This window comes from Balaenoptera ricei, chromosome 8 (genome assembly GCF_028023285.1).
Source record: "Balaenoptera ricei isolate mBalRic1 chromosome 8, mBalRic1.hap2, whole genome shotgun sequence".
Lineage (NCBI taxonomy): Eukaryota > Metazoa > Chordata > Mammalia > Artiodactyla > Balaenopteridae > Balaenoptera > Balaenoptera ricei.
In genome coordinates, this window is record NC_082646.1 from 38,375,010 (window position 1) to 38,447,098 (window position 72,089).

The 72,089-nt window shown below is 35.4% G+C and overlaps 1 long non-coding RNA gene across 1 annotated transcript; it reads left to right on the plus strand.

Annotated features, from left to right (window-relative positions):
* Window positions 1–11,066: 11,066 nt before the first annotated feature.
* LOC132369702 (uncharacterized) lies at window positions 11,067–53,792 on the plus strand. Its single transcript, XR_009504463.1, has 3 exons — window positions 11,067–11,329; window positions 25,908–26,038; window positions 53,707–53,792. It is a non-coding gene; the product is annotated as an uncharacterized LOC132369702 (long non-coding RNA).
* The last annotated feature ends 18,297 nt before the right edge of the window (window positions 53,793–72,089 follow it).

The following is a 72,089-nucleotide window of genomic DNA, read 5'->3' on the forward strand; positions in this document are numbered from 1 at the left end:
CCTCAACATAATAAAGGCCATATATGACAAACCCACAGCCAACATCATCCTCAATGGTGAAAAACTGAAAACATTTCCACTAAGATCAGGAAAACGACAAGGTTGCCCACTCTCACCACTATTATTCAACATAGTTTTAGAAGTTTTAACCACAGCAATCAGAGAAGAAAAGAAATAAAAGGAATCCAAATCAGAAAAGAAGAAGCAAGGCTGTCACTGTTTGCAGATGACATGATACTATACATAGAGAATCCTAAAGATGCTACCAGAAAACTACTAGAGCTAATCAATGAATTTGGTAAAGTAGCAGGATACAAAATTAATGCACAGAAATCTCTGGCATTCCTATACACTAATAATGAAAAATCTGAAAGTGAAATTAAGAAAACACTCCCATTTACCATTGCAACAAAAAAAATAAAATATCTAGGAATAAACCTACCTAAGGAGACAAAAGACCTGTATGCAGAAAATTATAAGACACTGATGAAAGAAATTAAAGATGATACAAATAGATGGAGAGATATACCATGTTCTTGGATTGGAAGAATCAACATTGTGAAAATGACTCTATAACCCAAAGCAATCTACAGATTCAATGCAATCAAACTACCAATGGCATTTTTCACAGAACTAGAACAAAAAAATTTCACAATTTGTATGGAAAGTCAAAATACCTCGAATAACCAAAGCAATCTTGAGAACGAAAAATGGAGCTGGAGGAATCAGGTTCCGTGACTCCAAACTATACTACAAAGCTACAGTAATCAAGACACTACGGTACTAGCACAAAAACAGAAATATAGATCAATGGAACAGGATAGAAAGCCCAGAGATAAACTACGCACATATTGTCACCTTATCTTTTATAAAGGAGGCAAGAACATACAGTGGAGAAAAGACAGCCACTTCAATAAGTGGTGCTGGGAAAACTGGACAGGTACATGTAAAAGTATGAAATTAGAACACTCCCTAACACCATACACAAAAATAAACTCAAAATGGATTAAAGACCTAAATGTAAGGCCAGACACGGTCAAACTCTTAGAGGAAGACATAGGCAGAACACTCTATGACATAAATCACCACAAGATCCTTTTTGACCCACCTCCTAGAGAAATGGAAATAAAAACACAAATAAACAAATGGGACCTAATGAAACTTAAAAGCTTTTGCACAGCAAAAGGAACCATAAACAAGACGAAAAGACAACCCTCAGAATGGGAGAAAATATTTGCAAATGACGCAACTGACAAAGGACTAATCTCCAAAACATACAAGCAACACTTGCAGCTCAATATCAAAAAAACAAACAACCCAATCCAAACATGGGCAGAAGACCTATATAGACATTTCTCCAAAGAAGATATACAGATTGCCCACAAACACATGAAGAATGCTCAACATCATTAATCATTAGAGAAATGCAAATTAAAAATACAATGAAATATCATCTCACACCAGTCAGAATGGCCATCATCAAAAAATCTACAAACAATAAAAGCTGAAAAGGGTGTGGAGAAAAGGGAACCCTCTTGCACTGTTGGTGGGAATGTAAATTGATACAGCCACTATGGAGAACAGTATGGAGGTTCCTTAAAAAACTAAAAATAGAACTACCATACGACCCAGCAATCCCACTACTGGGCATATACCCTGAGCAAACCATAACTCAAAAATAGTCATGTACCAAAATGTTCATTGCAGGTCTATTTACAATAGCCAGGACATGGAAGCAACCTAAGTGTCCATCTACAGATGAATGGATATAGAAGATGTGGCACATATATACAATGGAATATTACTGAGCAGAAAAAAGAAATGAAATTGAGTTATTTGTAGTAAGGTGGATGGACCAAGAATCTGTCATACAGAGTGAAGTAATTCAGAAAGAGAAAAACAAATACTGTATGCTAACACATATATATGGAATTTAAGAAAAAAAAAAAAAAAGGTCATGAAGAACCTAGGGGCAAGATGGGAATAAAGACACAGACCTACTAGAGAATGGACTTGAGGATATGGGGAGGGGGAAGGGTAAGCTGTGACAAAGTGAGACAGTGGCATGGACATATATACACTACCAAACATAAAATAGATAGCTAGTGGGAAGCAGCCGCATAGCACAGGGAGATCAGCTCGGTGCTTTGTGATCACCTAGAGGGGTGGGATAGGGAGGGTGGGAGGAAGGGAGATGCAAGAGGGAAGAGATATGGGAACATATGTATAGGTATAACTGATTCACTTTGTTATAAAGCAGAAACTAACACACCATTGTAAAGCAATTATACTCCAATAAAGATGTCAAAATAAAATAAAAATTAAAAAAATAGTAAAAAAAGAAATTTGCATGTAACACTAAGAGTCTATCTCAAGATTTGGAACCTAGAACACAAAAACTAATAGATATAGAGATTTCATAGTGAGATGGAAGAACGATCAGTCTCCTAGGTAAATTCTCTGACATCTTGGACTGAAAGTCTAGCTTCTTAGCTATCAGTCCATAAGTCATTAAAACAAACAACAACAACAGCAACAACTCAGTGAGGAATTAAAAATACTCCAAGTCATACAAAATAAAGCACCTTAGTAGAATATTTTTTTCTGACTCATAACTTGCCTGTATTTGACAGCTGTGATGATTTCTTTGGGCTAAGAAAGAAAACATTGCTTTTGGTCTTCACCTATCTTCTCTCTGTCCTCCTGTTTTTGGGGAAGGGGATAGAGTAATTATCCTTAAATGTGCCCTTATTTAGTGTTGGTGCAAAAACTATAAGAAAATAAGTTATTAGATGAAAAAACAGTGTTTTTGTTTGGGTATCTTCAGAATTAAAGATTCAAGGGAAGGGTTTTGCTTAGGAGATGAAGGAAAACTTTGATAAGGGAGTGGAAAATGAGACAAGGAAAGGCAGCCAATAAAAAGGTGTGTTACAATGTCACCTACCACTGTGGGCACCAGGAGCTTAATCCTGCACGGAAACCTCCAAGAGCAAAGCATGGAACACTTGGCTGGGATTTATCTCACCTGAAGCATGAGAGAACTGAGAAGTTTATAAACCAACTTTCATCCGTCATTGGCTGGAGATTGTCTGCTTTCTTTCCATAGAGACGATTTGTTCTGCAGAAGGCAGAGGTTCTTGCAGACAACTGACTATGAATTCTGCTTACCAAAGCTTAAAACCATTGGAGAGATTATGATTGGTATCCTGAGCATGTGGCAAACAGAGTTCAGCATCAAGAGAAAGTTTTCAGCATACAGATGGCCAACAGGCACATGAAAACATGCTCAACATTGCTAATTACTAGAGAAATGCAAATCAAAACCACAGTGAGGTATTACTTCACACCAGTCAGAATGGCCATCATCAAAAAGTCTACAGATAATAAATGTTGGAGAGGGTGTGGAGAAAAGGGAACCCTCCTACACTGTTGGTGGGAATGTAAATTGATGTAGCCACTATGGAGAACAGTATAGAAGTTCCTTAAGAAAACTAAAAATAGAATTACCATATGATCCAGCAATCCCACTCCTGGTCATACATCTGGAAGAGATGAAAAATCTAATTCAAAAAGATACAAGCACCCCCAATGTTCATAACAGCACTATTTACAGTAGCCAAGACATAGAAGCAAACTAAGTGTCCATCAACAGATAATGGATATATATATAATGGAATATTACTCAGCCACTCAGTCATAAAAAGGAATGAGATATTGTGATTTGCAGCAACATGGATGAACCTAGAGATTATCATATTAAGTAAAGTAAGCCAGAGAAAGACAAATATTGTATGATATCACATATATGTTGAATCTGAAAAAATAATACAAATGAACTTATTTACAAAACAGAAACAGACTCATAGACATAGAAAACAAGCTTATGGTTACCAAAGGGGAAAGGAGGGGAGGGATAAGATAGGAGGTTGGGATTAACAGATACACACTACTATATATAAAACAGATAATCAACAAGGATCTACTGTATAGCACATGGAACTATATTCAATATCTTGTAATAACTTATAATGGAAAAGAATCTGAAAAGTAATATATATGTATATTTATATATATATATGCGTAACTGAATCACTTTGCTGTACACTTGAGACTAACACAGTATTGTAAATGAACTATACTTCAATTAAAAAAGTAAAATGAAAAAGTCTTCAGACAAAGAAATGCTAGAGCTAGAAGTTCAAAGTTCAGTTGCACTGAAGTGGTAAGGACTAGAGGATATGGGATAGGGCACCAACAGTGTCTGCTACAATTTATGTTAAAATTTCATATGCAAAAGATTAGTTTATAGGGTAGTTTTTTATTGAGATGTAACATATATTTATAATTTGGAAGGTTATCAATCAGTTAAGTTTCCTTCATCACTCTTTTTCCCTCCTTTTCTAACTCTGCCCTCTTGAAATTGAATGGAATTAGCTTAATTTTTGTTATTTGATCCAGCATTTCTTAAGTCTTTAGTTCCTTCTCAGTTCCTAACATAATTAAGCCAATTTCTGAGATCGTGAGGAACTGATAATCCAGTTAAAGCTCTATTGTAATTAGAAAGTTATTATTTTTTTTTTGTGAAGCTCACATTCTCCTGTATTTCTGATTAGAATTAAGATATCAAGATGATGCATAGGAGATTCAATTATGACAATTATGACTGAATTAAGAAAATCCAAATATTCTGTTTTTGATATTAAGAAAACTTGCTGTTCAAAATATTCTTGCTTTCACCTCTTTCCTTTAAAATGTTATTATGAAATGTGCTGCATACAAGAAAATGCTTTGTGCAGTGTCTGGAGTGGGTGGGGGGGGAGGGGTGGGCTTTGGTCAGTAAGCACAAGGGCACTGCGGGATACATTGTACAGGTACATTTATAACTTACTATAAAAAAGAAAGACTGTCATTGGAAATGCAGTTGCTCAAGCACTGACATTGGACCTCTTTGTCTCTGATTCCAGATAGTTAAATCATTTATGAGGAGCAGGGTATTAATGTGACAGAATATAAGTCAAAGTTTTGTCTTTAATGACGATTATAAAACAGTGCAGCTACTGCTGTGTTTGCTTAGATAGTGAGCATACAACATATTCTGTATTTAAAAGGAAATTTGGTGGGACAAGTGGCCATTGACCCTTCTAACTGGACTATTTGCTAGTCAAAATTATTTTCATGATTAAAACAAAAGTAATATGAAAATACTTTCATAAAAATATACTTTTTATTTCTTTAATCATTTTTCTTCTGGTGAAAAAAAAAACCCCCAATCTAATGTGTATACCTATTTCTGTGTGTGTGTGTGTGTGTGTGTGTGTGTGTATGTGTGTCTAAATCTTCTCTCACAGAGTTGCATTCAGAGTAAGAAACCAGAAATTTTTAACAATATTTATAAAAGATGCTTTGTTCTTCTGTGCTAGGTGCTTTACTGCAAAAATGTGAATGTGTAAAAAATACAGTATGTCCTTTTTCATAAAGATCACTGAAGAGGAAACCTAAGGATAAATTCCAACATGATATAAAAAGGGAAGAAAAGTTGACCAGTGACTGAGGGTCTACCACTGTTCTTATGTTACACTCCATCTTGCTCTATACTACTGTAAACTTAAACAATGTAGGCAAAATTGAAGTGCCAGAATTTTAGTTTATTTTTAAGGGGGAAGATCAAGCTAAACACTGGCATAGCTTCTAGCCAAATACTCAGCACAGTTTGCAAGGGGGATAAATCAGTCTTTTATTTATATTACTTATATATCTACTAATTTTGTATTTAGAAAAAATTTCAAATTGTAATAAAATCACCTCAGAGTGCAAGTATGGATTAATGGCATTTAATTAAATGTTTTACTTTATTTTATTATTTATTTAATTTATTTTTTAACACCTTTATTGGCATATAATTGCTTTACAGTTGTGTGTTAGTGTCTGTACAGTTTTTGTATAACCAAGGGAATCACCTATATGCATACATATATCCTCACAGCTCCTCCCACTTGCATCCCCCTCCCACCCTCCCTATCCCACCCCTCTAGTTGCACACAAAGCACCAAGCTGATCTCCCTATACTATGCAGCTGCTTTCCACTAGCTATCTATTTTACATTTGGTAGTGTATATATGTCCATGCCACTCTTTCACTTCGTCCCAGCTTACCCTTCCCCCTCCCCGTGTCCTCAAGGCCATTCTCTGCATCTGTGTCTTTATTCCTGTCCTACCCCTAGGTTCTTCTGAACCTTTTTTTTTTTACATTACGAATATATGTGTTAGCATATGGTATTTTGTTTTTCCTTTCTGACTTACTTCACTCTTTATGACAGTGTCCAGGTCCATCCACCTCACTACAAATAACTCAATTTCGTTTCTTTTTATGGCTGAGTCATATTCCATTGTATATATGTGCCACATCTTCTTTATCCATTCATCTGTCGATGGACACTCATGTTGCTTCCATGTCCTGGCTATTGTACACAGTGCTGCAATGAACATTGTGGTACATGACTATTTTTGAATTATGTTTTCTCAGGGTATATGCCCAGTAGTGGAATTGCTGGGTCATACGTTAGTTCTATTTTTAGTTTTTTAAGGAAACTCAATACTGTTCTCCATAGTGGCTGTATCAATTTACATTCCCACAAACAGTTCAAGAGGATCCCCTTTTCTCCACACCCTCTCCAGCATTTATCATTTGTAGATTTTTTGATGATGGCCATTCTGACCAGTGTGAGGTGATACCTCATTGTAGTTTTGATTTGCATTTCTCTAATGATTAGTGATGTTGAGCAGCCTTTCATGTATTTGTTGGCAATCTGTATATCTTCTTTGGAGAAATGTCTATTTAGGTCTTCTGCCCATTTTTGGATTGGGTTTTTTGTTTTTTGATATTGAGCTGCATGAGATGCTTGTATATTTTTGAGATTAATTCTCTGTCAGTTGCTTCATTTGCAAATATTTTCTCCCATTTTGAGGGTTGTCTTTTCATCTTGATTATGGTTTCCTTTGCTATGCAAAACATTTAAGTTTCATTAGGTCCCATTTGTTTATTTTTGTTTTTATTTCCATTTCTCTAGGAGGTGCGTCAAAAAGGATCTTGCTGTGATTCCACTAAGATCAGGAACAAGACAAGGTTGCCCACTCTCACTACTATTATTTAACTAGTTTTAGAAGTTTTAGCCACAGCAGTCAGAGAAGAAAAAGAAATAAAAGGAATCCAAATCGGAAAAGAAGAAGTAAAACTGGCATTGTTTGCAGATGACATGATACTATACATAGAGAATCCTAAAGATGCTACCAGAAAACTACTAGAGCTAATCAGTGAATTTGGTAAAGTAGCAGGATACAAAATTAATGCACAGAAATCTCTGGCATTCCTATACACTAATGATGAAAAATATGAAAGAGAAATTAAGGAAACACTCCTATTTACCGTTGCAACAAAAAGAATAAAATACCTAGGAATAAACCTACCTAAGGAGACAAAAGACCTGTATGCAGAAAACTGTAAGACACTGATGAAAGAAATTAAAGATGATACAAACAGATGGAGACATATACCATGTTCTTGGATTGGAAGAATCAACATTGTGAAAATGACTATAGTACCCAAAGCAATCTACAGATTCAGTGCAATCCCTATCAAAGTACCAACAGCATTTTTTACAGAACTAGAACAAAAAATTTCACAATTCGTATGGAAACACAAAAGACCCAGAATAGCCAAATCAATCTTGAGAAAGAAAAATGGAGCTGGAGGAATCAGGCTCCCGGACTTCAGACTATACTACAAAGCTACAGTCATCAAGACAGTATGGTACTGGCACAAAAACAGAAATATAGATCAATGCAACAGGATAGAAAGCCCAGAGATAAACCCGCACACATATGGTGACCTTATCTTTGATAAAGGAGGCAAGAATATACAATGGAGAAAAGGCAGCCTCTTCAGTAAGTGGTGCTGGGAAAACTGGACAGCTACATGTAAAAGAATGAAATTAGAACACTGCCTAACAGCATACAGAAAAATAAACTCAAAATGGATTAAAGACCTAAATGTAAGGCCAGACACTATCAAACTCTTAGAGGAAAACATAGGTAGAACACTCTATGAAATGTTTTATTTTAATTTAATTAAGTGACCTGTGTTTAATAAAGTCCACTTTAAATGCTTGAGAGTAAGTTAGCCAAGCAGAGTTCCACAAACTGAATTCAGAAATTTACACCACTAGGGGTTCTGGCAAGAAGTGGAGCAGCCAGTAACTGGGCTTTTTAATAGTAATTTAAGTCAGAAATGACTGTGCTTCTAGCACAGTGCACTCCCTGTACAGTATAGGCACTTAAAGATCAAATGAATAAATGACGAAACATTTTTGTTTTATATTTAATTTCCTGAAAATGGTTTTTCTTTAGTTTATGTCTGATCATTTATTAGAAAATACCATTTAATTTTATTGTTTTTACAGTATATATTTCAATAAAAATACCCATTTGCACCATTCAAACTGCACTGTTCCTAGTTCTGGGTTTTTCTCACATGTTAATAAAGGAGCTATTGTGAATATAATTTGGAGTTATAGAGACTCAACAGAAGTGAAGGCGAAGTATTTGTAAAAAACAGAAAACTATTACGCCGAATAGCTTCAAGGGCAGATTTTGAAGCTGACCTGTCTTATGGTCCTGGAGGTATATCTATATATTTATGTCTGTGTCTATATCTATATCTATTTTTATTAGAATACACTGAGATGTGAGAGAGTTGTTTTACTTCATTTTGATTTCCTCCAAATATTTTTCAGTTTCTTTCTTCCATACTTAGAGAAGTGTCATTTTTGTGCCTTAGGGAAAAGTTTTGTCTTGGCAGAAGGCAGAGGTGCCTGTAAGCACTTGTCTTTCTGGCTTTTGTTTACAAATGTTTAAAGTCATTGAGGAGATTATGATTCGATTTGTGTCCAAACGCCTAGGAAAATAGATTTTGAGTAACAGAGAATGAAATGACTATAAAAGAAAAAGTTTAAAAGAGTAGTTTATACCAGATTAAAAAATATTCCCATGGAGTGGAGATAAGATATTTTAGGAGTGGGTGGTAGGGGTAATATTCTAGGACTTTAAGGCTCCCAGCAATACCAAAAATTTGATGCCTCAATTACCACATGAAAGCAACAGAGGAGGTGGAATTGAAGGGACCAGGTGGACCAAAACATAAGATTTTTAGCAGTTTAATCTGATTTTCAATGATCACAGGAATGGGAAGGAGGAAAGAGACTGTTCAAATGTTGACTGACGTTAAATGTCCTTTATGCCTGCAGATATAATATATAGAAGCTTAAAGAGTCCAGTTTAATTTGGCAAGATTTTATTTCTGTTCTGTCCTAATCATTTGTTTCTTCCTCTCTAGTATATCATAGTCAGCTGCATACAAACATTTATTGACTATTTAAAAATCCCTTTCTTCCAAGCTTTCCAAGCACTTCCCTAATCCCTTCCACGTATTTCCTACGAAAATCACTACTTGCTTTCTCCACATCCATAGCTTCCTTTCGCTTTCAACCTACTTTAGGCTGACTCCTGTTCATACCACTCACTCACTTTCCACATGTCAAATCACCACGACTTTCATTTCTCTTTTTTTATCTGAACAAATCTCTGAGCACTGTTCCACACATTAGACTCTTGTTCCTTCTTGAAATACATTTCTTCATTGGCTTTTGTAATGAGATATACTCCTGGTTTTCTTCCTTTCTACTATATTCTTTCTTAAACTCCTTAGTTATTTCCTCCTTTTTGGTCAAATCTCTGAATTATTTTAATTACTCTATGTTTTCTTCAATTTTTCCTTTTTTAACGTATAATACTATGTAGATGTTCTAGTTAATAAGTATTAGTTCCTAGTAGAAAAATGGTCCCACGGACTGTTAGCTAATGCTACCACCTGACTTCTTTGGGTTTATCTTACCATTTAACCATTATGCAAAGAAGAGTGTTACTTTATTCACTGGAGGGATTGAACCTGATTATGAAAGGAAAATAGAATTGATGGTTAACCTATGGAACAAAGAGGATTCAGCCTAGGCTTAGAGAATTGTCAGAGCACTTGTCTTAAAACTCTGCTATTCCAGGGTAAGCTATAAAGACATCCTACAGTAATTTAATAATGCAGGGTTAGTAATGAACCAGACCCTCAGACCTTTTCAGAATGAAAAGATCATTCCACTAGGAAAAGTATCCCAACCAGCAAAAAAGCTGGGTGACTGCAAAGGGAATATTGGGTTGAGTAGTCACAGAAAAGTACTAACTACTGCCCTATATCTACATGCAAATGTGACTGCTTTAATAGCTGTGTAATTTTCTTCCTTGATTTCTTGTCTATATTTAAATATGTCAACTAATTCCTCCCTCATCTTCTTTCCTTACTAGCTAGCAGAAGAAGTTCTATTGTTGATTACCCCCCATAATTTGGTTTTTAAGTTAAAGGATCTCAAGTGTAATTGTGACTAATCTATTCAAGGAATGAATATCACTGCGATATATGCATGGACTTATGGACCATTGGAGTTCCCCTTTATGGGAGGAAATGCAGTTATATCCATTTTTTCAACGGATAGTAGCATTATGTTAGGCACGGATATAATGTTGCTTTTTCTAGAAATGAACTTTGAGGACTAATGTATATAAAGCCACCTATATCCATTTAAAGTGTACAATTTGATCCATTTTGGCAGTTGTATCACCCATGAAACTATAATCATATACCCACTAACCAATATTTTTTAAAAGTTTAATCACAACAAAAGTATTTTTCATACCCATTTGCAGTTCATCTCTCCCTCTGTCCACAAGTGGAGAAACCACTGGTTTGCTGTTGGTTGGTATACTTTAGTTTGCCTTTTCTAGAATCTTATATATGTAACCGGTGGACCCGCCCGCTCGCAAACGAGCCTCTCCACCCGTGCAGCGCGGGACGGGAAAAGCACGGGGAGGGAGGCGACCGGGAGTTGGCACCTGGCGCGCGCGCGCGCGCGGACGGGTGCGTGCGTGCGTGCGCGCGCGCGCGAGGGCGCCGCCGTCCCGGGCGGCCCGTCGGGTCGGTGGTCCTCCGCAGCGGGGGAGGAGAGCGAGAAGGGGTTGGCCCGAAAGGGGTCGCGTTGGGAGGGCGGCTCCTCGCCTCCCTCACCGTACCCGCCCGTCTGCCCCTCCCGCGCCTCCCCCCGGGGCAACACCGTCCCCCGGTATGGCCGCCCGAGGCGACCCCCGCCCGTCACCACGCCGCGTACCCGTGACCGTCATGGTGATCTCCCAGCGCGTCTCTCCCGCTCGACCTCCCCGCCACGTCCCTCAAGGTTTGGGTCCGAGGGTTCCGAGGGGGCCGAGCCCCCCCCCCCACGCGCCTCCGTCTCCGGCGCCGGTCACGCCCCCCCGTTCGCGACCGCCCCCCGCGCAGAGCCTCCGGTGCGTCTCGGGATGGGTGGCGTGGCGGTGGTGGCTCCCCGTGGGGCCGCTCGCCCGTCCGTCGCCTTCCCGCCGCCGGCCCTGGACCGGTTCCCTCCCGGTCGTCGGTCCTCCGCTCCGGGCCCTCCGCCCCCTTGCCGGGCGCCTCTGCCTGTCCTCCGAGCCCGGGGCCTCTCCTCCGTCATCCGTCCGGCTCGCTCTCGCTCTTTCGCGCCCACCCCCGTGTGCCCCCTGCCCGCTCGCCCCCCCCGCCCCCGCTTCCCGTCGAAGTCTCCCTTACGCCCTCGGTGGCGAGAAGGGGGCCCGGGACTCGGGTGCGGGACAAGGGCCCCGGTGGGGGGGTTGGGGTTAAGGAGAAAAGAGCGGGCGCGAACGGGGGAGGTCTCCGCCCGGTTTCGGGGACATGGTGGGGGCGTCGTCGGGCGGTGGCAGTGGTGTCTCGTGTGGCGGTCGGCCCGGCGCCCGGCCGGGGCCCCGCGTCACGGGCCGGTAGCGCCGAGGCCCGCGTGTTGCGGGCGGCCGCGGGCGGAGAGCGTGTTGGTGGGTGTCGGGGCGGCGGCGAGCGTGGGGCGCTCCGTTCCCTCGCCTCGCCCGCCTCCCCCTCTCCAGGTACCTAGCGCCTCTCGGCGCGGTGGTTTAAAGACCCATGGCGGGTCGCCCGTCCGCCTTGGGGTTGGGGCGGTCGGGCCCGCGGGGAGTCGGGAGGACCCTCCCTTCTCCCCCAGACTCCGCTTTCCCCGCCCCCCCGCCACGGGGCCGGGGTGCCGCGCGCCACTGATCCTCCCCGCCGCGGCCGGCGGGAGGGGGCTACCCGACGGCCGTGGTGCGGGCAGGGGCCGTGGGCCGCGCGCGTGCGCGCCCCGCGTCCCTGGGGGGGGGGCGGGGGTGAGTTGGGAACCCCCGGGCGCCTGTAAGAAAAAGAGAAAAAAGAAGAAAAAAGAGAAAAAAAATATATATATATACGTAACCATTTAATATGTAATTTGTGTCTAGTTTCTTTCACTCAGCATAATTTTTAGATTTATCCATGTTGCTGCATCAGTAGTTTGTAGTTTTTATTTCTGAGTAGCATTCCATTGTCTGGGTACAACTCAATATGTTTATCTATTGACCTGTTGATGGACATTTGGGTTGGTTCCCATTATTCAGCTATTGTGAATAAATCTATCAATATATTCATGTGATTCTTTATACAGACATGTATTTTCATTTCTCTTGTTCACTACCCAGGAGTAAAATGTCTCTTTTATATGGTAGATTTGTGTTAAACTTCTGAATAAACTGTCAGCCAGTTTTCCAAAGTGATTGTCTTATTTTACAAGTGTGAACACTCATTCGCACAAGCACTGAGTGTTCCAGTTATTCCACGTCATCATCAACACCTGGTGTAGTCAGGTTTTTCTCTTTTCTTTTTGTATTTTTTTCTTTTTCTTTTCCTCGTTTCTTTTCCTTTTTTCTTTTTCTTTTTTTTTTTCTTGTTATTTTAATGCATGTGAAATTGTATCTCATCATTATTTTATGGTTTTAATCCCTATTTTTCTAATGATGAAAGATGCTCATTTTTTTCCTTTGCTATTTCTATACCTATTGCAATGAAGTATTTATTCCAATCCTGTGCCCATTCTGGTATCAGGATATTTTTGTTTTTATTATGGACTTGTTAGTATTCTTTATATATTCAAGATACTAGTTCTCTGTCCCATATGTGTATTGAGAATATTTTCTTACTTTCTGTGGCTTCCATGTTTCCTTAATGGTGTCTTTTGAACATCAAAGGTTTTTAACTTTTTCAAGTCTAATTTTATTCAATTTTTTAATGCTTAATGCCTATTTCAAGACTGCTGAAATGTTTTCTGTTTTCTTTTAGATGTTTAATAGTTTTACCTTTTATCTTTAGGTCTCTTATCCATTTTGAATTATATTTTGTTTATGGTGTGAGGTATTAGTTGTATCTTCATGTTTATTCAATATGCTTTCTAGCTTTTCTAGCAAATTTATAGAAGAAAATTTGAAATCTTTGTTAAAAGCTAATACGTGAGAATCTACTTCTGAGTTCTCTGTTGTGTTTCAGTTATGTATATTTTTGGCATTATCACACTCTCTTGATTATTCTAATTTAAAAATATTTAATCAAATCAGGTAGGTTAAGTCCTCCAACTATGGTCTTCTTTTAAAGGTCACTTTGGATATTCTTGGTCATTTACATTTCAGTATAAATTTTAGAACCAATTTTTCAGATAGTATTTAAGAAAAAAAATACTGAAATTTTGGCTGAGATTGCATTGAATATCCATATCAGTTTGAAAATAAGTGACATTTTATATAATGTTGAGTCCTATTCCATAGACAAAGTGTATATCTATTTATTTATGTATTTTTAAGTTTCTTTCAGCAATATCCTGCAGTTTTTAGTGACAAGATTTGTCATGTGCTTTGTTAAATTTATTTATAAATATTTTATGGAATTTAAAATGTTATTTTGTTTCACACTTATTTTTTTTAATTCTGTCTTCTATTGCTTACTGCTACTCTGCAAAATGCAATTAATATTTTTATATTAACATGTATCCTGTGACCTTGCTATATTCACATATTAATTGTAGAAATAGCTTTGTGTATTCCTGAAGATTTTCTTCTGAGATGATCATGCTGTCTGAAATAGAAATAATTACTTTATTCTCTGCACTCTGCATACCCTTTATTTGTATCTTGCCCCATGGAAATGCCAAAGACCTCCCGAACAATGTAGAATACATGTGGTAAAATCAATATGGGATAAATGTGGTAGAAGCAGGCATCCTTTTACTGTTATTTTTACTGGTTTGTTTTTTTGGATATTATATATGAATGAAATAAAATACATGAATTTGAAGTATCCAAATCAGTAGATTGTATGAGGTATCATTAGTTGAACCTCGGTACCATCTCAGAACTTCTAAGCTTTTCTCCATACCTCAGATAAAAGGATTTTCCAGGCTTCCCCATCAGCAGGTAATCTGGTTAGATTTCACTAGTGATGGACGTTATACAAAATTGGAAAGGCAGTGTTATGGACTGTACATTTGTATCCTCTGAAACTTCATATAATTAGGTCCTAACACCAAATGTGGAGATGGGAACCCTGGGAGTTAATTAGGGTTGATAAAGTCATGAGGGTGTGGCGCTCATTATGGGATTGGTGGATATATTAGAAGATGAAGAGAGATTGATTTCTTTCTCTCTTTCTCTGGATGTGAGGACACAAAGAGAAGGCAAGCCAGAAGAGGGCTCTTAGGAGGAACTGAAATGACTAGCACCTTGATCTTGAACTTCACAGCCCCAAGAACTATGAGAAATAAATGTCTGTTGTTCAAGGCAACCGATCTATAGCATTTTGTTATAACAGTCCAAACTGACTAAGACAGACAGCAACTAGAGAACTGGAGAAAACAGTATTTGCTGGAAGCTACTCTAAGCAGGTAGCTGAAATCATTGTTGACTTTCAGCAGCTCCAAAACAATGAAAATCAGCTCTTTTGAACTTCAGGCAGGTGGAATCCTTGCGGTGGCACCCCTGACTCTCTGCATTATCAAGCTTCCTGAAAACTGCTTTGTCCTCCTTTGTTCTCTCAGCCTTCACATTGGTTAAGTTTCTTTTTACCCATATTAAATCTCTTCTTACTCAAAATATCTATGGGATTTAAATTTTCCTTACTCACTGATACACTTCCACACATAAAAGGTACCTGGGAAGTTCATTCTCTTGCATCAAGCAGACAACTTCCTAAATAATGGACATGGTGTAATGATAAGGAGACATGAGTCACTTCAACAGACTCACACTTGGACATAAATGGAATGACTCACCTCATCATCCCTTGTTGAATAGGATTTCTCTTTTCATTGTTAGGGGTGGACATGAGAAGGAAGAGGCATTTCTAGTCTTCTATCATTCATTAATACAATGTTTACACGTAAGAAAAGCTAATTTACAAATTAGTTTACAAATAGCTATCTTATGAATTACTTTTTAGAACATGTTCTTTTGGTAATATTGAAATAGTCTTTTTAATTACTATATAACACTTTGTAATAGAATATATTATGGACAGTTGAGTGAGCACTAATACAAGCCAGTCTTTCAGGCACTCTTAATTCTACATTTGCTGTCAGATTACTCTCCTTAAATTAGTTCTAATTATGGTATTGCTCAGCCTCCCAAACCTTAGTTGGATTCCATTCTATACACACACACACACACACACACACCCCTTACACACAAAACATCCAACTACTTACCCTGATTAATAAGGTGCTCTGGAATGATGATTGATCTAACAGGTTTGCATTTTTACATTTTGCACCCCTATTCATATACTCCCAGTTGAAAGAATGACTAGCAATTCTCCTAATACTCTACTCTTCTCTAACTTTGGGCTCGATCATGCTGTCCTTCATCATGAAATAATTATGTTTCAATTCTATGTGTGAAAATTTCACTTGTTATTTTTATTCTAGCTTAAAAGCCTTCACATTTCCCCTATTTTCTCTAAGATGAGTTATCTTTCTTTCCTCTGAATTCTCACAGTCATTTATCTCTGCCTCAGAGAGCAATTCCTGGTTTGTATCTTTAACTTTTTTTCTCTATATAGGTAAGGGGATGTTAAATTTGAAGGCTTCCTGTTATCCAGGCTCAGCTAAGACTCTATAGTTGAAATCAAATAGAGATACTACATCATCTATGCATAAATTTCTATGAGGTGAGACCCCAAAATTTGTCCATCTCCTTTTTGCCCATTACTAATCTTAAGGAGACTGATCAGAGAACTTGGGAGTGGTAAATTTTCTCAAGAGTTGTTAAGGATTTATTCATAATCTCTCTTCTACCTATAGTGGTGAGAAACATAAAGCACAGGGAGATCCTTGCCAGGTCTCACTCTTGGTTTTATGTTTGAAGAATTTTGCTAGTTCTGGTGCTGACAAGTGACTAGAATTATACATAGAGAAGGAACTATTGAAAGAACCTGACATATACACCCTGTATTTTTTGGATCCTGAACTCTTGATACTAACTCCAGACTAAAGAAATCTGAAGGAGAGTGGCTGGCTGGATCCACCCTGATGGGAGGGTGGATAGAGAGGGCTACAACAAGAAGAAGTTGTATTTTCCACTGTTGACAGGTGAAGATGAATGCTTTCTCCTGAATCAAGTGGGATTTCAGAAGATAGGTTTGAGTGGGCTTCAAAAGACCTCACTCAAGAGGTCTTCCTTCAGGAAGAGAGGCATCCTCAGTGTATCCCAGAGGAACAAAACAATTGGATATACATATATCTATATAGAGAGAGATAGATATAGATATAGATACAGATATAGATATAGATAGATGGATAAATAATGTGATTTAAGATATTGGCTCATATGATTGTGGAGGCTGGGCATTTCCAGCATTTGCTGGGTGAGGTGCATCAATAATCCAGAGACCCAGGAGAGCCAGTGGGTGTAGTTCCAGTCTGAGAATCTGAGTCCAAAGACCTGTGATGCAGAAGAGTTGATGGTGTAGGTCCAGTCTAAAAGCTGACAGGTTCAAGATCAGGAAGAGTCAATGATTCAGTTCCAGTATGAAGGTGGGACAAAGTCAAAGTGCTAGTTCAAAAACCATTATTCAGGAATAATTATCTCTTACTTGGGGAAAAGTCAGCCCTTTTGTGATATTGAAGCCTTCAACTGATTGGATGAGACCCACCCACATCAGGGAGGGTAATCTGCTTTACTCAGTTTACTGATTCAAAAGTTAATCTCAATCAAAACCACCCTCACAGAAACATCCAGAATAATGTTTGACCAAATAACTAGTCACCCCACCATCTAGTCAAGCTGACACATAAAATTAACAAGCACACTCAGTAAGCAGAGATAAAGGTTTACTCCTGGATGCTGATATTGACTGGTCAAAGGGTGGGACATGGAGCATGCCTCACATTCTTCAGGTCAGAGAGATCTCTCAGGAAACCCTAAAGCATGCAATCGGTAAAAGGGCAAGCATTTGAACATCTAGTACATTCAGAGGGCACCAGCACTAAATCATAAGTTTAGAGTCAAGTAAGAATTGCTTTCCTTATTTCCTAAATGCCCGCTCCTGCAATTGTGCAAGAACCAGGGGCAGCATTGTTCTGCTGCTTTTCAATATGACTGAGACCCTAGTTGGAAAAAAGTAGGCTTTGAATCAGAGAAGAAAAGGAAATATTACTAACAGGCTGGATTTGTCGCTTTAGTCACTGAATAATCAGACAGTTGAATTACAAAATGAATCTCAGGGCTATGAAAGATCCATTATTTCCTGCTTTTTATCCAATTTAATTCAATTTATTGAATAATCATGGTATATATTAGTATTTTCTTCTACTATATGCTTCTTAGTAACGATATTCATTACACCTCCATGTTCATCTTGTAATAGGTAAATTATCCTATATATTAGAAATACAGAAGCCTAAGTATAAGAAGAGACTTATGGAAGACAAAAAAGAATAACAGTTCCAAACTTTTGCTGTTGCAAGATCCTCTTATCATCCTTAAGATACATCCACCTTAGAAGATAAATTGTTATAGCTTGCTCTTATTTACCCTTGTTACTAAGACTACATAATGATAGCTGAGGCAGAACCGCCTCATATTGACTCTCTCTCTATAAGGATGCTCTTAAATGAGGTCTGTGATTATCTTTACTGAATACTAGGCATTTATCAGGACATTGGCGATACAAAATTAACTCCTGATTTCAAGGATGATGTATGGGAGCTGGCTATGTAAAGAAATAATTATAGTAAAGACCGATAGTAATCAAATAAAGCATAATTAGTAATCAAATAGCACAATATCGTATGAATTCTATTACAGTTATTCGAGCTGCATAACAAACCACTCCAAAAGTTAGTGGCTAAAACATTTATTTTGCTGATGAATGTACAATCTGAGCAGGGTTTGTTAATGACAGCTCTCTGGCTCCACTCAGCATTATATAGTGGCTGGATTCATCTGAAGGTGTCTGGTCTGGGAACACTCAAGCAGCTGGGGACTGGAACAATGGGGGCCTCTCAGTCATCTTTCTTTATCTCTGTGTGGTCTCTGTATATAATCTCTCCAGCATGGACACTTAAGCAATGGCAAATTTCTTCTGTATAGACTCAGGATTCCTAAGATACATGTCACCTAAGATACAAGCCAGGTAAAAGCTGGTCACCCTTTATGACCCTGCCTCAGAAGTCATGCAATGTCACTTCACTATAATCAGCTTCCTGGGTATGTAAGATTACAGACCACATCTCACAATGGATGAGTGTTAATGTTACATTGTATAATATCATTTACATGTGGAATCTAGAAAAATGGTACAGATGAACTTATTTGCAAAGCAGAAACAGAGTCACAGATGTAGAAAACAGACTTATGGTTACCAACGGGGGAAGCGAGGGTGGGATGAATTGGGAGATTGGGATTGGCATATATACACTACTATATATAAAATGGATAACTAATGAGAACCTACTTATAGCACAGGGAACTCTACTCAAAGCTCTGTGGTGACCTAAATGGGAAGGAAATCTAAAAAAGAGTAGATAGATGTATATGTATAACTGATTCACTTTGCTGTACAGCAGAAACTAACACAACATTGTAAAGCAAATATATTCCAATAAAAATTAATAAAAAAAGAAAGTAACTAACCAAGAGCAGAATATTTGGAATTTTGAAGATGCTTTTCAAAATGAACCATACATTCATAACTTTAAAAAAAAAAAAAAAAAAGAACACATCAACTGGGGCATTTCATTTGGAAAATTCAGTCAGCCATAGGTGCACAGAAAAGGAGGACCTATTTCAGACTGGAGAAGTCAAGGAAGTCTTCCAGCAGGGGGAGTCAGAAATCCAGTACAAGAACCACCTGACTCTCCCTGCCTCTAGAGTCTGTCCACCAATCAATCCATTCTTCACATTACATTCCAAACAAATAATCTAAAATGCAAATTGGATGTCATCCCCATGTCTAACACCAAGCATTTATTTCCAAATTTAAAGAACCTATACCAGCACTGTCATATAGAACTTACTGTGATAACAGAAATATTCTCTGTGCTGTACATTACAGTAGCCAGTAGCTTAATTCTGCCTATTGAAACTTTAAAATGTGACTATTGCAACTGAAGAACTGAATATTTAATTTTATTTAAGTTAATTTTAATTAAATTTAAACACTACATGTAGCCAGTGGTTAACATTTTGAATAGCACAGGCATTCTGTGAAAAACTCCAGAGTCCTTAAATTTATATTTTAAAATCCTTGTAACATCATGATGCTGTTATTATTATTCTCTTTTAAGGGCAAGAAAAGAGGTTAAAGAGAAATATTTTCTACTTAAGATGGTAGAGCATGCCTTGTAATCTGAAGATGATATTTTTACCTAGGTCAATGCAAGTACTGAGAAATTCTATGTGCAACATTCAGTGTTAACTCGAGGAAAAACTTTTACCGGGATCTGCTTTACTGACATTCTTTTCTGTAATGTGATATTTTACAACCTCACATACTCTAAGAGGTTGACCAACCATGGGGAAAAAAATCAAGGTTGTGCTCTAATTCTCTTTGAACTATTGATGATATCTAAAAGTGTTTAAAGTCATCCCTACAAAACTTTCTAAGCGATCATATTGTTCATAATCCAGAGATTTTGCATAATTTGTTATACTTGTGTAGTTGGTCTTAGGAGCAATGCAATTTTAAGCATTGTTAGTTCTCTTTAGATTAACTCCTCTAAACAAGGTAGTGAAACAGTCCCTTTAACAGACCTTTAACAATATGGTGATTTATAGATCCATTGTATTGCACAAACTTAGAATTTTTCTCAAAATGAAAATATTTAGCCAAATATTTTTGACAGAATGCTAAAATTTCATATATATTGCATGAATTGTGATACATACGTAAGAAAGACAATAACATTTATCACACCACCTTAAATTAACAAAACTGAAGATACCAAATTGGTAAAAAGGTCATATGTTAAGAATGGACCTGGAAGAGATCTGAGTGGTCTCTTTTACATACTTATATAGTCTATTTTGGGTCCATGTAATCTGATCCACACACTAGTCATCTTCTTTTCAACTCAAGATTTCCTTTTACATTTTCTAGATGAAAAATGAAACTTGGCAGTTAAGATGAAAAGGAGCAATTAAATTCTGTTTATTCTGTGAGTTGTAATTCACAGTTCTTGCTGATTAGCAAAGAGCAATATTTGAAAAGTTGACTGTTTTGATATTTGTTTGCTACACTTAGGATAATAACTTTCCCACACATGTGGCTAACTGTGAATGCAAAGCACCAATTTTTATAGGAGAGAGATATCCCAGCAAGGGCCATACACCTAAATATTCTAATCTAAATTTCCCTGCCATTTCCTATTCATTGAGAATTTCTTGTAGGATGGAAAGTGAACCTACTGTGAGGTCAGGCCAGTGCTTCAGCAGACTGGGTCCTCCAAGTGCTGTGTTAGCTGGAGCACACTGTTGAGAGGCAGAGCATAAAGGGAGAATGTCCTGGCCGGTGTTGGTGTTGGTGTATGGGACTGGATATTTGGCTCTCCCTGCTGCATCCAGACTGATATGAAAGGAAATAGAAAAATGGAATTGGGGGACTACACACTATTTAGTTCTGTATTCTTCCCACCTTTTTTTTTTTTTCAGTTCACAAAACTGAGTAAATATTGTATTGAATGACACAAACAAATATTTGGTTCAACTCTGCCCTCAAGTCAGTGAATTATCTCACACAAGTCATTTCACTTGGAGTCTTCTATTCTGGATTTGTAATTAATGCCTGAATTATTGTCTTGTCTCAAGAAATAAATGGGTAATGCAATTGAAATCACTTGTTACTCCAACATAGTGCTTCTCAAACTTTAGTGAGCACCAGAATCACCTGGAGAACTTGTGAAAGCAGTGCTTTCAAGCGTTGTACCAACATAAAGACAGCCAACAACTTCAACTGATATCCTTCTATCTCACAGGAAAAGTAACCCTTACCAATCTGCATTCAGTAAACAATTTTCATTAAGAATAAAACAAAGATAGATTAGGTTTTTCTAAATTGGGTCACATCAAACAATACTTTATAGTATTAGTGCAGGTAGTTATATAACCATTCTTATATCACTTGATAAAAATGATTTGAGTTTATGTTATATAACTCTTGATTATTAAATAGCCAAAGATTCTTTTTTTCTTTAAGAAATTTAAGGAAATAACTAAATGATCTGTTTCTAGACTTTAAAAGAAATCAGGGTAGTAGGTCGAATAGTGTTTCCCCAAAATTCATGCCTACCCTAAATCTGAGAATATAACCATATTTACACAGGATATTTGCAGATGTAACTAAAAATTGAAATGAAGTCATACTAGATTAGGGAGGGCCCCGAATCCAATGAAAATGCCCTTATAAGAGACAGAAAAGGACAGATGGAGAGAGGAGGCAATGAATGCAAAGATTAGAGTGTCTACAGGCCAAGAGATGCTAAGGATTGACAACAATCATCAAAATCCAGGAGAAAGGTAAGAGGTAGTTTCTCTCTCAGAAAGAATCAACCCTGTCAGCACCTTGATTTTGGATTCCTGGTCTACTGAACTGTGAGAGAATAAATTTCTGTTGTGTTAAGCCACAACGTTTTAGGTAATTAGTTACAGCAGCCCTAGAAAATTAATACCTAATAGTAGGTATAAAAACAGACATATGAGTAGCTTAAAATGTTTAACTTCTATTTTATTTTATCAAGTAGTTTGTTACATGTAGAAATTCTCAACAATGTTTTTGAATTCCCCTGAAAATAGGCAGTGCTTTCACTGGTCATTATCTGGTCCCTAAAAGGCCTCCTAGTTCTCTGCATTCAGTTTCCATTGTCACTTCTGACTTCTTGTAACTTTTCGGTTGACTTTCATTTTCCACTTTGACCTTCCGGTCCTCCTAACAGTATTTGCCCTATCACTACTCTTCCAACAACAAGGTTATGCAGGAACTGTCTTTCTTTTTTCCTCTTCCATGGTAAGCACAGATAGAGCTTTCTATCTCAAATAGCTGGCACTAGTGCTGAGTAACTCTTGTGGTTTCCATCTCTGCCCAAGCATGAAAATAAGTCTGCACGAAGACATTAGTAGGCTGAGTAGTTTGTTAAAAAACAGCCAAACAATAAAACTATACATACATATACATATACATGTGTGCATCTCCTACATTCAGAAAAACATTTTCACAGTATGCCTGTTTTAACTTTATTGTTATGATATTTTGCTTTTCAAAGGTCCAATCAGTTCCTCAGCACAGCTGCTCCCAGGAAGAGAATAAAAAAGAGGAGGTTTTAATATATGCTAATTGTCATGGTGCTGGTTTAGTCTGAGCTACAAAATAGGCAATATTACAATTCTCAACTGCTCTACTAAATAGCAATTACTGAACACTTTAATTTCATATCAAAACTGTCCTTCCTGGTGGACTGTCAATACAGAGTCCCATCTGTATCCATCAGAAATGTGTGATTTATTCTATTTTAATTAGTTTATAAATAATTCATAAAAGAATATGCCAGCTTACCAAGACCTGAAAACTGAATTCCTATAACTTTAGATTTACCATTTGCCTTTTCCCTTATAATTTTTCCATCCCTTTAAGGAATGAATGACTATTTAAAGAGTTTACTGTATTTTCAATTTAATCTCCATTTAACTTTGTGATTATGAGTCAGAGCAATTAATGTACTGATATTTTTCTGAATTGGTTATAATAAGTGAACTTTATCAGAGAATCATCAATAGAGCAGAAGCTGCATTATGTTATTTGGGCATATTTAGGCCACTGTTCCAATGTTTAAAACACCTCAAAGATCCCAATTTATTCATTAAGTAGTACATGCATTTTTTTGCTCTTTAAATATATATGTGTGTGTGTGTGTATATATATATATATATATATATATATATATATATATATATATATATATTAGGAGCTTCAGACATGTTTCACATATGGCACTCAAGTTGCCTACATTCTAGTGCAGAAATTCTAAAATGTCATTTGTGAGTTAAATACCACACACAAACTTGTTTGTTTTACCTGCACAGTATTTTCCTTTGTTTTTTAAGTTTGCGTTATGTTTTATTACATAATTTAACAATTAACAGTTTTCACATAATAATTTAGAATTCTGACTTCTCTTGATAAATCAAAATATCCTAGACACTGAAACTTGCTGTAAGTTACTGTTGACTTATCAAATGTGCACTGATATTTTGTTCACACTATTATCTGTGAGCATAATTACTATTACCTACAAGAATAGTTGGAAAGCAATTACATTTGTGATGAATTTTTAATGTTCCATCTTGTCTAGGTTTAACTTTGCTTTCTGGAATTCTCTTCCCTGTATTTTCCAATTAGGGTAGACTACAAGAGAGATTTCTCTGTAGGAGATTTGGAGAGCAGAAGTGAAGCAGCAGCCATTCTGTAGCTCACCTGTTGACTCATTGGTGTGAATCAGCAGCTGGGGGCAATTGTTCTACCTTCTTCTGGATCCTCTTTAGCTTCTCCATATCCTGGGTCAGGTTTGTGTTTAGCTTTGTGACAGAGTCCCAGCTTCTTCAGAATACCTGTTTCACCAAGGTCAGAGGCAGCAATACCTTATCAAAGTTTCAGTCCATCTTTGTGAGCTCCAGCTTATACTTATGGGTTCCTGCTTGCTCCCCACTTTACGTTAGTTTTACCTTCCTTATTTCTTGCCCTGTGGACTTCAAGCTCCAGCACCATGTCGGAAGATAGCAGCCTTGAAAAGACTAGTTAATAAGCTCCCACAATTAAGTTCAAATCTATAGGTGGATAGATACTTAAAAGATATCTTATATAAGATACTAAGATAAAGTACTTATAAGATATTTGTGAGATACTAAGATACTTCAGTAATCTACACAAATTGCTACTCAAATTTGTTCTGCAAAAACTGGCAATAGTCCATGAACTGTTACTGGTCTATGTTGAAATTGTATGATGTGTATTTATTCTATAATAATGATACTTTGAAAATTTGAAAGCTTGTACTTTATCTTTTGTATTTTGGTTTTTTAGGGGCAATATTTTTCTACAAAATTCAAAATACTTGTGTTCTGCAAATGTATCAGGCTACAATGGATTGAGAAACAAACAAACTAATTACAGATAGCCTGGTTTTCATCACAGATAACCTGGCAAGCACTGATCTAAATGATGTTTACTTGCCCTTGTAGGCATATGAGGTTGTTAACTCTACTGTATTAGTAAAGATACAATGTATAACAAATCATGATAATAGAAGGCAGTATGTTAAGAAGTGACATCTGAGTCATAGCAGTCCTTCTGCCTTGACTGATAATAAAATCCTTCATAGAAGGGTCATGATTTGAGTTTGATAGTATTTGAAAAGGTAGCTTTGACAACCAGGCAGCTTCTCAACATTTCAATATACAAATATAAATATAATTTAAATAAATATTTAAATATAAATATTTTATATATATATATATATTTTTTTTTCTCCAGTTAGTGTGGTCATTTTTTTCATTATGGTTTCTTCTTCCTTTTCATCTTGAGTACATGAATTCTTTTGATAAATGATGGAGTATAGTTCAGCTTTATTCTAGAGCACCGTCCGCATAAGTCTATGAAACTATGATAATAAGGTCATTTTATTGCAATCAGCTAAATTCACTCCAATCTATAAATAGGCAGGTAATGAGTATTTAACTCTATAGCCAGTTCTATTTCTTCAATAATGGACTTAGAAATAGTAACAGTTATGTCTAGAGTTAAGAATATATCTGCCATAGATGTGGAAGAAATGAATGGTAGTACATGCGCTTAGTGTTTGCTTTCTCTGATATCCATGGTACCTGTATTGGAAAAAAATCTATAACAACTTTTTTGACTGTCTAACCCCAAACAACCTTCTGAAATTTTCTAAACCGTAGTTTGTCATGTTTTCTCTAAATCATCTGTTTTCAGTAGCCATATTCAGCAAAAGCTGACTGGTCAAAAATATAGGCAATGGTCTATGGTTATTTTATCATTTGAAAAGTAAAGGACTCATCTAGATGATCTCTTGAACTACTTTGCATCTGTAAGATCTGTGATTGATTGTTTTAATCATTCATTTTTCTAAAGCATTTATAGTCAGTCTAAAAACAGCTAGAAAAGTAGAGATTTCTATTCATGATATTATAGACAAGTAAGACAAGAATGAGACCTTACAGTATATTTGAATACAATTAAAAGCTGTTTAGATGTTGCTAAGCCAAGTAATTGTTTAAATTTAGAGATGCTAAGATCATATTAAGAATTTGAATGGAATGTACCACTTGGTGAAATATAGTGGTCATAAGTTAGTTTGTTCATTTCAACAGTTTTTCTCTTTCCTTTAGATCTCCCTCCTCCACTTATGGAACTGTCAGTCATATAGGCTTGACTCCAACTTCCACAGGAGTGAACATAGAACAAAAGCTGGGCTAACCAACACTCTCCAGGGAAAATTTTCTTGAGTGATTAGAAAAAGGTAAAAAAAAAAAAAAAAAAAAAAAGCATTCCCTTTTCTATATGATTGATGGCTTTGAGGATAATGCATTCTTGCATTCACAGAGAGATAATATACTTAAGAATAAAGCCAATAGAGAAGATATCAGAGCCAGCCAGAAAAGGGGAAAGACTATTTTCACTGACATTTTGGATTTACCCATACTTGAGGTCTTGGACTTTTTAATTAGGATGCAAGGCAATAAATTTCCTATTTCACTCAAGCTAAGTTTTGTATTCCTCTTGCTTGCAACCAAGGTATCTTAACATAGTAGATAGCCCAGAATATCACTTTATATTCTTAAGAGTTGGAACAATGGTGTATATATCTTTTAATATATAATAGGCCGTAAATGCGAAACTAATAAAAGATTAAGAATCTTTAAGTGTGTACATGCATCCATGCGCTTGTGTTTTTTTTTAATATAGTTGATTTCTTTTCTCATATTGTTGTGATAAGAAAAGATGCTTGAAATGATTTGTTTTCTTAAATTTATTGGGACTTGTTTTGTGGCCTAGCATATGATCTATCCTGGAGAATGTTCAATGTGAACTTGAAAAGAATATGTATTCTGCTGTTTTGGATGGAATGTTTTATATATATATATATATATATACATTAATATTAACATATTAATATTAATTAATATAATACTATATATATCATATACATTATATATATGTATGCAATATGCTATTAAATAACCAATGGATCACTGAAAAAAAAATCAAAGAAGAAATCAAAAACACCTGGAAACAAATGAGAATGAAAATGCAAATACAAAATCTAAGGGACACAGAAAAGCAGTTGTAAGAGAGAAATTTATAGCAATACAAGCTTACCACAGGGAATAAGAAAAATCTCAAATAAATAAACTAAACACCTAAAGGAACTAGAAAAATAAGAACAAACAAAACCCAAATTTAGTAGAAAGAAAGAATGCATAAAGATCAGAGCAGACATAAATGAAATAGAGACTTAAAAAAATAGAAAAATCAGTGAAACTAAGAGTTGGTTCTCTGAAAAGATAAACAAAAGTAATAAACCTTTTGACAGAACCATCAAGAAAAAAAGAGAGAGGGCCTAGAACAGTAAAATCAGAAAAGAAAAAGTTAAAACCAACACCACAGAATTGCAAAGGATCATAAAAGATTGCTATGAACATTATATGCATATAAAATGGACAACTCAGAAGAAATGGACAACTTCCTAGGAATGTACAATCTTCTGACTTAACCATGAAGAGATAGAAAATATGAACAGAACAATTACCAGTAATGAAATTGAATCAATGGTAAGATAACTCCCCCAAAACAAAAGTCTGGAGCAAGATGGCCTCAAGATAAATTCTCCCAAACATTTAAAGAAGAGTTAACACCTATTCTTCTCAAACTATTCCCAAAAATTGCAGAGAAAAAATACTTCTAATCTCATTCTATGAGTTCAGCATCACCCTGATACTAAAATCAGATTAAAATATCAAATGCAAAAAAAAAAAAAATTACAGGCCAATATCACTGATGAACATGGATGCAAAAATCCCCACCAAAATATTAGCAAAGCAAATTCAACAATACAAAGTGTCATACACCATGATCAAGTGGGATTTATCCCAAGGGTGCAAAGATGGTTCAGTATCTACATATCAAACAATGTGATAGACCATATTAACAAACTGAAGAATAAAAACCATATTATCATCTCAGTTACTTCAGAAAAAAAGCTTTTAACAAAATTCGACATCCATTTGTGATAAAATCTCCAGAAAGTGGGAGTAGAAAGAATATACCTCAACATAATAAAGACCATATGTGATAAGCCCACAGCTAGTATCATACTAAACAGTCAAAATCTGAAAGTATTTCCTGTAAGGTCAGGAACAAGACAAGGATGCCCACTGTCACCACTTTTATTCAATGTAGTACTGGAAATCCTAGCTTCAGCAATCAGACAAAAATAAAATATAATATATCCAAATTGGAAAAGAAGTATAAATGTTACTTTGTGCAGATGGCCTGATACTATACATAGAAAATCCTCAAGATGCCACAAAAAAACTACTAGAAATCATCAATAAATTCAGTAAAGATACAGGATACAAAATTAATATAAAGAAATCTGTTGCATTTATAGAGTTACAACAAACTATTAGAAATAGAGTTTAAGAAAACAATCACAGTGTCTCACAGTATCAAAATAGGCATACTAGAGAAATAGAAAATCCTTAATAGCAGAGCGAACATGAAGAGATTCAAAAGCACAGGTGCACATTCTCCCATTATTTCACAAAAAAGGAGTCTGAACCTGGTATTTCTGGGCCAGCAATGTGGGTCTGCATTCCAATGGAGGAGTTTGTCCCCTGTTTTTCTTTCTTATTATAGATCCAACATGACAGTGCAGATTTGTCTGTAGTATAATACAGTGTTTGGTATCAGCTGGATTTTATAGGCCAGGTGCCCGTAGGAGTTATCTAGAAATTTCAGTTAGCAAGCATCTAGAGACCTGAGGGCCCTTGGGGTTTTGCAGTGCCTTCTGATGAGGTAGGTTTGTGCTTGGGAATGGGGACCCCCAAGTATCAGGGAAACTGAGCTTGGATATAGTATTTCCTGCTGCTAGGAAGAAAAGATTTCTTTTCCTCTTCAAGTCTGTTTGGGCAACTCAAAAGAGCTCCAAGAATCATTCTCAGACACTTCTGCTTGTTTTTCCACAACTTCCTGAGCAAAGCATATCATTATTTAATTATTGTGATGATAACGATTAAAGCCCACACTGAAGCCTCGCCGCACCATTATGAATGGTTTTTTTCTGTAGTAATAGATATAGGTTAAAATCATGGCATAACAAGGATGCCTTTGATTCTATTGGTAACTACCTTGGATAACATTCATGATAAACTAACATTAAATGGGCTGTTCATTTTGAATTTTCATTATGTAAAGAGGATCCAAGTATACTAATTTTAACGCATCTGAGCTTATATCCAAGTTGACAATACTTTTTCATACTGAATTTTCTAAGCAGAATTGAAGTCTCAGGCTAACCTTCTTTTTATATACATGGATGTCTGGTATTAATTCCTTCACTCTGTATTTACCAGATGCTCCAGATATGTGCCTGACAATGTGAGTAGGAATGGGAAAACAAAGAATACATATGCCCTGTGTTACATATTATTAGAATTCTAAGCAGCCTGTATTTTGGAACACCCAAATATATGTTCAAGTTTCAGCATTTTGAAGATTATTCACATTTTGAAGGAGATCAATCACAGAATTGCACTTAATTTTTGTTTTTATTCACATGACTGTACTTCAATAAAAAGTTGATTTTAGAGCTGAATATAAGCAAAGTAATGTTACTGACCAGTATTTTTATGATTCTGGATTTTACCCAAAGCAGACATATTTCAGTTTAATACAATGTTTGAAGAATTATATTAACGTTTTGTTTAAAAAGGCTTTCATGGATTGTTATTGTAATACCTGTGACTATGCAAATATAAAGCACTGACAATATTCAAATGTTCAACTAGGGGCTTAACATATATAAAATAATAAATTCTGAATGAAAATATGTAAGAAAAACCAGACACATCAGAAGCTATGAATAAAACATGAAATAATAATATACAACAATTCATTGACAGTAATGGAAATTTTTATACGTCTACTGTGAATGAAACTTTTATGATGACATCAGAATATCTTTTCATGTTTCATCTGTAAACATGCTATGAAATTAAAGTTCTATCTGAAAGCTAAGCATAACTACTTAGTTTTTCAGCAGTGGAATGACATTATTACATTGGTGTTAGAATAGTCAGTCTACAGTCAGGGTAATGATTTATGGAGGGGAGGAGCAGAAAGGACTGTACTGGTCCAAAAACTCTCTTTTCTCCCACTCAACAGCTAATTTGCTAAAACGTATATTTTGTCATTATTCTACGAACATAAGACAATGTGTTGGGGTTACTCCTAACACTGGTATGGAAGTTTTGCCCAGAGAGTATGTAGTTTAGGCTTTGTAGGCCATGGTGTTTCTCTCCCAACTATTCAACTGTCATTACGGTGCAAAAGTGGCTGTGGACAATTATGTAAATGAATGTGCATGCTGTATTCCAATGAAATTATTAACTCAGACAGGCATCTTTCCTAAGGACCATAGTTTGTCAACCCTTGGTGTAGAAATCCCTTTTAGTCAAAAGCCACTGGGTAACTACCGTGATATGCACATCCTTTTGTCCTGATATACACAATGTGCTTAGAGAAGATATGTGATGTTCATCATGAGTTATCAACTATTTCAATTCTATAATGCTAGCAATATGCACAGTTCTCAAGTTATCAATTTGTTCTATTTTAGGACTTAATTTTTAAGTTGGCTATTTCTAAATGGAGGAATTAAAATTGTTAAAAACATTATGATACATCAAATAGATGAAATATTATTGAGCTAATAAACATAAAATAACAAAGAAATAGGTCAATTTTTTAAAATATTTGAAATTTAAAATCAATTACAAAAATCAAAATGCAAATCTATAGTAGCACAAGGATTGCATCTGTGCAAAAAAAGTCATCAAAGCAAGTAGATAAAAACTGTATAGTAGTAATAAAATTAATCAGAGATTATTACTTTTTCTTAGGAAACTTCTCCAATATTATTGTTATATTACTTATTAAATAAAATATTCTAAAATTAAAAATAAATTGCTTGAAACCCAAGGAAACTTTTGATAGAAATGCAAAATAAACCTTGGCAAATAGAACATTTTTATTTTGGACAGAGATAGAAATTATGAAAGAAGACTTCTCAGTATCATGAAACAGGATTATAAATGACTTATTGATTCTGAGATTTGATATAGATTAGAAACTAATACAGCTATTTTCTACTTATAAGAGTTGAAAATAATTTGACCAGCTCTCTGTCCTGTTTATCTATCTTCACTTATGGAAGGAACATAAGAGAATTATCTCTGCTCTGTGTTGGGTCTTACATTAATTCTATTTGCTGGTAACAGTTTGTTGCATCAATAGTTGTTATAATAAATAAATAATGGTCATCAATATTTAGATAGCATATGATGTGTTGTGCTTCCTCAGGCAGTAAAAATACACAGGCAGGGAGATACATCTACTATGTGAATCTCTGCTTGCTTTCATACCACTTCCTCTACAAGGCTTTCAAACAGTCCCTAGTAAGTGTTTTTCAGTGTGAGTGGTTGAAATTTTAAGAAAATGAACCTGGAGGTTATGGGACGGGTGGATGAGTACAGGGAATACTTAGGGATAAGGAAATCCTGATTCTCTTTTAATAGTGAAGGCATGCAACAATGAAGATATGGCTGAGCATCCAAGCAATAGGAAAGAAAAGGGAGGAATGTGTGTGTAGGAGCTAGATAATAACATAAGAGGTGGAGAGAAGCAACGCATTAGAAAATTTACATTCGTTCCCTTGTCAAGTTTAAAATTTTTAAATAAAATTTCATACAAGTTTAACAGAAAGGAAAATCACTGTAAAATATCAGAAATAAGTTAAAATGTTACATTTTTCAATAGTTGAAATATGGATGTTTTTCTTCTTTTCTCTCCTTTTAATACTGAGCATATATTTTTGTAAGGGGAAAATACACTTTAAAAAAATTTCACTGTGCCTCCTCATCTTTTTTGTTTGTCTTCTGAAACCAGTACACCTATCTATTTTTTCTACATAAACTGTTTAAATAATTTTTTAGAACCTAAAGATATTTTATGTGGAGTAAAAATATCTTGGCATTTATTTAAACATCCTTTTTGTAGCCTTAAAAATTCTTCCCAGCTTTGATATTACACTTGTAATTTTGGTAGGGGAATACAAAGTATAGGGATATTTAGGTGTATTCCTAGTTCTTCAAAGCTTGCCTCATACACCTACTTTTCTACTCTATCTTCTAATACTCTTTCCATGACACATTTAATTTGTTTTTTTTTTGTGCCCCCTCAACTGAAACGACACCATTTACCCTTTTTTTTGGCCACAATCCCAAGGCTAAATCTCTTCTCTCCTTTCATTTTTCTTGGCCTCACTGTTGTCCTCAGTGTGTTACATGATCCTATCCTTAAACTAAAAACAAGTTGTGTAAAGAAAATGATACTATGAATTAGCTGAAAAGTTACATTTTTCTAAACCACTGCACAGGTCAATTAAATGGCCACTATAGAAGCATTTGGAGAAGTTGAAAGAGAAAACAGATGTTTGAAAATAGAATTTTGAATGTAAGATTATTTAGACAACAAATGATATTTATTTGAAAATTGATCAATCTTTCTGTATATCTGTCTAATCTTTGTTGTGTTAAACAATAACTGCCTGTGATATAATAAAAAACATCTTGATTTTGGTCTCACATCATTCCTTGAAAATATATTCATTTACTATATAGGCTGGCTTTTTACTCTGCGGGTATGAAAGACCCTTAAAACTGGACATTTTATCTTCTGGGTATGTCCACATTTCCATAGTGGAGTACCTTTTACTTGAGTTCCCTTGACACAGGCAAACGAATGTCTTATCTGCGTAGTCAATGCAGCTCTTTCCTTAATTCCTTGAAATTCAACACCAGTTTCTGCTGCTTGGTCCTCTACCCCTCTAACAAGGCTTATTGTGAGGACAAAAGTTACCTTACTCTGGCTCTCTTTCTCTTTTACGTTCGCAGAATATACTCAAGAGTCCTGTAACTTGACAACCTTTGGGAGTGCAAACTTATTCTATCAAAAATTGAAGCAAAATAAAACAAAATTGTCTCATGGCTCAGCCTGCAAAGCAACTAGTAAGCCTATTGGTCTCTCTGTAGATTTTCAGTTGAGAGTGTCATCTTTATCATTTTCTTTACACAAATTTTTAGTTTGTAAAAAAAAAAGAAAAGAAAAGAAAAAGAGTATTCCCTATCTACAGGGATACACATGTCAATGTGTGATGATGCTTACTACTGATGTTCACTTTCTCCAGAATTAAGGTGAAGGAGGTATTTTATTTTACACATAGTAGCTTATACCTCTAATCCCCTACCCCTATCTTGTCCCTCCCCATTTTTCTCTCCCCACTGGTAACCTCTAGCTTGTCCACTATAGCTGTGAGTCTGTTTCTTTTTTCTTATGTTCACTAGTTTGTTTTATTTTTTAAATTCCAAGTATAAGTAAAAACATACAATATTTGTCTTTCTCTGTCTGACTTATTTCACTAAGCATAATATCCTTCAGATCTATCCATGTTGTTGCAAATGGCAAAATTTTATTATTTTTTAGGACTGAGTAGTATTCCATTGTTGTGTGTATGTGTGCATGTGTGTGTGTGTGTGTATGTATATATATACTATATATGTGTATATATCACATCTTCTTTATCCATTCATCTGTTGATGGACACTTAGGTTGATTCCATATCTTAGCAATTGTAAATAATGCTGTTATGAATATTGAGGTGCATGTATCTTTTCAAATTAGCATTTTCATTTTCTTCGGATATACACTGAGGATTGGAATTGCTGGATCATAGAGTAGTTCTATTTTTAGTTTTCTGAAAACCTTCATACTGTTTTCCACAGTGGCTACACAAATTTACATTCCCACTAACAGCATACAAGGGTTCTCTTTTCTCCACATCCACACCAATATTTATTATTTTTGATGGTAGCCATTCTGACAGTTGTGAGGTGATACCTCATTGTGATTTTGATTTGCATTTCTCTTGATGATTAGCAATGTTGAGCATCTTTACATGAACCTCTTGGCCATCTGTACATCTTCTTTGGAAAAAATGTCTATTCAGGTCTTCTGTCCATTTTTTAATTAGGTTATTGTTTTTTGATATTGAGTTGTATGAGCTGTTTAGATATGTTTGGATATTAACGCCTTGTCAGTCATTCCATTTGCAAATATCTTCTCCCATTCAGTAGGCTGTCTTTTCATTTTGTTTCTAGTTTCCTTCACTGTTCAAAAGGTTTTAAGTCTAATTAGGTTCCATTTGTTTATTTTTGCTTTTATTTCCCATGCCTGAGGAGACAAATACAAAAAAAAAATATTGCTAAGATTTATGTCAAAGAGTGTACTGCTTATGTTTTCTTCTAGAAGTTTTATGGTTCCCATCTAACATTTAGGTCTTTCTCACTGCTTTAGTTTCTAAATCAACAGGGATAATCTCTCAGGATGACTTTTAGGATTAAATGAGAACAGTGGCCAAACTGTAGTACATGCTGTTATTTTGATGTTCTTATATTTTTATATTCTTATAACATACTGTTATAAAAATGTGTATTGTGCTACTTTTTGATGGAATATTTTATATATTTATTAAGTTTGTTGGTCGAATGTGTCATGTAAGGCCTGTGTTTCCTTGTTGACTTTCTGTCTGTATGATTAGTCCATCGATGTAAGTGAGGTGTTAAAGTCTCTTTCTATTATTGTGTTACTCTTAGTTTCTATCTTTGTCTGTTAATATTTGCTTTATATATTAGGTTGTCCTATGTTGAGTGTGTATATATATAGATGTATATACTATTGTTATATCTTCTTGAATTGATCCTTTGATCATTATGTAATGTCCTTCTTTGCCTCTTGTAACAGTCTGTTTTAAAGTCTGTGTTTTCTGATATAAGCATTGCTACCCCAGCTTTCTTTTGATTTCCATTTGTATTGAACAACTTTCTCCATCCCTTCACTTTCAGTTCATGTGTGTCTTTAGATCTGAAGTGAGTCTCTTGGAGGCAGCATATATATGGGTCTTGTTTTTGTATCCATTCAGCCACTCTATGTATTTTGATTTGAGCAGTCTATTTATATATAATTATTGATATATATGTAATTGTTGCCACTTTGTTAATTGTGGTTGTTTTGTAGTTCTCTTTTGTTCCTTTCTTCTTCTTTTGTTTTATTCTTTATGATTTGATGACAATCTTTAGTTATATGTTTGGTTTCCTTTCTCTTTTTTTGTGTATTATCTATTATAGATTTTTGGTTTTGTTTAGCATGAGTTTTATGTATAGCATTCTCTCTATATACTTTATTATTTTAAGTTATCTCTTAATTTCAAATGCATTTCAACAACCTCCAATTTTTACTCTCCTCCCCTCATGATTACTATTTTTGTCACCATATTTTACATCCGTTTTGCATATTCCTTAATTTTTATTGTGGATATAGATTATTTTACTCCTTTTGCTTTTTAAACTTCTTACTTACTTTGTACATGGTTGATTTACTATCTTTTCTGTATATTTGTTTTTGCCAAAGCTCTTTTCTTTCATAATTTTCTTATTTCTGGTTGTGGCCTTTTCTTTTTTCACTTAGAAAATTCCCTTTAACATTTCTTGTAAAGCTGGTTTGGTGGTGCTAAACTCTTTTAACTTTTGCTTTTTTGTAAAACTTTTGATCTCTCTATCAAATCTGAATGAGAGCCTTGCCAGGTAGAGATTCTTGGTTGTAGGTTTTTTCCTTTCATCATTTAAAATAAATATATCATGCCACTGCCTTCTGGCCCACAGTGCTTCTGCTGAAAAGTCAGCTGATAACCTTATGGTAGTTCCTTTGTACGTAACTTGTTGCTTTCCCCTTGCTGCTTTTAAAATTCTCTTTATCTTTAATTTTTGCCATTTTAACTACAATGTTTCTTGGTGTGGTCCTCTTTGAGGTAATCCTGTTTGGAAATCTCTGTGCTTCCTGAACTTGGATGTCTGTTTCCTTTCCCAGGTTAGGAAAGTTTTCAGCTATTACATCTTCAAGTAAAATCTCTGCCACTTTGTCTTTCTCTTCTCCTGGGACCCCTATAATGTAAATGTTATTTCACTTGATGTTGCCCCAGAAATCTCTGGGACTTTCCAAATTGCTTTTTTAATTTTTTTTTTTTATTTTTTCTATTCAGCTTCAGTGATTTCCACTTCACTGTCTTCCAGCTCACTGATTGTTCTTTCATATCATTTAGTATATTGTTGTTTCCTTGTAGTATATTTTTCATTTCAGTTATTGAATTCTTCATCTCTGTTTGATTGTTACTTATATTTTCTATCTCTTTATTAAAAACTTCTAACTGCTTGCTCTATTTATCCATTCATCTCCCAAGTTTTTTGATCATGTTTATTATTATTACCTTGAACTCTTTCTCAGGTAGAAAGGTATCTCCACTTCACTTAGTTTTTCTTTTGGAGTTTTATCTTGTTCCTTCATTGGGAACATGTTCCTTTGTTGCCTCATTTTGCCTTTTTTGCTTTTTTTATTTCTATGTATCTAGTAGGTTGGCTATGTTTCCCAATCATGAATAAGTGACCTTTTATAGGAGATCCTGTGCGTTTCAGAAGCACAATCCCCTCTGCTCATGACAGCCATATACTTTAGAGGTGGCCTCTATATGGGCTGTGTGGGTTCTTATATTGTAGTGGGCTGACAACTGTGGGCAGGCTGGTGGGTGTGACTGGGCCTCAGTTTGGTTGGTTGCCAGGCCCTGCCTTATGTGGAGGCTGTCAGCTGCTCGTTGGCAGGGCCAGGTCATGAAGAGTCTGGCTGTGGAAACCCAGTGGTCCTGGGGCTTTTGCTGGCTTACTGGTAGGCAAGGTCAGGGTCCGGGAGCTCCTAGAGCCAGTGCCCATTCACCGGATCCTGGTACTTGTGCCAGGCCACTGGCAGGCAGAGCCAGGTCATGGGGTCTGGCTGCAGTGCCCAGGGATCCCAGAGCTGATGTCTGACTGTTGTTGTGTGGAGCTGGTTCCTGACATGGCTGGTTGAGGGACCCGTGGTGTCCTGAAGCTTGTGTTGGCCTGCTGGTGGATGGAGCTGGGCCTCAGCTGGTCCCAGGGTTGATGCTGGCCTGCTGGTGTGTAAGCTGGGTCCTGTCATGTCAGACTGCAGGACAGGTTTTCACCCACTGGTGGCTGGTTTTCACCCACTGGTGGGTGAGACTGGTCCCAAGTCTAGAGAGCTTTCTTGCGGGTAGGGCCAGGGCCCAGAGGATACTGGGGCTGGTGCCTGCCCACTGGTGGGTGTAGTTAGGTCCCAGGATCACTGGTTGCAAGGGCCCTGGAGGTCCTGGATCTAGTGCCTGAACACTGTTGTGTGGAGCCTAGTCCTGGGCCCTCTGGTGGGCAGGCTGTATCCAGGGGTGCCTGTGGGCTCAGAGGGTCTGAAGGCAGCCTGTCTGCTGGTTGGTGATGCTGTGTCCCTGACAAGTTAGATGCTTGGTATCCCAATATTGGTTCCTACAGGCTTGTGGGTGAGGGCAATATAGAGGAAGGATTCCAAAATTGTGCTTACCAGCACCAGTATACACGAGATAGAATGAGCTCCCAAAAATGTCTGTTGGCAGTGTCTACATCTCAGAGTGAGCTCCAGTTGCCTCCTGACTCTCCAGGAAATTCTCCAAGATCAGCAGGTAGGTGTGAAACAGGGTCCTTGCAAATTACTGCTTCTGCAAAGTATTTTAAAGCTGTGAGATTTTGTGTGCTCCCTTAAGAGTGGAGTCTCTATTCCCACAGCTCTCTGGCTCTCCTGAAAGTAAGCTCTGCTGGTCTTCAAAGCCAAGTGTTCTAGGAGCTTGTGTTCCTGGCACAGGATCTCCCAGATTAGGAGTCTGATGTGAGGCTCAGACACCTCGTTCCTTGAGGGGAACCTCTGTAATAATCATTATTCTCATGTTTGTGGATCACCCACCTGGGGGTATGGGTCTTGAATATAACACAACTCAGTCCTTCCTACCCATCTCATTGTTGTTCCTTCTTTATGTCTTTAGTTGTAGTTCTTTTCTGGTTTGTTAGTTGTTTTGTAAATAGTTGTAATTTTGGTGTGCCCATGAGAGGAGGTGAGCTCAAGGTCTTTCTACTTTGTCATCTTGCTGGTTTTTTCATTCAATATTATGGCCTGCTTATAGTTACATCACACTTTTATATATATATTTTATCCATATCTTTCTTTTAATTGGTATACTTTATTTACATTTGATGTAATCACTGTTTTCTTAAGGCTTAAGTCTGGCATTTTATTTTTTTTATTTTCTGTTTGTTCCTTATTTTTTATTACTTTGTTTTATTTCCTTTCCTCCTATATGTTACTAGAACATTTTTTAGAATACTATTTTAATTTATCCATACTATTTTAGGTATATCTCTTATATAATATTTTATTGGTTTCTCTAGTTATTGCATTACACATAGATAATTTATCAGAGTCTACTGGGTTAAACATTTTAACAGTTTGAGTTTAGTGTAGAAATATTTCATTGTTTTAACTCAACAATCCTCTGTAGTTTATAATATAACTGTCTTAAATATTTCCTCTACATATATTGAGAATCACATCAGAAAATATACTTCTTGTTACAACACTTAAACAGATATTAGAAAACTCAAAAGGAGAAAGAAAACTTTTTGCTCTTTTTATTGTTCTTTCTTCTTTTCTGATGTTCTAAGATTTATTTTACCATTCCTTTTTATTTAAGTAATTTCCTTTGGACATTCTTTTAGAGTAGGTTTGCTCATGATCTGATAATGTTTTTATTTCCTTTTCATTTTATATCATGGCTACTGTGAATAGTGCTGTAAAAAATATGAAGGTGCAGATTCTCTTCAAAATACTGATTTTATTTCCTTCAGACATATACCCAGAAGTGAGACTACTGGATCACATGATAGTTGTTTTTAATATGTTTTGAGGAACCTCCATACTGTTTTCCAGAGTGGCTGCACCAATTTACGTTCCAGCCAACAGTGCACAAAGTTCCCTTTTCTCCAAATCTTTGCAAACATTTGTTGTCTTTTGTCCTTTTGAAAATAGTCATTCTAAGAGGTGTGAGGTGGTATCTTATTATGGCTTTGATTTACATTTTCCCTGATGATTAGTGATATTGAACATTTTTTCATGTACATGTTTGTCTCCTTGGGAAAGAATATTTATTCAAGTTCTTTCCCATTTTTAAACAGGCTTTTTGCTATTGAATTGTGTATGAGTACCTTTTATATTTTGGATATTAAACATATATTTTTAAATATCAGGTTGGTGAATATTTTCCCATTTTATAGGTAGGCTTTTCATTTTGCTGATTGTTATTTTTAATTTTATTTATTTATTTATTTATTTATTTTTGGCTGTGTTGGGTCTTCATTTCTGTGCGAGGGCTTTCTCTATTTGCGGCAAGCGGGGGCCACTCTTCATCGCGGTGCGTGGGCCTCTCACTATCATGGCCTCTCTTGTTGCGGAGCACAGGCTCCAGACGTGCAGGCTCAGTAGTTGTGGCTCACGGGCCTAGTTGCTCCATGGTATGTAGGATATTCCCAGACCAGGGCTCAAACCCGTGTCTGCTTCATTAGCAGGCAGATTCTCAACCACTACACCACCAGGGAAGCCCCTTGCTGATTGTTTATATTGTTGTGCAGAAGCTTTTAAGTTTGATATTGTCCCATTTGTTTATTTATGATTTTATTGTTTTCACTTTTGGTGTCATATCCTAAAACTCATTGCCAAACCCAATGTCAAGGAGGATTTCCCTATGTTTTTTCCTAACAGTTTTACAATATTTGGTCTTAAATTTAATTTGTTAATCCATTTCAAGTTAATTTTTGTGAGTAGTGTAAGATAGGGGTCAAATTTCATTTTTTGGCATGTGAATATCCAGTTTTCACAATACCCATTTATTGAAGAGCCTATCATTTTCCTATTTAGTATTTTTGATTTCCTTGTCAATTATTAGTTGACTGAATGTGCGTGGGTATATTTCTGGGCTCTCAATTGTGTTCCATTTTTCTATGCATCTTTTTTTATGACAATAACATACAGTTTTGTTCACTAGAGCTTTGTAATAAAGTTTATAATTAGGAATTGTGATGCTTCCAGTTTTGTTTTTTCTTTGTGAAGATTGCATTGGCTATTCTGGGCCTTTCGTATTTCCATACAAATTTCAGGATTTTTTTTTCCATTTCTGTGAAAAAAGCCATTGGAATTTTGATAAGGATTGCATTGAATCTGTAGATTGGTTTGGTGTGTTGTATGGACATTTTCACACTACTAATACTTCTGATCCATGAACATGTGATATATTTCTGTTTATTTGTGTCTTCTACAATTTTTTAATAAATTTTTTGTAGTTTTCATCATACAGGTCTTTCACCTCCTTGATTAAATTTATTTCTAATGATTTTATTTTTGATGCTATTGTAAATGGGATTGTTTTTTTATTTCTTTTTCAGATAGTTTGTTGTTAGTGTATAGAAATGAAACTGATCTCTATATGATGATTTTGTATCCTGCAAGATTAATGAATTTGTTGATTAGTTCTCACAGATTTTTGGTGGGGTCTTTAGGATTATCTGTATAAGAGAATAACATCTGCAGGGAAAATTTTACATCTTCCTTTGTTATTTGGATACTTTTTATTTTTCTTGCCTGATTGCTCTGTCTAGGACTTTCAATACTATGTTGAATAAGACTGGTGAGAGTGGGTATCCTTGTCTTGTTCTAATCTTAGTGGGAGAGTTTTCACTCTTTTACCATTGAGTATTATTTTAGATGGGTGTTTGTCATATATAGACTATATTATGTTGAGATACATTTCTTCTATACCAATTTGTTGAGAGTTTTAACATTATACAATGCTGAATATTTTTAAATGCGTTTCTTCATCCATTGAAGTCATGCTATGATTTGTATTTTGTATTTTATTAATGTGGTATATAATATTTATTGATTTATTTATGTGGAACCATCCTTGCACTGCAGAGATAAATCCCACTTGATTATGGTATATGATCATCTTAATGTGCTGTTTTATTTGGTTTGCTAGTATTTTTTTAAAGAACTTGTGCATCTGTACTCATCAGGGATATTGGACAGTAGTTTTCTTGTATTGTCCGTATTTGGCTTTGGCATCAGAGTAACGCTGCCTTCATAATATGAGCTTGGAAGTGTTTCTGCCTCATCAATTTTTTGGAAGAGTTTGAGATGATTGGTGTGAATTTTCTTTCAGTATTTGGTAGAATTAACCAGTGGAAACACCTAGCCCTGGGAATTTCTTTGTTGTGAGATTTTGATTACTATTTTAATCTCTGTATTCATTATTGGTCTGTTCAGATTTTCTGTTTCTTCATGATTCAGTCTTGGTAGATTGTATGTTTCCTGAAATTTATTCATTTCTTATAGATTATGCAATTTGCTGACATCAGATTGTTCATAGTATGCTCTTATGATCCTTTCTATTTCTGTGGTATCAAACATAATGTATCATCATTTATTCCTCATTTTGTCTTCTCTCCTTTTTTATTAGTTAATATAGTTAAAGATTTGCCAATTTTGTTTATCTTTTAAAAAAATACCTCTTAGTTTCATTTATCTTTTCTGTTGTTTTTCTGGTCTCTATTTCATTTGTTTCTGCTCTGCTCTTTGTTATTTCTTTCCTTCTCCTAACTTTGGGGTAGTTTGTTCCTTTTTTCTATTTCCTTTAGGTATAAAGTTTGGTTGCTTACATATGCTTATATATCTTTTTTGTTCTTAAAAACAAGCTTTTTTTGCTATAAATTCCCTCTTAGAACTGCTTTTGTTGCATCCAATAAGTTTTAATATATTAAGTTTCCATTTTTCTTCCTTTCAAGACATTTTATTTCCCCTTTGATTTCTTCTTTGAGCCATTTATTGTTCAGTGGTTTATTGCTTAATTTCCACACATTGTGATTTTTTTTTCATTTTTCTTTCTGCTATTATTTTCTACTTCCTGGTTGAAAAGTACTATGTATGATTTCAGCCTTTGCTGAGACTTGTTTTGTGACATATCATATCTATTCTGGAGAATGTTCTGTATGTTCCTGGGAAGAATGTGTATTCTGCTACTATTTGGTGGAATGTTCTGTATATATTTGTTAGGTCCATTTTGTCCAAGGTATAGTTCAAATCCAATGTTCTCTTATTGATTTTCTATGTGGATGATCTATCTATTTTTAAAAGTGATGCACTGAAGCCCCTCCTAGTCATGTACTGTTGTCTATTTCTCCTTTCAGATTTGTTAGTATTTGCTTAATATTAGGTTGGCCGAAAAGTTCGTTCAGGTTTTTCCATAAGATATTAAGGAAAAACCCAAACAAACTTTTTGGCCAACCCAATATTTTTAGGTGGTCTGATGTGGAGTGCATGTATTTACAAATTTTAAATACTTTTGATGAACTGACCTCTTTATAAGTATATAATGACCTTCTTTGTTTATTACTATTTTGCTTGACATAGAATAGTTACTCCTGACCTCTTTTGGTTTCCAATTGCATGGAATATATATTTTATCCCTTCACTTTGATTCTGTGGATGTCTTTAAAGCTGAAGTAAATCTCCTACATGCAGCATATAGTTTGGTCTTGTTTTAAAATTCATTCAGCAACTCCTTTGCTTTTTGAATGGAGAATTCAATTCAATTCTCTTTCTTTGTTGAACCTCTCATTTTGTCTATGTATTCTTTTCCTAATTTTATTTAGTAATCTGTCTGGGTTTACTTGTAGTTTACTGAAGTTCTTTAAGAGAGTTATTCTGAATTCTATGTTGGGGAGTTCATACAATCTCCATTTTTTATGGTCAGTCATTGGAGTTTTCTTTGTGGGGTATCATGTTTTCTTGATTAGTCATGATCCTTGTGGTTCTGCTTTGGTGTCTGCACATTTGAGGAAGTAAGAACCTCTTCTACTCTTTACAGACTGGCTTCAGCTGCAAAGACCTTTACATGTCAGCCCAGCCTGAGGTTCTAGGTGAACCATATCATGGTTCTAGATACCATATCATGGTATCTGCAGGCAGGCTTGCTCCTGGAGTACTTGGGCAGACAGGTCTGGTTCCTGGGCCCTAGGTGGGCAGTCTTGGTGCTTATGTTCACAGGGATGGATCTAGAGCCTAGGTTCACTGGGGTGGGTCTGGTTGCTTGAGTTTGATGTGATGGGCCTACAACCTGAGTCTGTGTGGGCAGACCTGGATGTTGGATCCACAAGGGCCAACCAGACCCTAAGTTCCACTGGTGTGGCCTGACATCTGGGTCCATAGGTGTCTGTCTAATATTAGCATGTGCTGAGTTGCTGGTTTCACAGGAGTTCACCTAAGCCTGAGGCTGGGGAGTTGGCCTGACACCAATGTGAACATGGAGCCTGGGGCTACATTTGTTGGCCTGAATCTCGAACTTTGGGAACCAGTCTGGCACTGAGGCAGACCCAGAGCCTGGGTGCATGGGAGCCAGTCTTGAGGCTGGGCTGCTGCTAGAGTATTTTCACAGCCTGGGTCTATAGTAGTTGGGCTGGCACTGTGGTCATACTGGACCCTGGATTCACATATGTCCACCTGGACCCTGGGTTCTAGGGGCTGATTGGGAGCCTGGAGCCACAGGAGTCAGGGGAGCTGGCCAGTACTAGATTATGCCTAAAGCCTGGATTTGAGGGAGTCCACTGATGGCTCTGTGCCACTGCAGCCAGACTGTGCCAGAGTGGGCTGGAAGCCTGGGTTGGCAAGAGACTGCCTGGAGCATGGGGTCACAGGAGCTGCCTAGGGCCATGGAAACTGGTTAGTGTTGGGGTAGGCTCAGAACTTGGATTTGCAGGAGCCTTCAGCGAGCCACCTAGGAATGTGGGAGTTGGTCTAGGGCAGGAGCAGCCCAGCTCTTGGATCCACAGTGAAGTCAGATGCTTACTTCCCTCTCCTTGTCCAGTGGGGAAGGTGTCTCACTCCAAACTGGGTTTCTTGGTCTTGGGAGTGGGATGATGGAAGTAAAATGAATCTATTTTTCCTACTGTCCTGAATGTGTCTTTTTTCATTTGTGTGCTTTACCCAAGTGCTGTAATCTGTCACCTAGAATCCTTGGTTCTTGTGAAGGTATTTTTGGGCACAGATGTTTTTCAAACTGATTTTTCTGGCTGAGGAGATGAACACCAGAAATTCCTTTGCTGTCATTTTGCTCAATTCACTGAATTTTTTTATCTTTCCTTTCCATTCGGTGATTGAGCCCATCCAGTAAATTTTTGGGTTTTTAAATTTTTTAGTTTTATAATTTTCATTTATTTCTTCATATCTTCTGTTTCTTTGATGAGAATTTCTTTTTTTCCCCACTTGTGTCAATCATGTTTATAATTTTCATGGAATCTTTATGATAGCTGCTTTAAAATCCTGTCACAATTCAACATCTGTGTGATCTCAGTGTTGGCATCTGTCGATTATTTTTCACATTCAACTTGTGATTTTCTCTTTTGGTGGGACAAATGAGTTTTCATTGTTTCCTAGGTATGGTGGGTATAATATTAAAAGACACTGGATCTTATTTAAGTCTTCTGTTTTAGTAGACTTTCTCTGACACTGTACCAGTGGAAAAAAGGGTAGTATTGCCTTGTTACTTCTAGAAAGGGGTAAAAGTTCAGGTTTACCACTAGACCTCCTTTGATGCCTTTGGTAGGGAAAGTTTACTTCATTGGTTGGATGGAGCATATATTTCAGATTCCCCACTAGGCTTTCACTGACATTACCCTGGCTGTGAGGGAGAGGAGTTCCTGGTTACTGGTTTCTAGGTGGCCTCCACTAACACAATGGGAAGAGAGGGGAATCATTATCATGATGTGACAGTGAAAGTTGCATTCCCACTCTGCATCCTCTTACACAGGCCTTGGGGATATATGGTGCCTTATGGTGGTTGGAGTCAGCATCCCCACTTGTTCTCCACTGACACTATGGAGGGGGTCCTTGTCACCACTGGATTGGGATGAAACCCCCAGCTCCTCACTCTGTCTGCTCTGAAACCAGCCTGGGGAACAGGCTGCAAGGGTGACTCATTACAGACCAGAAAGAATAGAAGTCTAGGGTGTTCATTTGGCCTTTTCTGATGGGGGTGAAGATGGTACCATGGGTTCCTTCACCATGTTTGCTGAGATGAAACAGTTATTGCCTAAAATTTCTGCCTTGCTGGGTTGCTTTTTTCCTCGTCTTAGGAAGAACAAGTTTTCTTGTTGCTTTTTTGTTGTTGTTGTTCTCATTGGCTTTTCCAAGTTGCCACCTTCTTTAGCACCAAGTCTGGAATTTGTGAGGCAAAAAGAAAACCCGGGTATAATGGTCAGTTTCATGTGTCAATGTGGCTATGCTGTAATACCCAGTTAGTTATTCAACCGAACATTAACCTAGGTGTTACTGTGAAGGGATTTTGTACATGTGATTGAAGTCTGTCATCAGATTACTTAAAGTGAGGAAGGTTATTGTACATAATCTTTGTACAATAATAGTTTTATTTAATCAACTAAAAGACCTTAAGAGCAAAATTGACGCTTCCTTGAAGAAAACAAATTTTGCTGGTGGATGCAGCTTCAGCCTGTGCCTGAAAGTACTAATCTGCCTTTCCCAGTGGACCACATGACAGCTTTTGAACTCGCCTTGCCAACCTCCTCAATCATATAGACCATTTCCCTGCAATAAATATTTTCATACCAGGAAGTGATGTTCTGCTGTAACAAATCCCTAAAATATGGAAGTAGTTTATAATTGGATAATAGGTAGAGGCTGGAAATTTTAGGAAGCATGATAGAAAAAGCCTGGATTCCCTTGAACAGACTGTTGGAAGAAATATGAATATTAAATACAGCCAGTGAGGACTCAGGAGGAAGTAAGGAGCATGGTAGAGGAAGCCTGTATTGTCTTAGAGAATACATACATCATCATAAGCAGAATGTTGGTAGAAATATTAATGTTGAAGGTTCTTCTAGTGAGAACTCCAAAGGAAATGAGGAACATGTTACGGAAAATAGAGGAAAGGAGGTTATTTCTGTATAATGGAGAAAACTTAGCTGAACTGAGTACTATGTTTATGTGGAAGCAGATTTTGTAAGTAATGAACTTGGATATTTAGCTGAAGAAATTTCCAAGAAAGTTGTTCAACGTTGAAGTTCTAACATCCAGTACCTTATTTGAAGACAGGGTCTTTACAGAGTTAATCAAATTAACATGAGGTCATTAGGATGACCCCTGCTCCAATATAACTGGTGCCCTTATAAGAGAGGGAAACTAGAACACAAGCACACATACAAAGAGAAGGCCATGTATACATGTTAAATGGTTATCTACAAGCCAAAGAGAAGCCTGAAATAGATCCTTCCCTCCTTAGGAGTAACCAGCCCTTTTAACACCTTGACTTTGGACTTTTAGCTTCTAGTATTGTGAGACAGCAAATTGTTGTTTAAGCCATATGGTGTCTGGTACTTTGTTATGGCAGCCCTAGAAAACTATTATATATACTGAACCAATTTTCAAAGTGAATGGATGGAGAAAGGAATATGGTAATTTGATTACTTCTCTCAGAAAATCTGATGCTCCCAATCAGTGTGTCTGAGATCTCTTATTCTTCCAACCTCGTTGCCTTTCCTTCAGACTAGCATTTCACTGGGAGTTGATAATCTTACTATTTAAATTTTGTTGCACCTGGGAGACAGTATAGATCCAAGCAGGCCTTAGAGTCATATTGCCTGGGCTTGCATCCTGGCTCTCCCTCCTATTGTTTGCGGGTGTCCTTTGGCAAGTTATTTACTGTTTTGTGCATCAGTTTCCACATCTTTTAAAGGTGTACAGTAATGATCTCACTTCTAATACTATAGTGAGAATTACATGAGGTAATCTCAATAAAATAAATGCTAAGCATAGTTTTCTCTTTTTTTTTTGCCTCATATTTTTGATCTTTATTCTACTCTTCTGGAAAAGATTCAAATCCACTTCTGTAGCTCTTTCACCTGGTGAGCAGTAGAGTATAGTGATGAAGAGCATGGACCGTGGAGATGAGCCAGGGCTTAAATGCAGGCTTTGCTCCTCACTTGGTTTGTGATCAAGGGTAAATTACTGAATGTGAGAGTTGCTGTGGAAATTAGATAAAAACAATGATTATAAACTACTCAGCCTGGTGCTTGGTACCTAGTACATATTCAATATTAGTAAATATTATGTGCACCTCCCAAGCTTTGCTCCATAGTCAGCTATTTCTTATGATTCAGCATATCATCATATACAGAGCTATGGTCAGCTCTTTGCACTGACTTTATTTTTTATATCCTCCCTTCCATTCTGGCTCATCTAATTCAGGCTTTTCAAAATTTCACGATGAGCAATCATTTCTCTTCCTATTTGTCTGCCCCAGTTTTTCACTGCATCACAAATGAACCACAAGTTCTTAGCTTTCAACCACCTATCTCTGTTCATATCTGCTTCTCTGTCTCCGGAATCCCATAATTTCCTGACATGATATCATGTCACAAGTATGCATGCTTTTTTATAGATTTGTTTTCTCTTGATTTCCTTCTCCCATTTTTTTCCTTCATCAATTTTCATGCTGTTGAATTTTTGAATAGCCTCCTATTTATCAATCATTTGACAACTTTCCTATTCCAAGAACAGTTTGAATAGATTTCTCTCAGAAGTACCTTTTTAGGAACATTACATGGATGGATTTAGGAACTTTTGTTTCCTCAATCATGCTTTATGTCACCCTTCTTAATATTTAGCATTTCATGGTTTAAATTCAATTTTAAAATATATTTCATAGTTAGATGTTTTTATGGGCTGAGTTGTGTTTCCCCTCCAAATTCACATATTGACATCCTAATCCCCAGTACCTCAGAAATTGATTTCATTTGGAGATAGGACCTTTAAGGAGGGAATTATTGTAAAATGAATCACATGGATGGGCCTTACTCTAATATGACTGGTGTCCTTATAAGAAGAGGAGATTATAACCCAGACATGAACATAGGAAGGACCATGTGAAGACAGAGAGAAGACCATCTACAAGCCAAGAAAAGCAGTCTCAGAAGACACCACTCTGATGACTCCTTGATCTTGAACTTCAACCCTCTGGAATTGTGAGAAAATAAATTTCTATTGTTTAAGCCACTCAATCTCTGGTATATGTTATGGAAGCCCTAGCAAACCGATACACATTTTTTTATGAATTTACACAAAATAAATGATTCTTTTTTGTAGAGAAAATCTTACCTTTGTAGAATAATGGTAATTATTATCTGCCCCCAATCAGTAAGAAATGCAGTTGGTTCCATGAAAAAGCAAATTTATAAAGCACAGAATAATATCAATTGTTGCTATTCCCAATTCCATTTGCATTTGTGTTAGATGAAATCTTCTGGATTCAAGATTCCTCTCCTTAAACTATGGAGCTCTTCTGACTGTTAATTGAAGACCAGGCCACAAATGACAAAATTTGAATTAATGAGTACAGTTAATGTTGAAGTAAATAAAATGAAACAGTTTAATAGGATCTTTTGGAAACATTTTCAATAATGTAAACAATATTGTATAAGCAGTTCTGAATTACCCAATAATTAGATAAAAACCATCAAAGACGAAACACTAATAAAAAATTGGAATTGATAAAATATATAGAAATATGCAACCACAAAATTTAGAAAGTGTTTTAGAAAAGTGGACAATGATAGTTCTTCAGTGCTTAGCTTTTGTTGAAAATCCTGGTCTAGTCCTGGGTGCAAATTATCTGTTAGAGTATATGAAAAACAAATGTTTTTCAGGCTTTGTTTTTGTTTGTTCGTTGCAAAACCTGGGATCATGTTCCAAGAAAAGTAACCACGCTATCAGTAGGCTTTCCTTCTAGCTTTGTTCTTATTTCTAGCTAGTCTTATAACTTCAAGAAGTCTTTCCTTTTTCAAAACTATTCTTTTGTAATTATCATAATTGTAAAAAATAATTTAGTTACACTACAAATCTAGCATGTTATCATGAGTTGTTCCCTATTAATAGTTCTCACTGCTCATAAACTTCCTTCTAACTCTGCTGGGCTTCACTTGAAGCAAGCCCAACACCAAGGTTTTCTTCTCCTCTGGGTGATTCTAAAGCAAGTAATCTGTAGACCCACCAAGAAAAAACAAATAAGATCTTAGTCTTCTTGGTCTGTTTCTTCCTTATACGTTTTTGTTTCTAATCCCTGTTTCACTTTACTTATTCTCAGAACAAAACCATTGATACTGATTGCATTTCCCATTCCAAGTGAAGCGTCTTTGACTTTGCTGATATTATTTCCTCTGTGTTCAACTTTCTGTACTCCCTTCCTGTGTTTAATTTCTATTTACCTTATTTTTATAAGTAAACAAAAATGCCATTTTACATGACCTCTCTTCCACAAACACCCACTGTGAGGTTAGGGAACTGTCTTCTTCATTTTCTTTATTTACAACTTTTGTAACTTTTATCATTTGATCCTGCAAATACCTGTTTACTTAACTGTCTCATTTACCAGACCTTTAGCTTCTTGAAGATAGTGATCATAGTTGGTTGTTTGTTTTTTACTGGGTAGTATAACACATTTACATAGTGGGCACTTAATATATGTTCACTGAAATAAACTAGAACATCATAAACAGACATTCTACCACATTTCTAAACTATATTTTTATTATATATATAATATAGTATTACACTATAATAACAAAAATCTCTTAATTCACTACAGAATATCAATGATCTTATAAGACAAGATTTCATATTTTCAAATATACATTCAGTTTACTCAAATGTAGGTATTTATAGAATGAAAGTTGGCAGGAGTTTAATAGAAAATAGCCAAAACTTTGCAGTTTGTGGCACGGAGCTTAAGAAGAAACTGTTTCTTGTTTGTACAAACATAGAGAATTTAGGTCACTAGACTATCCTTACATAGATTGAAACTGGTCCAGGTTATAGGCTAACCATCCTGCTCTCTAGCAAAATGTGCCCTGGGATGCTTAATGACCACAGGTGATCAGGACTTCAGCTTTATGTCTCATCCAATAAGGTCTCTTATCTCTCAAGACACTAAAATGAAGAATGAGTCATAAGGAAATCAATAGTGTTGTATTCAAACAAGGCTATTTAGACCAAAACACATTCCATTTTCTCATTAGCCATGGAGCCAAAGAAGTAAGGGAGTAGAATCTGCATTCATTTGAAATGGCACATAGATGGACCTCTTGGTTCCCACTGCCTAGTGAAGGCTCCAAAGTGCCCACAATTAAATGTATTTTATTAAAACTAACTTTAAAAATGCATGTTGTTTCCTCCCATTTATCCAATAATTGATTAATTACAGCCTGCTTTATTTCCCTCTGTCATTTTCTAGTTTCATTTGTCCTTTACATTTTTGAAGTTTGGTTGGCTTGGGAATTGTGTTTTAACTGAATTTTTAAAAGATTTGGAGATATTTGATTTCCTTTAAAAGAACATAATGTATTAATTTTCTAAAGTCATTAGTTGGTATATATGGATTTATTACTTCCCATTTTTTATGCTTTCCAACACAAAGCAGAGGTCATATAACTGGAAAGGCAAGATGGTTGTTTCTAACACCTTAGGAATTTGTTCATATTCTACTTCAATGTTATGAAATAGAAATATAATGTGAGTCACATATATAATTTTAAATTTTCTAGTAGCCATATTAAAGAGAATAAAAGAAACAATGAAATTAATTTTAGTGCTGTATCTTATTTAACCTAGTGTGAAATAAAATTCATATTTTATGGCAAGACAAGAAACATTTAAACATAAAAAAAATTATTCTCTGCCCTTTGGCTTCCTCTCCCCCCCACTACTGTGCATTGTGTATCTGCATTATACATCTACCAAACATCCCTCATTGGCAGAAATATCTGCTCAACCATAAGAACAACATGCTCCTAGCATCAACAAGACAACTCCCTAAGAGATAATATTCCTTCTTGATCTTGTAAGGGGCCACAGTGACACTTAGATCTGGATTGTGAATAATATGTCATTTAATGTAAAGCCAGCCCTGTGTCTCAAAAAACTTATATAACTGTGCCTTGACTTCTAACTGGTGGAACAGTTCTCAGAGCTTTCAGTGATATTCTTCATGGGTTATAATCCTCAAATTTGGCTCAAATAAAATTTTCCATTTCTTTCTTCGATCGACTGTTTAAATTTTTATCACCTGGTGACATTAGTATTGTACATCCAGAATGTTAGCATTTCAACATGCAATCAATATAAATATTATCAATGAGTTATTATTTTACTTTTTTTCTTAGTAATAAGTGTTTGAACTCTGGTGTGTATTTTACCCTTAGAGCATGTTTAAATTTACACTAACCTCACTTAAAGTGTTTAAGTGGCTACCATAGTGAACATCATGGCTCTACTTGATCTAACTATAGCACCACAGTAATAATAAATCCCTTTGGAAGTTGCATCATTGCATTTCACCATGTCCAAATATTAAAATCTCTTGAATATTACTCTCTCCCTCCATCACTACCACCACCAAAACAAATACAAAAAAAAGTGTGATTAATTTTACTTCAAAATGTCTGCAGACTGTACAGGATGTGATGGGTTTATGATCAGTGCTTAGAAAGCAGTTAACATTTGAATTAAGCCACATGAAGATAAAAACAGGCGATTACCCATTTTAACAGCTGCTAAGTGGTGTTAATTGCTGGCTGTAGACCACAAGCTGAGCAATTTTCTGTGTATTATACAAACAGAACAAAATAAAATAGAAGTTTAAAAAAAGTATTATCCCCATTATAATAAGGTACAGTATCTGGGAATATAATGTATCCTTATAACCTCTGCCATTTATGAAATTGACCATGAACAGATATTTATGAGAGAAATTATATATATATATGTGATTGCTCACTTTTATTTTCAAGTAGTAAATACTCAAAACGTTCATACATACAGTTAGAAGTGTTCTAAACATTTCATAAGTTATAAAACTGTCAGTGGATAAAGTTCTTGATATTTAAATTAATTAAGAAGAGATGTGGTTAAATGTTAGTTACAGGAAGGTGGGAAATATAAAGCATAGTTAAATTAGTTCTGTTAAGAACTGTTTAAAGAAGTGGAATTTATTAGATCATTAGACTGTGCTGACTGAGCTAAGTTCTATCAATATTTATTGACATTTCAGCTTCTGGTTTTAGTTCCTGAAATGATGACTAAAAAAATATTATTGGTTTCCATTTCCAATCAGTGGGGTTGTGAAACAATAAACTGATCACATGGAGAAATTAAAAGTGTTTGGTTATATAAAATGGTAAACATGATCATTATAGTTTATTCTTATTAATGCATATTGTTAAAATGAAGATATTGATTTGATATAGAATATTTCATGGTCTAGTTTAGGATATAAATTGATATTATTATTTTGGCAAAAGCTACTCACATACAGAGTCCCCTTGATTTCTTATTCTGTACAACCATCTGTTGATCAGTTTGGCTTTAGGGCATGAGTTTCGTAGTCCTATAATGTGACATGTATATTTTCAGTGGAGGTTATTGTGTGCTACATTTGCCACCTGATGCATGTTGTAATTTTATCTTTTACTACTAGGTCATTTCCCAACTCTAGCCAGGCTTTAACTATTATCAAATGGCCTCAAAATTCCCCTCAACTTGATGAAATTTTAGACATGCTTGCTTCTTCCCTACTATTGGCCCCTGACCACAACCCCTTTTCATAGAGCATTTCCTTTAGAGCAATTATAAATTTTTTCTCTGTCCCTTTGAGATGTAAATCTCCCAACCTCTTCCAGTGTTATAACTCAGACATGTCTTTCTCAAGGATTGGGGGCCATTTTTTTGAAACATAACATCAAGAAAGACAGGATTTCTATATACCAGTCTTTGTAAGATGACTGATGGCTGATTTGTTAAGCACCAATTAGCAAACACAGGTGGACTAATTATACTGACCAACCTCTCCCCTAATCCCCTCCAGTACTTTTCCACTAACTTATCCCAGTGCTTCAAAACTAATCTGACTTTTGTTTCAATGGACTTGGAGTTGAGTTCAATCTCTCTCCCCTACCACAATAGTCTAAATTCCTAATGTAATAATCTTGAATAAAATTTTCCTTCCTCTTTAATTTCATCCTGTTTGACTCTGGTGCAACTTTTCTTTGATTCTCTCAAAAGCCCCATATCTGGGCATAGAAAAAGAGGGCCTTGCAAATTTACTATATATAATTAAGTCTTACACTTATGGCATTCTAAAATCATCTGCATTAATCTAGTACTGATCTCCGGTGGCCTCGGCCTGCAGCAGCTTGAAGGAGGGTTTCAGTTCCCAGCCAGTGACTGAGGTCAGGTCCTGGCGGTGAGAGCACCAAATCCTAACCACTAGACCAGTGGTCAGTGACAAGCCCCTGGCCCTATGGCTTTGCAGAAAAAGAATTCCCACAAAGACAGAAAGTAGTGAAAGAAGTACAGTATTTATTAAGGGAAAGAAAGAGTACAGTACATGTGGATAGACACACGGGCGGGCTCAGAGACAGAGTCACGCGCTCATGGCAGTTTGAATCACTTTTATGGGGCATTTCTTCCGTGTTTCCTTTGACCAATCATTTTGATTTGCCTGGCTCAGAGTCCATATTTGGTGTATCTCAGGATTTTCCCATGTGTGCACACATCTCTTAGCCAAGATGGATTCTACCAAAGAGGCCTATGGGTAAGTGAGCATCAGTAGGCATCACTCCCCTTTTGACCTTCAAGGAGCCTTTCTGCGCATGTGTAGTTGGGGAGGTCTCCTGACTTCGAGAATAAGGAATAGGTGGTCTCTTATCTTCTTTCTAGGCAGGGCCCAGCCTCCTCTCTCACTTGTCCTGTTATTTCTGTCTCGGAGTATAGGTGCACAAGGAACGAACTCAAACCGTTTGCCCTGGTGGCCCATCTGTCTCCTGCCTCAGTACTACACAGCTCACAAAGATGTTTTATATGGAATTATTGGAGCATGGAGAAAGGTATGGAAAGAAATATCATCTGGTTGCCTTGGTTACATCAGAGAAGTAGAGATGCTGAATGTGAGAGAGGTAGAGCTTAACTCCTTTTATGCCTTCCTTTGTATTTTTTTAAACATCTTTATTGGAGTATAATTGCTTTACAATGGTGTGTTAGTTTCTGCTTTATAACAAAGTGAATCAGTTATACATATACATATGTTCCCATATCTCTTCCCTCTTGCATCTCCCTCTCTCCCACCCTCCCTATCCCACCCCTCTAGGTGGTCACAAAGCACCGAGCTGATCTCCCTGTGCTAGGCAGCTGCTTCCCACTAGCTATCTATTTTACATTTGGTAGTGTATATATGTCCATGACACTCTCTCACCCTGTCATATCTTACCCCTCCCTCTCCCCATATCCTCAAGTCCATTCTCTAGTAGGTCTGTGTCTTTATTCCCGTCTTGCCACTAGGTTCTTCATGACCTTTTTTTTTTTCCTTAGATTCCATATATATGTGTTAGCATACTGCATTTGTTTTTCTCTTTCTGACTTACTTCACTCTGCATGACAGACTCTAACTCCATCCACCTCACTACAAATACCTCCATTTCATTTCTTTTTATGGCTGAGTAATATTCCATTGTATACACGTGCCACATCTTCTTTATCCATTCATCTGATGATGGACACTTAGGTTGCTTCCATGTCCTGGCTATTGTAAATAGAGCTGCAATGAACATTTTGGTACATAACTCTTTTTGAATTATGGTTTTCTCAGGGTATATGCCCAGTAGTGGGATTGCTGGGTAGTATGGTAGTTCTATTTTTAGTTTTTTAAGGAACCTCCATACTGTTCTCCATAGTGGCTGTATCAATTTACATTCCCACCAACAGTGCAAGAGTGTTCCCTTTTCTCCACACCCTCTCCAGCACTTATTGTTTGTAGATTTTTTGATGATGGCCATTCTGACTGGTGTGAGGTGATACCTCACTGTAGTTTTGATTTGCATTTCTCTAATGATTAATGATGTTGAGCATTCTTTCATGTGTCTGTTGGCAATCTGTATATCTTCTTTGGAGAAATGTCTATTTAGGTCTTCTGCCCATTTTTGGATTGGGTTGTTTGTTTTTTTGTTATTGAGCTGCATGAGCTGCTTGTAAATCTTGGAGATTAATCCTTTGTCAGTTGCTTCATTTGCAAATATTTTCTCCCATTCTGAGGGTTGTCTTTTGGTCTTGTTTATGGTTTCCTTTGCTGTGCAAAAGCTTTTAAGTTTCATTAGGTCCCATTTGTTTATTTGTGTTTTTATTTCCATTTCTCTAGAAGCTGGGTCAAAAAGGATCTTGCTGTGATTTATGTCATAGAGTGTTCTGCCTATGTTTTCCTCTAAGAGTTTGATAGTGTCTGGCCTTACACTTAGGTCTTTAATCCATTTTGAGTTTATTTTTGTGTATGGTGTGAGGGAGTGTTCTAATTTCATACTTTTACATGTACCTGTCCAGTTTTCCCAGCACCACTTATTGAAGAGGCTGTCTTTTCTCCACTGTATATACTTGCCTCCTTTATCAAAGAGAAGGTGACAATATGTGTGTGGTTTATCTCTGGGCTTTCTATCCTGTTCCATTGATCTATGTTTCTGTTTTTGTGCCAGTACCAAACTGTCTTGATTACTATAGCTTTGTAATATAGTCTGAAGTCAGGGAGCCTGATTCCTCCAGCTCCATTTTTCGTTCTCAAGATTGCTTTGGCTATTCGGGGTCTTTTGTGTTTCCATACAAATTGTGAAATTTTTTGTTCTAGTTCTGTGAAAAATGCCATTGGTAGTTTGATAGGGATTGCATTGAATCTGTAGATTGCTTTGGGTAGTAGAGTCATTTTCACAATGTTGATTCTTCCAATCCAAGAACATGGTATATCTCTCTATCTATTTGTATCATCTTTAATTTCTTTCATCAGTGTCTTATCTTTGTATTCTTTTGTATCTTAAATTTTTGTTAATCTTGTAATTAAAACATATATACTAGGGTAAAAAAAAATCCAAAACAAGAAGAAAAAAGCCAATTTGCAAACAAATATCACTGTGGCTGATGATTTCTTAGGGGAAATAATCTTTATTTATAAATGATAGATTTTAAAATGTATTTAGAAAGGAATTTTGAAGATATGTATTTGGGGGGAAATATAATTAAAAATAAAATGTCCTACAAACCCAGACATTTGTACAAAGGTAGAGGAGAAAGAAAGCAATTTTATTATTGAATACATTAAGCTAGAATGTAATGTGCATCAATTGCAGCCTACTAAAAGATTACAAAGACAGAAAGAAATCTCAAGTGTATACATAGCCAAGCAGATGCAGCCATTAGGAATATGTTCTCAACATGAAGAATAACTAGTTCTCAGGTAAGAAGAGTTGACACTACTATTTGTCAAAGATAATTTATCCTCCACTAACTTGATAATTGAGTTGACCATCTGTCCAAGTCAACTGGTTTTATACAAAGGAAAAATAAACTTCTGATATCTTTATGAAAGGAGGTAGTTTTACAAACTAGAATCTAAAGCCTGCTGAAGTTAGACTTCTACTCTTCAACAGAAACTGGGAAATAGGAGCACTATCTTCCCTGCATGTTTATATTCCAAATAGATAGTTTTCAGGTCCTTGAGAAAGACATTCTTATATCAGAAAGCTGGCAAAAGGATTTAGCTTTTAGAAAAATGTACGTATATTTCAAAGAGACAGAGAAAGAACTTACAGGTTTTCAAAAGTAAATATTCTTATAAAAGGGAGAACAGTAAAATTCCTTTCCTTTATTTTCACCAAGGAAATTGTCTCTTTTTTTTAAATTTGTATTTGCCCCGGCAGTACCACTATTTTTCTTGAATGAAACAAACAAAAGAAAAATACTTTAAGAAAGCTTGAGAGTCATCTATTTACTAATTGAAGGCATAGTCAACTGAATGATCATTACCTGCTTGGCTCTTAAGTATATATACAAAGGATCAGTGTTATGGAATGAATGGTTTTGTCCCCGCCAAAATTCATGTAGTGAAGCCCTAACCCTCAATGTGATGGCAGTAGGAGCTGGGACCTTTGGGAAGTAATTAGGATGGAGCCCTCATGAATGGTATTTGTACCCTTGTAAGAACAGACCTGAGAGAGCTTATTTGCTCTCTTCCTATCTTCCACATGAGGACGAAAAGAGAAGGTAACCATATGCAAATCAGGAAAAGGAAGGACCCTCACCAGACACTGAATTAGCTGGCACCCTGATCTCAGACTTCCCAGACTCCAAAACAGTGAGAAATAAATTTCTGTTGTTTAATCTACCCGATATATGGTATCTTTTATAACAGCCCAAACTGAAGAATACAAGCAAGTCATTGAGGCAGTGCTCCGCTAATCTATGTATTTTCAGTTTAAGTAATATAATTTTTTATTTCCCTACTTATTCTATAGTATTTGTTAAGAGATTTTCTAGAAAATAAAACATAAATCTATAAGGAAGAAAATAAAAATAATTTTGATCAAACATTGTCAACATTTTTGGTAAATTTTCCAGTAGTATTTTGTACTTATACATTTAAATATAACTGAAATCATAGTGTGTGTATGTAGTTAAACTTTTGAATTTAGTGTTATATGTGTTTTGATTGTGCAATTAACTTTAAAATTCATCAGTATAGATAATGTATTATATTTTCTAACCTATGCTCTAGGGACTGTTATTTTCTTAGTTAGTAATACACACTCCAGGAGGAGTCAACTAGCATTTATCAGAGATACCACACTACAGAGGCTGCTGCAGTGAGTAATCTAGCTATCTCTATGCCCCATCTGTACCAGCTGCTTTATACAAGATATGTTAGAACTAGGTTTTTATTGGTGAAATTAGCTAATTGCCAAAATGAATGTTAGGAATGGTTTTGAAGATGAATGGATTATCTAGAATATTGTAGAGACCCTTCCCCAACTTTGCATTAGCATGGTATAAAAATATAGGGAGCACCTTAAAATGTAATGCTGGGAAGGCTCCTTAGGCTTGAGCCCTAAATCGTCAATATTCTCATCCTTTTTCTGAGAATTCCTGATTACATGGCCCTGATAGAGGGTGGGATAAATGCTGTAACTGGAATATGGTCTCATTTGTCTCAGGTGAACCTTTAATAGAGGATGTTTTGAGAACTCTGAAAAAGGTAGAGAGATTATAGAACATTTAGTGTCACTGTATTTTATTAAATGCTTACTTAAAATAAGTCAGCATGTGTGGCAGGAATTGCTGTCATTGTAACATTTTTGTGGGATAATTCTGAAGGAGCAGCTAACCCTCACCCAGGGCTACTGGTGACTATTAACAATGCCAAAATAACTTACAGTTGTCTAAGATAAATTGATGTATGCCAGTTTCAAATGTAAATCTCTCTCTTATTGCATTTCTTTATAAACACTATTTTATTAAATGAATCTTAAAGACATACTACAGTTTATCTAATCAGGATCAATTGCTAGGCATGTGCATGAGAAACAATGTAGCAAAAACCATCTTTGTTCTTGAGTCTTTGAATTTCTAATAATTTTATTTTGATATAATGCCAAAAGTAATATTACTTCTTCAAAACATATGATTGTAGCTCTTTATCTACTGTCAAGTTGTTTTCCAGAAAATAAATGGTAGTTTATAATTCCTCTATTTCTCTGAAAGTTAGAAAGTTACCTCCATTTTCTCTAAATCATCTTTTATTTTGAATGTAATCAGAAAGAAAAGAAGTTAAGCTTCCTGACATTTCAAGACAAGCTCTCTTTACTAACCATCTTTTTCTTCTATTTCCATTCTCAGTGCATATTGCACACCTACGGATAAGCAGTAACCTATGTGGAAAGAGGGGATTGGGGACATCTTTTTAATCACTGTTGTGATGATCAGTGGATAAACTCTTATTCTTTCACTCAAGAAAACCTCAAACAAACACCTAGAATATTTTAGCTATGTGGAAAGGGCAATAGCTAAAGGAAAATATCAGAGTATTAAATTCACAGAAGCCAAGTTATCAATCATATCCAAAGGAAGTGATGAACAGAACACACTAAAGGGGAAGAGACTACACCAAAGACTGTTACTTAACCCAAGTTGGAAGACGTGGAAGAGATATCCTTGCATGTTTTATAAATGATATTGTAGTTTACTCTCTTTAGGAAAATTTAAGATATTATAGCCAATGAAATATTAAGATTTATTTGTGATCATGGCTGGTGAGAATTAGAGGCAAAAAAATGAGAGGTCTGTCCAGATAAGAGGTTTGTTTCCCTGTGTGTGTGTGTGTGTTTTTCTGTGCGTGTGTGTGTGTGTGTGTGTGTGTGTGTGTGTTGGTATTTGTGTTTATTTGGGGTGTCCCCTCTGTGAATTACAACAGTATTTGATCATACTTTCTCTGGCATGAATAATAAATTCATGAATATATCCCTAAATGGTTAATAGAGAACTGGGGGTGGGAGCTGAGTATGAAAAGTAGAGTTTAACTCCTTTTATGTCATTTGTACCTTTTTACATCTTACAATTTGTATTTGTTAATCTTGAAATTAAAAAAATATATAAACCAGAAAATATTAAGCTGGTAACTACATAGTAACTAAAATAATTACATAAATACATTAAAAAAATTAAAAAGTAAAATATTGAATAAATGGAACTATCTAATAATAATTTTTTTAGCTGAGTTTATTTATTTTGTGATGAATATCAAGTGTTGGGTATTTAGAATCTATTTGGTGATCAGAGTAAAATCATACCATAAATATTCTAAAACAGAACTGGTGACTTCTGGTGAGTTATAGTTGCTGGGTTTTGTTTGTTTGTTTGTTTGTTTTACAAAAGAATAACTATTAAGATTAAGAAAGATAAAGTCTGAAACAGTTAAGAAAGGTAAAGTGCTGAACTGTTATCAATTACTTTGATTAAAAAGTAGATGATCGAACTGAATCAAAGTGAATTTTTCAAACTCCCAGCACATGAGTTGATAATCAATACCTAGAAAATTTATCTGTGTGATATAAGTTCTTCATGGCCTTCTTATTCTTATATGGTAAATCAATTTTACTTTTTAAATTTCATTTTATTCCTAGGATATGTAGTCTCTGATTCTGAAGAAATTCATGGAAACTGAGTAAATAAGTAATAACATTGCATCACCATTTCCCAAAATGCAATACTGCCAATTCTTTTTATTTTTGAACTTAATGTGTAGTCTGAAAGACTTGTTCAAATATGCAGATGTTTGCAGAATGAAAACAATAGACAAGAATAAGAGGAGGAGCTCACTTGTATGTAAATGACTTTGTAAAGAAGTAATAGAGCATGTGTTTATCCATGTTATAAAAAATTTCAATACCCTGAAAAATAGTCTTGTTACAAGAAATTAAGTTAAGGAAAGGAAAACACAATATCTTAAAGAGTGAAGCAATTGTCTGGCTATCTGATATGCATGAAAATTTTTCTGAGAACCAAATGCAACCACTCAGACTAACAAGAAGGAATCTGATCAAAGCCTTATCATATGCAGAATATTCTGAGCTATCATTTTCCCTTCAAGCAACTATCAAAGTAATGTTAAATGAGCATATTTTAAAAGCCAGACTTATAAACCATGGCCTATATTATCATTATTTATTAGTAAAATATGTCTCCAAAATGGTATAACTCTTTTGCACTGAAACAGAGTGAATATGCTTAAAGAAATTTTTAAAAGACATTTTTATATAAATAAATAAGTTCTTTAGCTAGAAGATGACTAGTTATAGAACTCTGAAACTTAAGTTTTAAACTTAATGTTAGGATGAATGTCATATCATATATCTATATAACTAGAGAAAAAATTTTAACATTTTGAAATTCAACCTGATGCAATCACAAAGAAAACCCTGAGATATATTTGGGTCATTGTACTAAAGAAACAAAGTCATAGAAATATAAAGCAATTAGGTTAATTATATCTTAAGAGAAAAAATCATAAATCATTTTTTGAGAATCCTAATATATTTTAAATATTGCTAAATGATGAAAGTTTCAAATGTCAAGTGATAAAAGGTAACTATGAAACATATGGCATTATTATTCATTTTCAAAAAAAACTTAGTTAATTTTGCACTCATATGCATCTCACACACAGACCTCAACATCTTGCATGCCTTTGATGTACCTGGAAATTAGTGATATCTGAAGGAAATTATTCCACTACAAGAGCACATCCCATTCCTTGCAAAGCCTTATTACCTAGAAAAATTCCACAACTTGAAGCATAAATACCTTAATAAGGGACAAACAAACCTACAACATCAGGATACCAAAAAAGGAACAACCATTTCAATAAGCATCTAATGCTTGTCTAATTAGAATCATGGATACAGAACAAAATGAATTAGTGTCTTTGCAATTATGATAGGAAAAAAATTTGAACCTTTAATTTGATGCTCAAGTTATTGGTGAAGTGTACGAGTAAAAAGGATACTCTCAAGTTTAATACTTATGAGCCTATTTAATACTTATGAGCCTTGAGTAATTACTCAAGAATGTACACCAACCATAAAAGTACTCTTAGAAAGAGAACAAATCTCGTGTAGGTGAGTAAGATCAAAAATTGAAGGAAGCCAGAATGAAATTAAAAGAGGATGCATTAAATTTTGATAAAACTAAATTCCTTTTTGAGATTCTGATTCTAATAGCATGGTATTGTATCTTTTTCTATTGATACTACAGTAAGAACATTTTTAGTGTATGTTTAACATATATTTCATTGGTTTCAGTTTTGGACTAAAATCCCCAAGTGTTTCTGTATGTTTAGTATTCACAAGAACTATTTGAGGATATAGTTACAAATGCAGATCCCTATTCCTCATTTCAGAGCTGCTTAATTAGATCCCTGCAGGTAGACATAGGAATCTGCATTTCAATGAGCAGACAGGGGGTTCTGATGCATGTGACCCATGTACCTTAGTTTAGAAATTCTGCTAACATAACAAAGAGGAGACTTAATTAGCATTACTGAATAAAATGCATATAGTGTGAATTTTGATTATATGAAATATTGAAATAACTAACAAAACTTGGGAGACTAAAAAGTCAGTGCATGTGAAAAGAAGGATAAATAACGTCCTCATTTTCATAGCAAAGAGTGATCAGATTCATTGTTAGAAGGAGAAGAGTTAAAACAGGCAGAAGCATATTATTTAAAGTTGTATTATTTAGTTATATTTGGTGATTACCAAAGCAAATGACAACAGTATTTAGTTCTGGAAGAGAGAGAAAGGGGTTGGTGATAAAGTAATAAAACATTTACTTTCATTTTATACTTTTCATAATTTTTTTTAACATCTTTATTGGAGTATTATTGCTTTACAAAGGTGTGTAGGTTTCTGCTGTACAAAAAAGTGAATCAGCTATACGTATATATATATCCCTATATATCCTCCCTCTTCTGTCTCCCGCCCACCCCCCCATCTCACCCCTCTAGGTGGACGCAAAGCACTGAACTGATCTCCCTGTGCTATGTGGCTGCTTCCCACTAGCTATCTATTTTACATTTGGTAGTGTATATATGTCCATGCCACTCTCTCACTTCATCCCAGCTTGCCCTTCCCCCTCCCTGTGTCCTCAAGTCCATTCTCTACGTCTGCATCTTTATTCCTGTCCTGACCCTAGGTTCTTCAGAACCTTTTTTTTCTTTTAGATTCCATATATATGTGTTAACATATGGTATTTGTTTTTCTCTTTCTGACTTACATCTCTCTGTATGACAGAATCTAAGTCCATCCACCTCACTATAAATAACTCAATTTCATTTCTTTTTATGGCTGAGTAATATTCCATTGTATATATGTGCCACATCTTCTTTATCTATTCATCTGTCGATGGACACTTAGGTAGCTTCCATGTCCTGGTTATTGTAAATAGTGCTGCAATGAACATTGTGGTACCTGACTCTTTTTGAATTATGGTTTTCTCAGGGAATATGCCCAGTAGTGGGATTGCTGGGTAGTATGGTAGTTCTATTTTTAGTTTTTTAAGGAACCTCCATACTGTTCTCCATAGTGGCTGTATCAATTTACATTCCACCAACAGTGAAAGAGGGTTCCCTTTTCTCCACACCCTCTCCAGCATTTATTGTTTGTAGATTTTTTGATGATGGCCATTCTGACTGGTGTGAGGTGATACCTCACTGTAGTTTTGATTTGCATTTCTCTAATGATTAGTGATGTTGAGCATCCTTTCATGTGTTTGTTGTCAATCTGTACATCTTCTTTGGAGGAATGTCTATTTAGGTCTTCCACACATTTTTGGATTGACTTGTTTGTTTTTTTGATATTGAGCTGCATGTGCTGCTTGTATATTTTGGAAATTAATCCTTTGTCAGTTGCTTCTTTTGCAAATATTTTCTCCCATTCTGAGGGTTGTCTTTTTGTCTTGTTTATGGTTTCCTTTGCTGTGCAAAAGCTTTTAAGTTTCATTAGGTCCCATTTGTTTATTTTTGGTTTTATTTCCTTTTCTGTAGGAGATGGGTCAAAAAGGATCTTGCTGTGATTTATGTCATAGAGTTTTCCTATGTTTTCCTCCAGGAGTTTTATACTGTCTGGATTTACATTTAGGTCTTTAATCCACTTTGAGTTTTTTTTTTTCTGTATGCTGTCAGGCAGTGTTCTAATTTCATTCTTTTACTTGTACTGTCCACTTTTGCCAGCACCACTTATTGAAGAGGCTGTCTTTTCTCTATTGTATATTCTTGCCTCCTGTATCAAATATAAAGTCACCATATGTGTGTGGGTTTACCTCTGGGCTTTCTATCCTGTTCCATAGATCTGTATTTCTGCTTTTGTGCCAGTACCATACTGTCTTGATTACTGTAGCTTTGTAATATAGTCTGAAGTCAGGGAGCCTGATTCATCAATCTCCATTTTTCTTTCTCAAGATTGCTTTGGCTATTTGGGGTCTTTTGTGTTTCCATACAAATTCTGAAAATTTTTGTTCTAGTTCTGTGAAAAATGCCATTGGTAGTTTGATAGGGATTGCATTGAATCTGTAGATTGCTTTGGGTAGTATAGTCATTTTCACAAGGTTGATTCTTCCAATCCAAGAACATGGTATATCTCTCCATCTGTTTGTATCATCTTTAATTTCTTTCATCAGTGTCTTATAGTTTTCTGCATACAGCAGAAAACTATACAGGTCTTCTGTCTCCTTAGGTATGTTTATTGCTAGGTATTTTATTCTTTTTGTTGCAGCGATCAATGGGTGTGTTTCCTTCATTTCTCTTTCAGATTTTTCATCATTAGTTTATAGGAATGCAAGAGATTCCTGTGCATTAATTTTGTATCCTGCTACTTTACCAAATTCATTGATTAGCCCTAATTTTCTGTTAGCATCTTTAGGATTCTCTATGTATAGTATCATGTCATCTGTAAACAGTGACAGCTTTACTTCTTCTTTTCTGATTTGGATTCTGTTTATTTCTTTCTCTCCTCTGATTGCTGTGGCTACAACTTCCAAAACTATGTTGAATGATAGTGGTGAGAGTGGGCCACCTTGTCTTGTTCTTGATCTTAGTGGAAATGGTTTCAGTTTTTCACCATTGAGAATGATGTTGGCTGTGGGTTTGTCATATATGGCCTTTATTATGTTAAGGTAAGTTCCCTCTATGCCTACTTTCTGGAGGGTTTTTATCATAAATGGGTGTTGAATTTTGTTGAAAGTTAGCAGAAGGAAAGAAATCATAAAGATCATATCAGAAATAGATTTAAAAAAAAAGAAAGAAATGATAGCAAAGATCAATAAAACTAAAAGCTGGTTCTTTTAGAAGATAAACAAAATTGGTAAACTATTAGCCAGAACCATCAAGAAAAAAAGGGAGAAGACTCAAATCAGTAGAATTAGAAATGAACATGGAAAAGTAACAACTGACACTACAGAAATACAAAGGATCATGAGAGATTACAACAAGCAACTATATGCCAATAAAATGGACAAGCTGGAAGAAATCGACAAATTCTTAGAAAATCACAACCTTCTGTGACTAAACCAGGAAGAAATAGAAAATCTAAACAGACCAGTTACAAGCACTGAAATTGAAACTGTGATTAAAAATCTTCCAACAAACAAAAGCCCAGGATGAGTGGCTTCACAGGCAAATCCTATCAAACATTTAGAGAAGAGCTAACACCTATCCTCCTCAAACTCTTCGAAAATATAGCAGAGGGAGGAACACTCCCAAACTCATTCTACGAGGCCACTCTGATACCAAAACCAGACAAAGATGTCACAAAGAAAGAAAACTACAGGCCAATATCACTGATGAACATAGATGCAAAAATCCTCAAAAAAATACTAGGAAACAGAATCCAACAGCACATGAGAAGGATCATACACCACGATCAAGTGGGGTTTATCTCAGTAATGCAAGGATTCTTCAATATACACAAATCAACCAATGTGATAAAGCATATTAACAAATTGAAGGAGAAAAACCATATGATCATCTCAATAGATGCAGAAAACCTTTCATATTGTTTTTTAAATGGGTATGTACTACTTTGTTTTAAAGTTTAAAAAATTTTAATATATTGTGCATTTCCTGCTTTCTTGAATTTTTACAAATATTAGCACATCCTTATTTAATTATTGTATTTTGCTATAACAGTTCTGTCTTTTCTCTAGGTTTTTGCTGGGAGTTATCACTTATGCTATTACTGTCAGTTCCTTTGGTCTCTTTGTAATTTGCTGCTTGGACTGTGCTTTATTCTGGAGAAATTAGACAAATCAAGTGTTTGAGAAGGACTTTTATACATCAATGGTTAACCATTCTAAAGAAGATATTAGGACACTTTTCAATAATAAAGTACAAAAAGTTTTGTACATAGGCTTTGTGAAAAATGTGCCATAGGCCTTCTTGTGTTTTTGTTTGTTTTCTCCCTAACTACCTATAGTAAAAGTCATTTGGTTCATCTCAGAAGATTTAGCACATCCTTCTATAGTGACAGGAATCCACTGCAGGTCCCTCAGTTTTCATTAAAGAATACTAACCCAACCTTTTCTTTTTTCAAATGAAGACATTTCTATTCTATATACTGATAAATAATTACCTCTATAGGAAGTACTTAGCAATGAATTGCCATGTCCACTCTTTGACACTCATAGAACATTGTGCATTGCCTGACATAGCATCCCTTTAAAGCACATCCAAGTGAAATTTATAATTGTCTTGTTTCTAAGAATAACTTTAATTCTCATATTTAAAAAAAATACCATGACATCTGTAAAATACATAACTGACTAGAGTTTGTAGGTAGGGATTTCGAAAGCCTAGTATATTTTGGCCACTTGTTTGAAATAATATATTGTGTGGTATACAATTTAGGTTAACTTATGTCTTCATTTTAGATCTATTCTTTATTTTTCTACCTTTACTTTCCCCTATTCTTCATTTGTTTGTTGCTGGTGAAGGGAAAAATAGGACTTACTTTGGCATTGGATCTTTTTAGAACAAATATTGCCACTGCCCCTTCCAAACTGTAGGATTGTGGAAAAAATATATGACTTATGTAAACATTGATCTCTTCATCTTTACAAAAGAGTTATTAGCAGTATCTAGTTCATAAGGTTTTTGAGAGTACTAAATGAAATAGTGTGAGTATAGCAAATAACATATGGTCTGGCATGTAGCAATTATTAACCATCATTGCTGTAGTAACCTTCCCTAAACTTTTTCTAGATAAGAAATCAGTCTGCCTATTTATATATATATGTGTACATATATTTTTATATACATAATATTTATATATATGCATATATATAATCATATATACATATACTATTTGAACCACAGACATTTTGACCATAACATATAGTCTCTTTACATTTTTATTTTCTATTTTATACCAATAAATCCAACATAGCCAGTTTTAAGAGAGACCCCAATAGCTTGGCATTCAGCAGAGAACATACATTCAGGATAATTCTCACAGTTTGCTATAAATGCCTGTCTATGAACACAACCTGATGCAACCATTAAAAGTGTTTTGCAGAGAAATATAGGAAATGGAACAAATAATGGAAAATATAAGTATATTCTAATCAGTTTCTAAGAAAAAGGAAATGTGTGCATGAAATAATATTAAACTGAAGGCTGACACATGATATGTCAAAATGTATTCCATGTTCTCATCTGAGGTTCAAATAGCATTCTATTCTTAGAAATTCCTTTTATTTAAAGTGTCTCCTTTTCCCACGCAGTTCAGTGAAATCACTTTTCTTTTGTGGAAATAAAATACACTGTCTTGGAAAGCACATTCATACTATCATTTATTTTAACTAGTTGATACAATTCAAATGAAGATGAAAGTCTGCACAAAGCAAACTCCCCTTTCTGTCTTATCACTTTCGTATATATTTCTTTTCTTCCTCGCTGCTTTATTTTCCTTCCCCTCTTCTCAGCTTCATGCATTTTCTAAAGCTTGCTAGGGGAATTATTGTGTGCACAGCTGTGTCTTTTAAACTACTCTCTAATTTTTTTTTTTTCATCATAATTGCTCCTTTAGTCTTTGGAGAAGAAGGTAAATAGGCAAAATGAAGAGAGGGGAAGTTTATTTCCAATGTTAATTCCAATCCTGAAACATTTCCTGTTTATCAATTACAGACTTTTGACTAAAATCTATACTTTCTTTATTAGAAAGAGAAAGGAAATAAGCAAATTATTTAATCTGCAAATATACGTTCAACAATCAGGGTCTCAAATAAACAGGTTGCTTTGGATTTCATACTTATCCATCTACCACATACCTCCTAGAAGTCATTGCACTCTATGTGATTGGGAGAGAAAATCCATTAGCCAGCAAAGATACAAGGTAATTAAAAAGCATCAACTCGATTATATCCATGATGTAGCTCTAATTTTTACAGTCTCCTTCCTCATGCCATCGCGTCAATGGCAAAATTCCTAGATGCTAATTTATGTTGTCTAGCCTTGAAATTTTTTGAAAGAAATCTGGGATCAAAGTACTGCTTGCAGACAAATAGCCAAGAGATCAAATGTGTTAGATTTTTTAAAAATGCTGTTTGTTTGCAATTATGGTTTAAAACTGTAAGCAAATGGCAAAAGGCATCATTCTAAAAATTGCTCTTAAAGGCATTTTCCTCCTGAGAACAGATGAGAATGACTTCTGTTAAAATTAAGAAAGAGGCATAATTACGAACACTGGCAGCAGAGAATTGGATTCTTCTTATATTTGGGATTTATATATTGGGATATATATTTGGGATATATATATTCGATATATATTTCCAGATATAGAACTCCAATTCTGAATACAATTGTGCATTAATGTTTAATGATTTGTTTCATAGTCAATGAAAAGATAATTTCCATAACAACTAGAGGAAATGATATCTAAACAAGACGTTTATTTAGTTTCTTTTTCATTTGAATTTATTTTCATTTAGCATATACTCTACAGTTACTGCTAAAGAACACTTAAACACCTTCTTCAAATAAGGGACCTAATTAAATTTCCAAAACCTATTTTAATATTTAGTCTTTAATTCAAATTCCACTCTTATCCCAGAATAAAACCCACATATTAACCTTGATATAAACATTTTTAAAAGTAGAATAATATGTGTGACAATAATACCTCACCTATTCCAAAATCAGTTATCTAGGGATCAACCCTCTTTTTGGAACTAGATTTTGATAGATGTAAAAAAAGATGTGTAGACCCACTGACAGTACTATATTTATCTTAATAGTAAAGCATTATAGGAGACAAAAACTAGAGACATTATTGAAGAAAATTATGTAACTGTATATTTCAATCAGTCATAGTATAATTATTAAGATGTGACATAGAGAATCTCTTTTACTTAAAATATTTTAAAATATTTATTATTTTCATTATACTTTTAAAGCTACCACTGATTATAAAGTTTATAAAGACAAAGATTATGTCTAAAATTCTCCCCTGTGTCTCCAATACCTAGCAGAGGATTTATGTGTTTGATTACCAGATAAAATATAGGATACCTAGATAAATGTTCCTTTGGGACATACTTACACTAAAATATGATCTGTAGTTTATCTGAAATTTAAATTTCACTTGCTTTCTGTATTTTACTTCCTAAATTTTCAATCGTTCCCATGTGCTGAGTAAATAAAGAAATAAATATCTTTAGCGAAAAAAAAAATTAACAAAAATATTTTCTAATGCTCAGAAGATTGTATTGAAGAAGGAAGTACATATATAGTTCATTTTAGAATGATTTCCACTTATTGCAATTAATATATGAACTGCTTTGTGTCTATAAAAAGAAACATTAAGCTCTCTAGAGTACAGATGAACACATTTCTCCAAAGGCAAACACTTAGGGTTTCCTGTGTATTCTCTAAAATATATTTCCACAAGATTACTAAATTGTTTGCTTTTGTTTTTTAAAAATATTATGAATAAAAACAAGAGGAACTGAGTTCCTAGAGGAGAAGGAAGCATCACTATTTCCCACTTGCTTATTATTATTCAGCTTCTTCCTGATAATTGAATATCTGAATTCATTAGAGATTTAAATCTGTTTATTATTTCTGTGGACTCTCATTCATAATGAATGGTTTCTTTGTGTGTTGGGAAATTTTTATTATAAGCATCTCTTTGTTTGAACATAATCTGCAGTATAATGGGACCTATACTGAGGAAGCTTTCCTCCTTAGTAACAGAATTGCCTTGTTTTCCCCAGGGAGCAGGGAGCGATGTTAATCTAGGGTTATGCTCCCCTCTAAAAAAATAAAAAAAAAAAAATAATGGGTCCTTGACTGAATGTGAGAATTTCAGGTTCAAGTCCTCTAATTTTTTTGTGCCTCAAGGCTTAGTATCAAGATCACATGCTCACATGTGTAGCCAAGACAACACAGACTTCTGAGTTTTCTTACCACTTATATCTACCTAATCTGTTTTCAATTTCTCATTCTTTTTAAAAAAATTCTTTGTAAGTCCAGAAATGTATTAAAATTACATTTGTTGACTGGAGCCAGAAACTTTAGAAGCACTTGGGATCTTGTAGACTATGTTTAAGCATCTCCCACTGTGAAATAGTCCCAGAAATGAAGAACCCAGTTAATGGATTGTTTTATTTAAATGAAAGTGGCAAGGTTTAGTTAGAACTAGAGGAGTTAACTACAACCTCTCAAGGGGATTGGGTTTCACCACCTTATTATCCTACATAACTTTGCATCAGAAACTTCACTGATTTATAGCTAAGAATTTCCTCAAAAACATTTCCCTGTTGTCAAATGAAGGGAAACACCCTTACTTATGTTTTGTTCACCAGGATAAGATTTTTCTCTCTTTAAATTTTGTAAAGCATTTTATCTGCAGCACACTTGGGTTATTTAGTATAATTTGTTAGGCATTGTCCTATAACCTCCATAAATTGCAAGCTATATGAAGGCAAGCAGAACCTCATTCATGTTTTTAATCTCCTGGTCAAATACGTAAGACACCGATTCAGGCTTTTGGAGAAAAAATTGTGACAAAAAAACTCATAACATAAAGTTTACCATAGTAATAATTTTTATGTATACAGTTCATTTATGCTAAGTATAGTCACATTGTTGTGAAACAGATCTCCAGAATTTTTTTTTTTTTTATTTTGCAAATCTGAAACTCTATACAAATGAAACAACTCCTCTTTCCCTGAAAGATTCAAATTTGTAAGTCGACACTATGTTTAGAAGCTATTGACTCAAAGCTTAAACAAAGGACTCCCATAGGTATAATTTTTGCCAAGTTTTGTAGGGGTTATCTTTTGACTTCTTTTTTTATAAGATCTTTGGGGATTCTAATGCTTATGCCAATTTACTGACAAAGGATCAGATGGTACATATTAATTTTTGCTTTTTTAATCTAGGAGTGCTAATCTTTTTTTCCTTTAGGTTAATTATTAGATGACTCTTGGTCAAGGCAAAAAGTTGAAATATTCTCCTTGGGGAGGTAAAGGTATAAAACACTCACATTAAGGCATCTCTCCTATCCATTTTGTCTATTAATTAAAAATTTCTAGAGAAAATTTTGTGATTATCCTCTTGATACTGTAAGAAAAAAAAAATCACATGTTTTTATGAAAATACAAATAAGCTCATTCTCCTAAAATGTATCCAAAGCCTTGATATGTCATGACTTTACATAAATTAGAGCTGTTGTTGAATCCTCCAGATGTCAGTAATTCTAAGTTATCATTTTAAACTGTTTGGAGGATTGCAGTCATGAAAACAATTAATTTAGCAAGGTTGAATGTCTGAAGGGCCATAAACTCTTCTAGTACTAATGCATTTACAACAGAGAAATTGTTTTTTCTTTCTTCCTTCCTTTCCTTTTCTATTTTCCATCTTATTTTTCTTCCTTTCTTCTCTTCATTCCACCATTCTTTCCCTTACCTTCTATCCTCTGTTTTTCAGAATTGTGTAAGGGAAAAAAAACAACTAAAATTTTATGGCAAAACCAATCTCTTGAAAATTGAAGAAAATTTTACTACCTGAAAGGCAATGTTTTCAATTAAATTTGATATTTAAATGTTCATTTATTGCTTTCAAAAGTCTCCTGGGGATTTAGAGAGGAAGAATCATGTGAGAGGCAGGGCCATATGATGGGCTCAACTGTAACAATTCCGACTCCTCACTCAGTCCCCATGAGACATTAGGAAATGCTCAATTGTAAGAGAAACTCCAAGTCTTAACTGGACACTTTCTGTGCCAAAATCAGTAAAGATGGAGACATGAAGATCACTGAGGACCCCTCTGCTTTCAAGTAGCTTAAAGTTACATTGGAAGATACAAGAAAACATAGAAACCAGTGAAAGTATATGCTAGATACGGAACAAATATACAAAGTGCTATAGTTCAAAAGAATGTGAAATGTAATGTGAGTTGGAGGTAGAAGATAAGAGGGAAACATATTTAAGACTGAGCTTTGAAGAACAGATACAGTATTTATAGGTGAATACTTAGGTATAGAAATTTCTAGGTGGAATAGCATGAGAAAAAAAAGTTTTAAAGAAAGTTCCATGACAAGTGAAAGTAGAATTATTTAAACAGTATAGTAGGTATTTAGTTGAATATTTAACTTTCCTTCACTCTTTTTGTGTGTAGACTAAATTTTATTAGCATCTACCTCACAGGATTTTATGATAATTAAGTGAGGTAATAAATGGAAGGCACTTAGTAAAATATATGGAACAAAGTGATTGCTAAAAAAATTAGTAAACTT